Source organism: Bubalus bubalis, chromosome 15 (genome assembly GCF_019923935.1).
Source record: "Bubalus bubalis isolate 160015118507 breed Murrah chromosome 15, NDDB_SH_1, whole genome shotgun sequence".
In the NCBI taxonomy this organism is placed as follows: domain Eukaryota; kingdom Metazoa; phylum Chordata; class Mammalia; order Artiodactyla; family Bovidae; genus Bubalus; species Bubalus bubalis.
Genome location: NC_059171.1, coordinates 79,783,313 through 79,854,981, shown reverse-complemented (window position 1 = coordinate 79,854,981; position 71,669 = coordinate 79,783,313). Strand labels below are relative to the sequence as shown.

The following is a 71,669-nucleotide window of genomic DNA, read 5'->3' as shown; positions in this document are numbered from 1 at the left end:
TTACTAGCATGTGAGATGAGTGCAATTGTGTGGTAGTTTGAGCATTCTTTGGCATTGCCTTTCTTTGGGATTGGAATGAAAACTGACCTTTTCCAGTCCTGTGGCCACTGCTGAGTTATCATCATTAGAACTGTTATAAATCTCCATGTGCAGATCTTTGGATGAATACCTACAGCATTTCTGTTGGGTCAGTGCCAAGGAGTGGAATTAATGGGTCATGAAAAGAGGGGTTAGACTCAACTTCATTGGATCCTGGTGAACACTGCTTCAAAGTGGTTGTACCAATTTATACTCCTGCTGGCTATGTGTTTTTAGTTACTTGACATCTTTGCTGACATTTAGCCTCTTCACATTATAAAAATTCAGCTGTTATGGGTGGGACTGCTGTTCTATGATTTTAATGTACATTTTCTTGGGGCCTAATGAGATTAGGCACTCTTGTTTATGGCCAGTGTTATATCCTTGTGAAGTTCCTGTTCAAGCTATTTGTCATTTTAAAAAAATTGGGTTGTTTGTATGTTCCCTGTTGATTTATAGAAGTTCTCTTTTAAATTTGTTCTGAGTCTTTTGATGGACGTAAATTCTTAATTCTAATCAAATAGCAACCACCTTGAGTTCTACAAGGAGGAAGCCTGTGTCATTTCTTGGCCTTTTTTGTTCTACTTTTCACAGTTAGGTCTAAAATCTAACTCTGAACTGGTGTTTTGAGTGGTTTTTGGATAACTTTGATGTAATGTGAGGTGATGGCCAACTCTTTTTTTTTTTTTCATCTGCTGCTGCTGCTAAGTCGCTTCAGTTGTGTCCGACCCTGTGTGACCCCAGAGACGGCAGCCTACCAGGCTTCCCTGTCCCTGGGATTCTCCAGGCAAGAACACTGGAGTGGGTTGCCATTTCCTTCTCCAATGCACGAAAGTGAAAAGTGAAAGTGAAGTTGCTCAGTTGTGTCCGACTCCTAGCGACCCCATGGACTGCAGCCCACCAGGCTCCTCCGTCCATGGGATTTTCCAGGCAAGAGTACTGGAGTGGGGTGCCATTGCCTTTCCCGTTTTTTTGTGTGTATCAACATCCAATTGACAGGGCATCATTTATTGGAAAGACTGGTTTTCCCCACCATACTGTGGGGGCACCTTGGTAAAAATCATAAGAATTTTCTTTGTGGAAAAGTTTTCAAGTACAAATTCATTTTCTTTCAATAATTAAAGGGTCATGCCAGTTAGTTATTTGCTCTTCAGGCAACCATGGTTGCTTGTGTATTTAAAGAGGTTGTGAATTTTATCTAAGTTCTCATGCATTTATTGGAATAAAGTTTGTAAGATGTCCTCATTAGCCTTTTTATATCTCCTCAAACTGTAATGATGTCACCTTTGTCATTTCTGAAGTTTATGGTGAACATCTTTTTTTCTATTCAATCTAGAATTACCAATTTTAATGATCTTCTCAGACAAAAAAAGAAAACAAAAAAAATCAGCTTTGCCTCATTGATCTTCTCTATTGTTCTTCTCTCCTCTATTGCATGATTTCTGCCCTGATCTTGAGTGTCTCCTAACCTGCTTAATTTCAGTTCTGTTTGCTTCTCTACAGACTCTTTAAGGTAAAAGCACAGAGCTTTGATTTGAAACTTCTCTTTGAATAATGGTCCTTAACCCTCTAAATTTCTCCCAACCTACTGTTTTAGTGACATTTTACAAATTCTGATACATTCTATTTTAATTTTCATCCAGTTCAAAATACTTTCTAATTTCCTTTGGGTTTCTTTGTTGATGCATGGATCCACTTACAAGAGTGTTGCTTGGATTCTAAATATTTGGGGACTTTCCAGAAATCTTTTTCCTATTGATTTCCAATTTAAGTCTATCGTGGCCACAGAACACACTGTCTATGGCCTGAGTCCTTTTTGATGGATTGAGACCTTGTCTCAATGGCCGGAATACAGTTTGCCTCGGTAAAGCTCCACGCGCACTTGGAAAGAACGTGCTTCATAAACGTCAATCAGGTCCTCTTGGTTAGCAGTGCTGTTCAAAGCTGCTCACGTCCCCATATGCGTATGACTGAGTCCTGGTTGTTCACCTGAAGCTATCACAACATTGTTAATTGGCTATACCCCAATACAAAATAAAAAGTCAAAACAATTTTTTTAAGGGTTTAATGTCTTTACTGATTTGCCACGCTTAATTCCATCAATTATTGAAAAACAGGTGTTTAAGTCTCAACATTTTTGTGGTTTGTCTGTTTCCCTGTGTTTCTACTCATTTTGGCTTCATGCATTCTGAGTTGCTGTTATTAAGTGCATTGACATATAAGATTATTATGTTCTCATGATGAATCAAAACCTTTATCATTCGAGATGAATTTTTAAATCCCTACTAACATTCCTCACTCTGAAATCTACGTTGTCTGATATTCTTGTAGCCCCTCCAGCCCCCTCATGCCTCTTTTCTCCATAAAGGCTAGTTCAGTAGACCATTTTCTATCATTTTACTTTTATCCTATTGTGTCTTTATATTTAGAGTGAGCTTTTGCAGACAGCATCAAGTTGGGTCTTTATTTCTGCATCCAACCTGAAAACCTCTGTCTCCTGATTGATGTGTTGAGAAAATTTAAATTTAAAGTAATTATTGATAACGTTTGTGCTTATGTTGCTTTTTGATGCCTGTCTTCTAAGCATCTTTTCATTGTTGTTTTTCCTTTTTTAAGTCTACATGCTGTGTGCATGTCTAGAGGTTCAGTTTGGGTCCTTTCACATTTTCCATGTCATTCCTTAATATGTTCCATCTTTATCTTTTTGAACATGTGGAATATAGTTCCAAGAGCCATTTCACGTCCTTGCCTATCACTGCAAGAATCTGTGTCAATTCTACATTACTTTCTATTGAACACTTTTTCTCATCATCTTGGGTCATATTTTCCTGCTGCTTCACATACCCGGGAAGTTGACCGGATAGCAAATACTGTGAATTTTATCTTGTTGGGTCCTGGATATTTTTGTGATTCTAAAAGTGTTCTTGAGCATTGCCATGGGATCTAATTGAGTTCCTTGGGAATATTTCTGCCCTTTTAGGACCTTTCCTAAGATTCATTAGGTGGGATCAGAGTCACCCTTAGGTGTGAGATAATTATTCCCTGAGCAATAATACTCCTGAGGCATGATAATAATTACTCCTGAGAATAATAATTACTCCTGAGCAAGACTTTCCGAATACCTGAGCCCCTGCGTTACGAGGTCTTGCCGTCTGACTATTGGAATGAGAGGAGAGATGAGCCCAATATCCCCTGCCCTGTGTAAACATGGGGACTTGTTCTAATTCTCAAGGGCCCTTCTTTCTCCAGCCTCAAGCAGCTCAGCAGTTCCCTCACTGCATCGTCAGCTACAAATTGGCCATTTGTGGGCACTTGTCGTCTACCTACAAGGATTAAATCATGTGACGCTGCAGCTGCTGACTTCCAACACCCCAAAGGAGCTCAGGGAGGAGAGCAGGAATGAGGGAAAACAGGCAGGACAGGTCTTCAGATAGATATTCTCAGAAACTGATTTTATGAGCCCAATTCTTGTGTCTCCTCGTATCTAAAGCAATAAAATCCTTCATGGTGACCAGTGTTTCTGGTGACTAGCAGAAGCTTCACGAGACCCGCAGAAACGTTCTACAAAAGTATGTGCCTGATTGTATGCACTCCCCCTACACCGGAATGTATTGATCTCTCCCACCTGCCTCTTGGGAACAGTCTCTCAGAGCTCTCTCAGGTGCTGTTTCCCAGGCTGCACGCCTCATTTTGCCCCAAATAAAACTTTACTCGCGACCCACACATTGTGCATTTTTTTTAAGTCGACGGCATGCACGCACCGTCATCTTATTTCCACGTACTGGTTAAACCACCGGGCTTCCCTGGTGGCTCAGCTGGGAAAGAATCCACCTGCAGTGCAGGAGGCCTGGGTTTGACCTCTGGGTTGGGACGATCCCCTGGAGAAGGGAAAGGCTACCCACCCGAGTATTCTGGCCTGGAGAATTCCAGGGGCTGTATAGTCCATGGAGTCTCAAAGAGTCAGACGTGACTGAGCGACTTTCACTTTAAATCATCACACTAAATTATTATTTTTGCTTCGAAGTGTTGATTTACTTTTAAAACACTTTTATATTTTAAAACTCAGAAACAAAAAAAAAATCACATACATGATTTACAAAGTATTCCTAGGCAAACACCCCGATAACCACCCTGAGTTCAAGAAACAGAGCTGTGTTGCCCATCCTGGGAGCTCTGTCCGTAAGCCTCACCTCAACCAAAGCCCCTCTGCTCCCCTCCGCACCCCTACAAGTACCACTATCCTGATTTTCATTGCAATTACGTTTTTTAAATTAAAAAAAAAAAAAAAAAAAGCTTTATCATTCAAAGGTGAATCCCTGGACATTGCGGCTTACTTCTGCTCAATTTAAAAATATGACACGTCCTTTAAGTTTCTTTCATCCTGCAAGTCCCCCCTACTTCTTTCGGCTCCTCACCATTATCTATGGGGAAGCCGGGTTCCTTTGACTTGCAGACTTGCAGGCAGTCTGGATTTTGCCGATAGCATTCTCCGTGTATTCCTCTGTCTTTATACTTTCTGCATATTGGCTGCTGGATCCAGAGGCTGGGTCAGACTCAAGCTTAATCCCTTACGTAAGGTACTATTTGGTGTTTGGCCAGACAGCAAGAGGCACATTATTTCTGATTCTATCTCTTTGTCATGTGAACAGCCTTATTTCTAATGCCGAGCCCTCCTAACTCATCCAGGGGTGTGGAAGGTGATATTCCAACTCTGTCATCTCTTTTGACTATTATTTGTCAACCAGTTTTTCAAGAATTTAAGGGAAAAGTCATCTTCTTTACCCACATGCTTACCATTTCAGAGCTAGCATTTCCAATGCTCAATTTTTTTTTTTTTCTTTTTACGGGAGGAATATTTTTTTTTTTTCCCAAGATAGGAGCACTGGTGAATTCTGTATTCGTTTCTATGGAAGTATCTTTCTTTGACCCTCATATTCAAGAGCATTTTGCTGCTTATAGAATTCTAGGTTGACTTTGAATGATGGCATTCCCTGGTCTTCCTGCTTCAGTGTTTCTGGGAGATATCAGCTGCTATTTTCCCCTCTCAATGCCTCAGAGAGTCTCCCTTTAGCTGTGAGATTCAGCAGTTTGGCTAGGGTGTGCCTAATTGTGTCTTTCTTTGTGTTTATTTTGGTTGATTTTACCTAGTTTCTTGGACTGATAGACCAAGGTCTTACCTTTAGAAGATTTCAGATTAAGTGTATTTAAATACTTTTTCCTTCTTATTCTCTGTTACATATGTGTTAGATCACTTATATTATTCCACAGGTGAATGAAATTCAGTTTTTTTTTTCCTCCATGCTTTAATTTATTCCATCTCAAATAACCCGTCTTCAAGTACAATGCTCTTTTCTATTGTAGAGTCTAATGAGTTTTCCACTTGCTTTTAGAGTTTTGATAGCTCTCTCAAACACTCCTTACCTCTTCACTCATTAGATACATTTTTACTGATAGACACTTTAACATAGTTATCATAGATATCGTGAAGTCCTTTTCTTCTAATTTCATGTCTGGATCTGTTTTTATGACTGTTTTTTTTTTTTTTTTTTTTTTTTATCTCGCCTAACAGATTTCTACTGCACCTCGGGTCTGATCGCTTTTGTTTCTGTTTTATTGAAATAGAATTGACGCGTGACATTGCGCAATTTAAGATGCACAACATGTCGACTCGACGCGTTTATATATTGCAATATTATTACCACAGTAGTGTTAGCTAACACCCCTATCGTGTCACATAATTACCATTTATTTTTTGTGGCAGGAACCATTAAGATCTTGTCTCTTAACAACTTGAATACAGTCTTGTTGACTATGATCACTATGGTGCGCACTAGATCTCCAGGACTTATCATTATCTACTTTCAAGTGTGTGCCCTTGAACAGTCTCCTCAGTTCCCCTCCCTCTATGGTAACTTCTGTCTTTGTAGCTGTTGAATTCTCTGCTGCAGCCTTCCAGCCTTCTCGCTCACGGTTTGGTGAGGCTCCTGTTGCCTTGTCCTGTGTCTGTGCAGTCTGGGAGGCAGCTGGGAGCTCACAGTGTTGGGGTGTCTTCCTGGGCGGCTTCCTGCAATCCAGAACTTTCTCCTTCAGTTTCCAGCCTCCCTGGTGTTACTAAATTTGATATCTGACTTTCTAGCCCAGTAAGATTTCTGACTTCTTCTTGAACTCTGATCTGACTGGACTCAGCTTGTGTCCTGTGAACTGGACATTCTCTCAGGAAAAAAGCCAGGTGGCTGGAGCACTCAGTCAATTTAGCCCTCTTATCTCGGGGATGGCAGCTCCTCCAGCTTCTGCCTGCCTCATCTTTACTCCAGTCTGTTGCACCATTGGGGCCTCTGCTCGCAGAGTGAGGGTCCTTTCTCCCCAGTTGTTTTCTCCCAAGTTCTCTGAGACTCCAAAGCCCTGCTTGGCTTCAGAGCCCTGCTCAGTTGCTCTGGGCATGGTTTCTAGGTGTTTACAATCACCTGGGGCTTGGGATTTGGCAAATTCTCCAAGAGAAATGTTTGTTCAAGATGGTGGAATCACACCTGTGCAATTCTATTTTCCCACAGACTTTGGCCCCTCAAGTCCTGACTGCCTGGATGATCCTGAATTGTCTGTGATCTTTTCAGACCCATGAGACATGCATTCTCTGCTTGGACTCTGTGCCCTGAACAGCAAATCACACACGTCCCCAGAGCGGGAGGCGTCCCCTTCCCGTCTCTGTTCCCTGCCCCCCTCCTCCTGGGGATGATCTTGGCTGTCTTGGGTGTATTTGATGCTTTCAAACAGCAGTTTCTCTTACGTGTTACCCAGCTTTACTGACCATTATTTGTGGGAGTGTTGGTCTGGCACAACATATTCTGTAAGTAGAAGGCATCTGCTTCACATAATTGATTTTTCTCCATAACCAGACTATAAGCTTCCATAGTCTGGTTTTACCCATATTTTCAATTTCACACAACCTAATTTTATCCTGAGCACACTCTTGGGGTCCAGCAAACACAGTTTTATGTAGAAACTAAAAACGGAAGCAATTACTTGGGTAATTTCAGTAAAAAATCATCTGGGGTTATATTTATCTGGGCTGCCCATACAAAGTCCAGAGAAAACAAGGAGTAATTTGGCAGGTTTTTGGAGTAGAGACAACATACAAATATTTGAGTTCTTTGAATAAGTGCTATTTGAGTTCTATCATGGCCTGTGATGTTAGCCACATGAGTTCTGTTTCATGTGGGTTTAGTTTTCCTAGGAAGATAAGCAAGCCCCATGTGTGTAAGCACCCTGGTCTCTCTAAACTTTGTTGTTACCTGTGCTGGAACTTCCAAGAGGTGGTTTTGAGGAGAGGACAGTTTTCATCTCATAGCATCACCTTCCAAGTTGAGTGAGCCTGATCGCAGATCCCCCAGGGCCCTTGGCATCACGTGATGGAGCTGTTCCAGAATCAGGTGCTGGTTCAGGCCAAATTGTCTAGCTGTGAGATTCAGTTCTCATCTGAAGGGCTTGTCGCAAGTCCACACTCCTCCAAGTTCAGCTTGTCGCCATGCATAGGAGAGTAGCATCTCCACCTCGCCATGACATGAGGAGGGGTAACAGGGTGGTGAAGCCCAGGTCCGCACCCGGAGCAGAGATGGGGCCCAGCACGAGTCGCTTTGCTCCCCTTCTCTCTCCTGAGATCTCACCCGGGGAACCCCTGGCACGCTGCCGTCATGTGACCGCCTGTTTCTGGAAGGCAGGGACCGGCCCCGGCAGCTCGGGCAGAGGGTCTGCGGTGGGGCCGGGGGTAGCGCAGCAGGAGAGGGAGCTGAGCTGCCTTCCTGTACCTGTTGTGACATGGCATTCAGTGGGCCCCTCTCTGTGCTGGGGGACGGAGACGCAAGGAAAAAGGCTGCGGACGCAGGCCCGTGAGCGCTCCCGGGAACTATGGTTACCATGGAAACGTGAAAGGAGCTCTAAGGGAACTGACCGCTGGGCCATGGAGGGAAGATCCTACACGCACTGAATGCTGAAACCAAGTGGCACTGGAGCCTTCTGTCCGCGGACTGCAGCCTGCTGATGGCCCTTCACAGGAAGGCCACTCTCCCTCCAGCTGGGGTTGCCCACCCGCTCAGGACACGGGCGGCACAGAGAGCAGAGGAGAGCAGAGCAGAGTGTCATGGACCACAGTATGTGGGAAAACCAACGGCGCTGCCATCTCCCGGACCTCTATCAGCACCTGCCAGTGCCCTGGCCCCCCCGCCTCCGCCCGGAGGACATTGCAGCTGTGTGTCGGACCAGTCGGTGTCCGGGACACAGGAGCCATCACAGAGTCAGGAGCTTAGCATGCTCTGCCCGTGGGCCTGTGGGGAGGGCTTCTCTCCCCACTCTCGCTCACCTCCACCTCCGGGGGTGAGTCCTCCGATCACCTGGAAACATGCCTGGTTACCCCCAGCTGTGGCCGAACACAGTGACCCGTGTCTGCCCTCAAGTCTGCTGCCAGAAGGAAGAGCCCAGATCTAAGTACTGAACTGAATCATGGAAAGGTCTCCCACCATCACCTGTCTTTCCTTCTCCCACTCTGACCCCCGAAGCTTCCCCCTGAGGCACACAGGCCAGGAGCAAACTGCATCGGGGTGTTTGACCATCAGCTGGCTAGAACGCACAGGTCCACCAGGCGGGCTCCTGCCCAGCTGCTCGGGCCATGACTCGGGGCTGCGTCCAGAGGGAGAGAAAGAGCAAGACCAAATAGCAAGGGTTCCCCTCTGCTGCTGGAGATAAAAGAAGAAACATCCCGAAGGCACATTTTATCAGGGATCACAGAGCTCAGAGCACACGCACCTTTGTCCCTGCCCACGGCCAAGCCCTTCTGCTCAGGGAGCCCTTCTCCTCCCTGGAAAGCGCTGGGAGGGAGAAGACGGCCTCTGTGGGCTGGGCTGTGTCTGCCTCCCGTGTCTTCCAGGCACTGGTTCCCAGTTCTGACATTTCCAGCCACACAGGACCATTCTGCTTTTTCCGCTCCATTACTTCCTTTGAAACCTTGAAAATAGTGAGCATCACCCCCCTCCCATCCTCCTAAACACACACACACACACACACACATACCCCATTACACATACCTGCTCCCTCACCCCCCCCCACACCTCTACACATGCCCCCACACACGCCCCTACAGACGCCCCTACACACACACACACACATCCCCCTACACATGGCCACACACACACACAAACTCACACAGCCACACACACACACACACACACCCCTACACACGGCCACACATACACATATACCCCATTACACACACCCGCTCCCCCACACCCCCCCACACACTTCTACACATGCCCCCACACACGCCCCTACAGACACCCCTACACACACACACACACACCCCTACACATGGCCACACACACACACAAAGTCACACAGACACACACACACACACCCCTACACACAGCCACACATACACATATACCCCATTACACACACCCGCTCCACCACACCCCCCCACATACTTCTACACATGCCCCCATACATGCCCCTACAGACACCCCTACACACACACACACCCCCCCTACACATGGCCACACACACACAAACTCCCATACACAGCCACACACACACACACATACACGTACCCCCCACACCCTTACACATGCCCCTACACACTCCCACACACACCCACATGCCCCCACATGCCTTCACACACACACACACACACACACACACACACACACATCCCCCACACACCCCTACAGATGCCCCTACACACACTCCCACACACACACACCCACATCCCCCACACCACTACACTCACACATACATATACCCCATTACACACACCCGCTCCCCCACAACCCCCCACACCCCTACACACGCCCCTACAGATGCCTCTACACACACACACACCCACACACACCCCTATACACACCCACACACCCACTCCCTACACACACACCCACACACAGACATTCCCCCCCACATAAACATTCACACACCCACTCCCCACACACACCCACACACACATACACACGCCCATTCCCCACACACATACCCACACACACCCTCCCTCCCACATACACACACACTCCCCCCTACATGCACACACACACACACACCCCCTCCCTGGATTTATAACTGACCCCTGGGCATCTCCACCCCTCCCCTCTGCAGGCTGTCTCCTCTTCCCACACTGGGATGCTCTCACTGCACCATGAATTATAGATTCATAAAGCACCATAGATTTGGGACAGGCCTCTGGAAGGCTTTAGGTCAGGTGCCCTCATTTTGCACACAGGAGAGCTGGAGGCCCAGGGCTCATGCAGGCCATGCCAGGACATGCATCACACCTGCGACAGAGTCAGCCCCAGAACTGATGTGGCCTGATTTCAGAAGCGAGCTCCTTCCCGGGGTCCAGGTTCCACTCAGTCTATTCGTACTGTGCTCCTGGAAGCAGCCTCTGGAGCCTATGGAGTGATGCAGGGCCCCTGGGTTCAGTTCCTCTTGTGGAGGAGTTTGTGTTCCCTTCCAGGTGCTGTTGCCAGGAGGAGAGCTGGCTGTGCAGAGGCTGCAGCAAGGAGGCTGTCCAGGCATCAGGGAGAGTCCCCAGGCAGGAGCCAGCCTGACAAGGGGGCCTGGCCTTCCCAAGAAGCATCTGCAGCAATTAGAATGACATGAAATAGATCTGAGTAAATAAAGAGACTTCCCTTTGTGGGAGACAGGATGACTGTTTTCAAGTCTTGCCTCCTCCAATGGGGTTAGAGGCTTTGCCCTCTGCCAAGGAAAGAGCTGTCCAGAGATTCCCCCACCCCCACGGAGATGGGCTTGGCTGCTTGGCTGCCTTGACCGCAGCTTGTGGGCAGAGCAATAGTGGGGGGGTGGAGCCTTGTCCTCTCACCTCCTCCATCCTCTCCTATTGGCCATAAAATATAGAACCTGCCCCCAAGTCATCCACTGGTCCAAAGAGAAAAGCTGACCCACGAAGCAGCTCTGAACCCATCCTTCAGCCAGCCCTAGATCACTCACACAGAGACACGAGTTCCCCAGGTCAGGGGCTTGCTGTGCTAAGTTGCTGGGCTTTGGACCTGCTTGTTACGCAAGGTTATTACAGCATTTGCTGACTGATACAGCTGTGCTCCCAAATGAGACAACAAAATGTTGTAAAGATGCCAACTTCTCCTAAATTAATGTATGAATTCAATACATTATCTAATCAAATTCTCAAAAGAAATTTTTAGAACTTGAAAAACGAATTCTAAATTATGTATGTAAATAACTCTATGAATAGCTTAGAACATTTTGAAAAAGATGAGCAAAGTTTTGGGCGTTGAGGGAAGCTCAGTGCTTCCTAGACTTCAAGAGCGAGGGGCATGAGCCTGTCGGGGGCACACCGTCTGGGAGTGGTGGGCAGAGGCGCTGGGCAAGAGCCCCCTGAGTGTGTGTGTGGCTGACACATGGTAATACATGATTGGGGAAAAGGTAGATCACTTACTAAGTAGTACAGGAAGTGTGGGCAGTGTTTGCAGAAATAAAAGCTTCCCACTGTCCACTGCATTAGCTAAATTAACTCCAGAGGAATTGAGTACCTCAGTGAGAATGGTGAAATGATCAGGCTGGGTTTTAAAATGCAGAATGTCTTTGTGGTCTTGAGGTGGGGAGAAGGGCTTTCTCATCAAGACCCTGCTAGCAGAAGCATGAGGGGTTGGGTCCCTGGTAGACGCGATCACGTCAGAAAGAACCTTTCCTCCCAAGTCAAGGGAGAGACACAGGCCCAGCTAGGGTGAAAAGAATCTGCAGTGTTAACAAAGAAATGATGCTTTAGGGCACCCTGAAGAGCGAGAAGCAGCAGATAAGAAACAGAGTCAAAAATGAGCACCAGGTTTCAGGAGGCAGTTCACAGAAGGGGGGACCCCAGTGACTGTTGTGTAAACATCCATTCAGGAAACACTGTGAGGTATTTCCAGTCTGAAATTCGGCATGACATCGGTCTGGTTGGCGACACCCGACACATGCTAGCTGAACGTCTCGTGGCGTGGATTTTGGTGTTCGTTCTGCCTCTCTCACCAGATAAATGCCCGGTGTGTGCCGGGCTGCGAGCTGACACTTGGCTGGGCTCTAGGCCTCTGGCTCCAGCCCCCTTCCCTGTGCTGAGGGCCTGGATCCAGCCACACCTGAAGCAGAGACATCTTTGACTTTTTAGCCATTGTCTGAGCCAACGCATTCATTTTATCTTTTTTCTTTTTTTCCCCTTTTTTTCATGTAAAGCCTGTTTTAATTTGGTTGCTATCTCTCACAACAGAGAGGGTCCTAACCAGGGAAATACAAATTTGTCTCCATGACCCACATGGAGGCTCCTGTTTGAGTTCAGCCAGACCTCCATTCCTTGGTCAGGCATCTTCAGACCATGCTTGGGTGTCCAGGGCTCCCTTTCAAACCACCTACACCTTGTCCCTCCTGTTTTGCCCCGATGGGCATGGCAGAAGGGCAGGTCTGTCCTAAGTGGACAAAACATTGACTTAACGAAAGAAAGGCTCTCAGAGCCAAGGTGTCCGGGAGAGAGGATGCTTCCAGGGAGGTAGCTGGCCTGCCTCTGGAGAAGGGGTTCCATCACAGCTGGGGTGACCCTCATCAGGAGACACAGAGCTGTCTGCCTTGGGAAGAGGGAATGAGGTGGCCCTGAGCTCCCAAGCCTGTGCAATTCTAAGAAGCATTACAGCAAAGTGGATGTTCCACACGTCCTTCCTGCGTTCTCTGGATTCCTCCACATGCAAATGAAGCTCCAGCGTGCCCACACTGGCCAGAATATGTCAAAATCAGATGGCTGGCAGCAACGACAGCCCACGAGGGTCCCCTGCTCGGGCTGGCATTTTGCAAAATGCTGATGTGGCTGAACGTCTGAATGCATGGCCGGCCGGCAGGATGCCTGAAGCAGGACAGATGGCTCTGGGCCAGGCCCGGGCTCACACTGGCTGCTCGGCCCCTCCTGCCATCTGCCGCGGCGGCTTTTCCAGGGCTCCTGGAGGCGGGGTCTGCGGCCCCCATGGGGCAGGGACATGTGGTGGGGGTGGCGGCGTCAGTGGCGAGCCCTGATCCGTGCATGGCCCCTCACAGAGCGCGTGCGTCTGCTCTTCCTGTGAGAGCATATTGCAGCCCTGTTTCCAAGAGGATAAATGACACGAAGAAGCGGAGGAGCCAGGACTCTGATCCAGAGCTTCCTAAACCTCGCGATCTTGCCACTCGCCATGGACAGACGCCCGCGGCACCTGCGCTCCGCGTCTGGGATGCGCACCTGTCACGGGAACCGCTGCTGTGCTGGAAGGTGGATCCGGGGGTCAGCGCAGGGAACACGTCCCAAGGGAGCACGGGAGCACGGGATCCCGGCAGGGCCACAGTCTCGGCTGGAAACGGGCTTTGAGAGGAGGAAGAGGAGAGGCCCAGAGAAACCCAGCCTGGGATTCAGTGTCAGGAGAGCCTCAGGTCAGGTGAAGGCACTGTTCAGACTTGGGGGCTGTCTCTGCCACCGTGACTGTCTGGGCAAGTCACTTCCCCATCCCGGACCTCCATTTTTCCTCTTCAAACACAGGGAGGCTAGAAGGATGATCCGTGGGGTCCACTCTGGGCAGGTCATCCCAGGGCAGAGCTTCTTCATCTCAGCCTCCAGCTGTGGACATCTGGACAGGGTCGTTCCCTAGGGAGAGCTGCCCTGGGCACTGCGGGTGCTGAGCTGTGCCCCTGCCTCTGCCCAGGAGAGGCTAGGAGCATCCTTTCCCTTTGCCGTTGACACTGTCACACGTCTCCTGGGGGCAGCCGCCCTGGTTGAGAACCCCATCTCCAAATGCCCTCTCGTGCCCTGCCTTAGGGCTCCCTGGGCCCGGATCCATATGCAAAGCCTGGGCTTTAGACGCAGTGTTTGGAGGGATGCAGAGTGTGTGCCCCTCCAGCTGAGCGTGCAGGCTGGTGTGCCCCGGGAATGCGGCCTGGGCGTGACCTCTGGAGTCTTTACTAACAGAAGTCGACAGAGGGCATTGGCTTCCTGGTGGGAAGCTGAGCCTTCCCTTGGGGCTCGATCATGTTTCTTGACCCCAGAACGTCTCTTGGTTTTTCCTCCCTCCGACCATCCCTCATTCCCTTCAGAAAAAAATCTCTTCTGCAAACTGCCACTTTATCTGAATCGCTCCTATCGGGTGTCTAATCCCTGCTGATGGAAGAGGGCTGTTCTGCATGCGATCGCCTGCATTTATTTACACATCAGCGGCGAGAGCAGGGCCTGATGCCTTCATCTGGGTGACACAGCTGCTCTTTAAAGAACAGGGGCATCTATTTAAAAGGCCGTTGCTGGGTACGAGCAGCAACACCTAATTGGCTTCTCGGGGACTTTTTTTTACTATTATTATTTGCTCGGGGAACTGTTCATTTGAGCAAACGCTATTAAACGACTGTTGTCTCGGTCTTTAAGGAATCATCAGCTGAAAAACAACGCCGAGATGGCTGCGGAGTGTGACAATGGTTTTGGCCCAGCCTGGCCGAGGACAGGCCTGTCGCGTTTCTGATCGATGATAAGCGGGTTCAGGAGCGATGCGCCGGCGTCCCGTGCGCTTGCAACCCACAATTAGCGCACAGATTGCCCCTCCCTGGAGCTGCGGAGCATGTGCAGTGAGTGCTCCCTCCGTGAAGTGGAGGCGTGGAGCCCCGGGGAGGGGCGGGCAGGGGGCACCGCTCCCTGGTCCCTCCCAGACACAGCGAAGCACAACCCGAAGGTGAGGCCTGCAGAGCTCGGGTAAAGTCCGGACGCATCAGCTCTGTGAAGTGGGATGAGGGTGACCCCGCCGGGCAGGGCTGTCCTCAGGGTCACACATGTAAGTGACCCGGACAGGGTCTGGTGCAGGGTGGGGTCTGGTGCAGGGCGGGGGCCAACTGTTGCCGTCACCGCCAGCTTTGCAGGTGGGCGCAGGCTCCTGGCTCTGGGGGCCGCGGATGCCTGCCAACACCAACCAGGAGGGCAAGCCGGGGGTCCCGATATGACTGTGTCCCGGGGGTGCCAGAGACATTCTCGGTTGTCACATCTGGGCTGGGTGCGGCCGTGTCTCATCCCCCAGTGACAGGATGGCCCCTGACATCAGCGGGGTCGAGGGTGAGGGCCCGGGGGAGGGGGCAGCAGTCAGCAGGACAGAACTCAGGGGGAGGGGTGGTCTCAGGGTCAGAGAAGGGAGGCTCCCTGGGCCGACAGACGCTTTTGGGGTCTGGATCTCCACCTTTCCTGCCCCTCTCCCTTGTCACGCCCAGCCCATGCGGCCAGGCCCGGTGGGCCTGTGGCTGCCTAACTCCCACAGGAGCCCCGGGAGCCCGGCGTCTGGACTGCAGGGAAGAGCTGCGTGCTTTTTGCACTGGGAGGTAGAAGGCTCAGAGGGTCACCCCAACTTTCAGCTGACAGGCTGTGGTGACCTGGGCCCGTTGGCATCTGTGCTTCCCTTTGTCCACTCGACCAGCCTTGCCAGGCCTCAGCTGAGCCCCTGCTGGGGACCCTGGGGTGTGGGGTCAGGAAGATGTGCAGACGCTGCCATGGAGGGGCGGCAGGGAAAGCCACGCGGGCAGGCAGGTGCGCCCTGAGGGCTGCCCTCAGGAACCCCAGAGGCTTCTCTGCTCTTCCGTCTGCCTTTCTCTATGAAGACGCGGCTTCAGCCACACTCTGCAGAGAGCGCTGACCACCTGGAGCTGGCTCTGTGGTTGAGGGACATCTAGTAGTGACGTCACCAGTCTTGATCATGACAACCAGTGGCTCACACAGCCTGGGAGCCTGCATGACCTGCCCGTGAGCCGTCGGTGAACCCGTGGGGGTGAGCCGGGCCAGCTGGGTCCACCTGTGAAGGACCTGGGGCTCAGAGCCACGGCCAGGTCCACGTAGTAGCCCACATGCCATCCGTAGGTACCAGGCAGTGGGGGGAGCTGTGTCCAGTTCCCCCAGGGGGTGAGGATGGGGCTGAGCTGAGGGGCTGGAGCCCAGAGCTGAGACACCCCTATAGACAAGTGGGGGTGAGTCTCAGCTCCTTCCTGCTGGGCCTCCCGCTCTCCTGGCCTGAACACAGGGGAACCCGTCCCAGCCTCTGAGGCCGTCAGTGGAGCCTCAATTAGAGGCCCCCACAGGGGACACGCACACAGAGCAGCTCTAACTTCTCTGTAGCAATGTCTTTGGTGAGTGTGGGAAAGCCCCAGGGTGATTTTCATCACCATCCGTGGCGCCTACCCGCTGCCAGCTGCCCCTGGGAAGAACACCTGCCGTGTGGGAGGCTGACAGCAGGTTGGGCCTGGGTGCTTCCCAAACACCTGGAGCAGCCAGACGGGTGGAGGGGTCCGGGTCTCCTCTGGGGGGGCGGGCAACGCCTGTCAATCAGAACCCCATGCCCCACCCTGCTCCCCACCCACAGCTCAGGTCAGAAAGGGGCACTGCAGGTCGGACGCCTGGAGAAGCTTCCAGAACCGTAGATGGGTGCATGCATTCTGCAGAGTAGGTGATAAAGGTCAAGGAGGAACTGAGCTGGAATGAGTCTTGTGGAATGAAAACATAACATTTCAGAGATAATTTTGTAAAAGGAGTCATCAGGCCAATATATCACCATGTCGATTTAACTGTGGGGTTGGAAATAACCTTTACTTTGATGCTTACTCAATTGTGGAAGCCACAGCCTCCCAAGAAAGGATCTAAATGTTACAGACGCGTCTGCCTCAGGTGGCCTGGGTCGTGCTATCACAAATGGCTCTGGAGCCAACCCAAGGGCACCTAGGAAACGCAGATGATGCAGACTGACCATCTTACACAGAGCCCTGGGACCCGGGTCCCAGAAGAGCCAACACCAGGGGACCTCCTGGGATACAGGCAACTGGGCACCAGCCATGCAGATTCCACTGACCATTTTCTAAGCACCTCCCGCGTGGCTGGATGGAAGCTGGAGGCTAGAAGACAAGTCAGGAAAAGTTGGACCATCGAGGGAGCCCAGGCCAGGAAGGAAGCCACACGGGAGGTGGGAACTGACCTTCATGCCTCCGCTCTCCACCTGGTCACTTGTTCCCTTCCTTTCTCCACCTGCCTTCGTGCTCACACAGGCTGAACCTGCTCTGTCCACTGTGGCAGCCCGGGGCCCATGGGGGTATTGACCTTGTGTGGGCCAGGCATGGGCCGCACATGCTACCTCCCCCTACCGAGACACACAGCAGGGGAGCTGGCGGATGTGGTTCCGGACGTGGTTCTGGTCCAGTCACACACAGGGGCCTGGGAAAGGAGAGGAAATTTTTCACCCAAGGGCGGCCCTTGGAGGCTGGTCAAAGGACCCCACGAGGTGGGTGCCATCCTCATGTATGCTTCTGTTTCAGACGGTGGCTAGACAGAGCCTCAGGCTTCCAGGACTTGCTAGGCACTCAGGCCCTCCCCTTCCAAGGACTGTGGGCCAGGACTACCATGCCCCGCAGCAGGCAACCATCAGATCTGGTGAGTTTGAAGAGTGGCGCCCAGTGTTCTGGGGAACTACCCCATCTCTGGGTGCCCCTGAAGGCTGGCGGATATACTGCAGTGAATACCCAGCAGTGTGGCTGGGGGGAGGGGCAGGGTCTGGGGGCACAAGAAAGAGAAATGTCTGCCAAAGAATGCAAGTGCTTGCGATTATGCAAAAATATGCAGAGGTGTGTATTGGTATAAAGAAATTAAAGGTTTTAAATAAATTAATTCATCATCTTAAAGGTTTTATGATGTTGTTTGAGAAATTAGGGCAAATCCTGAGCTTAGGGTCTGTTTGCTGAAATAAGCAGAAAATATATATAAAGTTTTATCTCTAACAATGATTTCTCTCTGTACCAAATGGCCCTCGGTCTAGTTTAAAAATCTGAGAGTAATATGGCAGCTTTATGTAGTAGGATGTTACAGTCTTTTGTGCGTCGTTTTATTTTATCGCATACATTACATCAAGAGTAACGTTTAACACCTCTGGACGTCCGGTTTTCTGAAGCACCCTTGACTTGCTCTGCTGTGGGAGCATCATAGATGGTCACCTTATCAGAGGACCCGGGTGACCCAGGGAGCAGTGGCAGACGCAAGATGGGACGTGTCCCTGTGTGAGTCCTGATATCTTTCCACGGGCAGAAGAGGGCAAGTTGTCATGGGGTTGGTCCTCAGTTAATGCATAATAATTCCTAAAAACATAGAAGTATGTCAATTAATATTATTTAGTGTTAAAACTTTAAAATAATTCTTAAAACTAATGCTCAGCTGAACTTTCTGAGTGGCCAGGGTCCCCTCTGCCCGTCTCCTGAGCCACAAGGCTCAAGAAGTGGGGTTGATGTCCAGGCTCACCCTCCACCCCAGACGCAGTGAGTGTCCATCGTTGTCCCTGGCCGCACATGCAGACCAGGGCCTCTGAGGGAAGGGACTTTGTGCGTCTGCAGTTTTCACAGTGGCCGTGAGTGCCCATGAGTGGCGTTGGGCCTGGAGCCCTCAGGGGTGGGCCTGCTTGGGGCTCCGCCACCCTCCGCTGGTCCTACTGGCAGACTTGGCCACTCGGACCATTAGCTTCATTAAACCTGGCTCAGAACCAAGGCGCTTTAATTATTCTCCCAGGGGAAACTAGCACTCCCCTCCCCACCACAGGCCCTGCAGAGGACAGGCAAAAAAGAAAATAAAATGAAACACTGCCAGTCCGTCAGGCTCCCAATGAAGACAGACTGCTGACACCAAGGGGAGCCTGGTGCGAGGAGGCACTGAGTGTGGAACAGACTGGCTCAAATTAATTGCTTCAGCTGTGACCTCTGGGCCCTGCGAAAGGTTGGGAGTGTTGACTACACAGAGCAGAAAAACCCAGCCAAGTTCACACAGTAATTGGTGGTGAACTCAGCGCCACCTGGGTGGTCTGTGAGCAGAGCCTCCTGTGATGTCTGTCTGCTGAAGGGGGACGTGGGAGAACAGACACAGGGGCATGAACCATGGGGGGCTGGGGAGACATGGGGGGCTGGTAGGAACCACAGGGGAAGGGGGGCATGGGGGGCTGGGGAGACACAGGGGAAGGGGGGGCCATGGGGGGCTGGGGAGCTGCAGGGGAAGGGGAGCCATGGGGGGCTGGGGAGACACGGGGACGGGGGAGACATGGGGGGCTGGGGAGACACGGGGGACAGGGGAAACACGGGGGGCTGGGGAGCCACAGGGGAAGGGGAGCCATGGGGGGCTGGGGAGACATGGGGACGGGGGAGGCATGGGGGGCTGGGGAGACATGGGGGCTGGGGGAAACACAGGGGGCTGGGGAGCCACAGTGAAGGGGGGCCACAGGGGGCTGGGGAGCCACAGGGAAGGGGGGGCCACGGGGGACCAGGGAGTCACAAGGGAAGGGGGGGCACCATGGGGGGCAGGGGAGCCACAGGGGAAGGGGGGCCATGGGGGGGCTGGGGAGCCACAGGGGAAGGGGGGCCATGGGGAGGCTGGGGAGCCACAGGGAAGGGGGGGCCACAGGGGGCTGGGAAGCCACAGGGTAAGGGGGTCCACGGGGGGCTGGGGAGCCACAGGGTAGGGGGGGCCATGGGGGGCTGGGGAGCCACAGGGTAAGGGGGGCCACGGGGGGCTGGGGAGCCACAGGGTAGGGGGGGCCATGGGGGGCTGGGGAGCCACAGGGTAAGGGGGGCCACAGGGGGCTGGGGAGCCACAGGGTAAGGGGGGCCACGGGGTCTGGGGAGCCACAGGGGAAAGGGGGGCCATGAGGGGCTGGGGAGCCTCAGGGGAAGGGGGACACCACCGTGGGCTGGGGAGCCGCAGGGGAGGGGGCACCACCGGGGGCTGGGGAGCCGCAGGGGAGGGGGCACCACCGGGGGCTGGGGAGCCGCAGGGGAGGGGGCACCACCGGGGGCTGGGGAGCCGCAGGGGAGGGGGCACCACCGGGGGCTGGGGAGCCGCAGGGGAGGGGGCACCACCAGGGCTGGCAAGCCGTGCCCCCAGCGGGGTGCAGGCTGCACCTGGTGCACCTGATCGGCACGGCCATTCACCTGGTGGCCTCTCACACCAGCCACAGCGCCTGTGTGACACTTTCCAGTGGCACGCGTGCCAGTGTGATGACTGAGACAGCTCTCAGGCGGCACTTGGTTTGGGGGCGGGTGGGATGAGCACTTCCTCCTGCTCTGGGAGTTTGGGGTCGGGGGCCTCCTCTGGCCTGGGGTCAAGGACAGAAGGCCTACTTGCCCGCCCTGCTCACACAGGTGGTCCTGTCCCGGCTGTGGAGTGACCACTTGGGCCTCCTCTCAGTATCGAAGTCAGGAGCCCTGCTGGTGCCCACTCCTGTGCCTGACTGCCTACTCAAAACCTCCACCCGGATGTGCAGGGTGCCCTCAACTCAAGCCCAGGACCGACGTCAAGGCCCCCCTCCCACCCGCGTGGGCTGGCCCCGCGTCCCCGCCCCTGGTGAGGATGCCCAGCCCGTCTGGGAGCTCAGGCCAGCACACCAGCTCCTGCCCTCTCCCACCACCGAGACCGTCGGGGCGGAGCTGATGGCGTTTGTCCTAAGTGCCAGTCTGACTTCTCGGGTCCACCCCCCCCTCCTCCCTGACCGCCCCTTGGGCCCCAGCGCAGGCTGGCTCTCACCCTGTTCCCTGAAACGCCGCTGCCCTCCTGGGCACTGACCCCGGCTCTCCTCTGTCCGGGAGCTTGGGGACACGCTGACAGCCCCAGCGTCCACCCCACTCACCGTCTCCAGGCAGATTCCCAGCGTGTCCTGCCCAGAGCGCCTCCTCTGACCCATCTGGGGTCCTCACCCTTTATTCATCTCCCTTGGAAACCTTCCTTGAACCGTAGAATACATTTGCTTCAGACATTTGCGGTGTGTTCCCCTGCCCACCCGCCTTCGTGGCTGCAAGCCCAGCCTTACCTTTGTCCCTTCGCAGTGTAATTTTTTTCTGACAGAATGCTGAAAGATGATGTATTCATTCTTGAAATAAAGAGAAACCTAACCGTCGGGCCTGGGGCACTTTCTCTGATTCTGTTTGGGGAAGGCTGAGCCCTTGCAACCTTTCTTCTCTGTTTTCTTTCTCTCTAGGAAAGCTTTCTTCAATTGCATATTTGATAATTGCTCATGATCCGAGTTATCAGAGTTCTTCCTTAGAAACATTTTTATGTTTCGAAAGCTTGGGTTTCTATTCTCTGTCCTCCCTAGCAAATCGTTTTTCATGTAAGATTCAGGTATTTATAATTTTTTTTGTTGTTGTAAATTGCAAGGAAGCCTCTCAGGGTGGCCCTGATCTGATTCTCCTCCATCTCATATCTTTTCCTCCCTATTCCCACACAGTCCTTAACGCTGCGCTTCGGGCTTCCCTGCAGCCTGAGTTGTCTCCCCCGCCCTTTCATCTCAGCTCATTCTCTCCTCGTGGCTGGCTGTCTCCCGATTTTGAGAGAGCCATGGCATTTGGCATCTGGCTGAGGTTGTCAGTTTTCTAGGATGTTTAATCAGTAACCCTTTCCCCAAAGTCTTCTCTCCTAGAACTTTGAAGAGGATGCCCTTTATTAATTAAAAGAACAATCACAACATGTAAGCACAGAACATGCATGAAACACACACACACTTAAACAGCCACCATGAAGCATGCACAGAACCACCATGGAGTTTAGGAGATAGAGCATCACTGGCCCCTTGCTACTCCATCTCCCCTCGACCCAGAGGTGACTACCGCCCTGGTTTTTTGAGCATCTTCCTTTAGTTTGATCATCTATGCGTATGTCCTAAACAACACACAGCTTAATGTCTCCAGCTTTGAAGTTTATATAAATGGAAGCACACAACATGTAGTGCCTCCCTGGTAGCTCAGTTGATAAAAGAATCCACCTGCAATGCAGGAGACCCTGGTTTGATTCCTGGGTCAGGAAGATCCCCCGGAGAAGGGATAGGCTGCCTACTCCAGTATTATTAGACTTCCTTTGTGGCTCAGCTGGTAAAGAACGCGCCTGCAATGTGTGAGACCTGGGTTCTATCCCTGGGTTGGGAAGATCCCCTGGAGAAGAAAAAGGCTACCCACTCCAGTATTCTGGCCTGGAGAAATTCTATGGACTACAGTCCATGGGGTCACAAAGAGTCAGACATGACTTAATGGCTTTCACTTTTCACAGAATATGTATTCTTTTTGGACTTGCTTTTTTCATCAACACCATGTTGTGAGATTAATTTTTGGGATATTTACAGCTGCAGCCTGAACTCTTAGAGGATCCTTCGCATGAAATTGCCACATTGTACATATTCTATTTATTTGGATGGATAACCGGGTAGTCAGATATGGGTCTGGTTCACCTGTCCTGTGTTCTAAGCTTAGAGACTCAGACATGGAATTGGCAAACCATGAGGTAGGGCCATGTTCAGATTTATCCAGGCTGCTTTGTAAGTTCAGTTCAGTCTCTCAGTAGTGTCTGACTCTCTGCAACCCCAGGCTTCCCTGTCCATCACCAGCTCCCAGAGCTTGCTCAAACTCATGTGCATCGAGTCGGTGAGGCCATCCAACCATTTCATCCTCTATCGTCCCCTTCTCAAACTGCCTTCAATCTTCCCCATCATCAGAGCCTTTTCCAATGAGTCAGCTCTCATCAGGTGGCCAAAGTATTGCAGTTTCAACTTCAGCATAATTCCTTCCAGTGAAAATTCAGGACTGATTTCCTTTAGGATTTACTGGTTTGATCTCCTTGCAGTCCAAGGGATTCTCAAGAGTCTTCTCCAACACCACAGTTCAAAAGCATCAATTCTTCAGCATTCTGCTTTCTTTATGGTCCAACTCTCACATCCATGCATGACTACTGGAAAAACCATGGCCTTGACTAGATGGACTTTTGTCAGCAAAGTAATGTCTCTGCTTTTTAATATGCTGTCTAGATTGATCATATTCAATTTAATTTCATGGCTGCAGTCACCATCTGCAGTGATTTTGTAGCCCCCCAAAATAGAGTCTCTCACTGTTTCCATTGTTTCTCTATTTGCCATGAAGTGATGAGACCAGATGCCATGATCTTAGTTTTTTGAATGCTGAGTTTTAAGCCAACTTTTTCACTGTTTTGTAAACTGATTGCTTTTTAAAACAGTGGGAAATTTTGGTGCCTCCTCATTCCTACCATCATCTGATGCTGTTTGACTTTTGATTTTTGCCAATATACTGGATGTGCAGTGGCATCTCACTGAGATTTTGATTTGCTTTTTCCTGATTTCTAATCAAATTCAGCACATTTTCATATTTATAAGATTTGGGGATTTTTTTGGTGAGATGTCTCAAAGTCTTTGCTCAGTCTTTCTATTTGAGAGGAGCTCTTTGTGTTAGAAATCACTAATTGGTTGGTTAAATACAATGAAAATCTCTTGTCTTAGTTTGTGGTTTATTCTTTTATTTAAAATTCAATTTGAATTCAATTTGATTCAATAAATCAGAGTTCTTTGATTTTATGCAAATTAATAAATCTTTTCCTTTGGGTTTGAACTTCTTTATGTCTTATTTTTAAAATCTTAATGTTTTCCAACAGCATTATAGTTTTGCATTTTCTAAGTCTTAAATCCATGTGAAATTATTTTTTGCATGTAGTATAAGATAGGGATTCAATTTCATTTCTTTTCTGCCTGGACACCCAATTTTCCCAGCTTGGTTTCTTGAAAAGCTCAATTTTTCCCCTCTAATCTTCAATAATCTTCAATATTCAGACATTTCTATAAACTTGTGGGTCTGTTTCTGGGATGTGTTCTGTCTTCCTGGTGTAATTTTTTTGCTCCTGAACAATGATCACTCACCCTAATTAAGCTTACAAAAGTCTAGTCAATTGAGAGAACAAGTCTGCCTATGTCATTAGCTTCCAGGAACTCAGTGATCTCTGGCCCTTTGCATTTCCATATGAATTTCTGAATTAGTTTATCATATGTCACACCAAAAATTTAAAAGGATTTGTATTATTGCATTGGATCAGTAAACCAGTTTTGGATAGTTGACATTTTTCTGTACTCAATCTTCCAATCCATGAAAATGCAATGTTATTTATTTAGGTTTTCATTAACAGCTCACGATAAAATGATCTAATTACCCCCCAAATGTAGACAGTTCTCCAGATTTTACCCACAAGGTCCTGTGCATCTTTTACTGCCTTGTTTCTCCGTCTCAGCCGTTCCTGTCCCCGTCTGCTGTGCAGCCACTTGGTCTTGTCCCTCCGTCTCAGCCGTTCCTGCCCCTGTCTGCTGTGCAGCCGCTTGGAAGCCATCACTCCCTGCGTGTGGTGCTCTTTCACATCGCTCTTCAGATGAGACCCTTTCTAGGACCCCGTGCATGGGGAGAGGAAGCCGCTCACCACTCTTCCCTGCAGCGCCGTCTGTGGCTCCACCCCACCTGCCGTCACTGCTTCTTACCACCAGTCTCACCAAAGACCCGTTATTCTCATTAGTAGTTTGCAAAGGACCAGCTTCTGACTTTCCTGACCCTCTCTTACTTGTTTCTTTCCTAGTTCATCAATTTATCTTTTTATCTCTATTATTGATTTTTTTCATCCTATTGTTCTATACTGGGTTTATTTTGTTATTTTCCCCCTAACTTCTAAAAATGGATGCTCAAGTCATTAATCTTCAGCTTTTCTTTTATCCTCCTGAGGATTGCTTTAGTTGCATCCCACAGGTTTTCCCCCAGAATATGTTTATTTTCATCAAGTTCTAAACATTTTCCAAGTTTCATGGGAATTCCCTGGAGGTCCAGTGGTTGGGACTCAGGGGGCTGGAGTTCCATGCCTGGTCAGGAAACTAAAATCCTAAAAGCCATGTGGTGTGACCTAAATAAATAAATATTTTCCAGTTTACATTATAGGCTTCCCAGGTGGGGCTGGTTGTAAAGAACCCGCCCGCCAGCGCAGGAGACTTAAGATCCCTGCGCTGGGAAGATCCCCTGGAGGAGGGCACAGCAACCCACTCCAGTATTCTCACCTGGAGAATCCCATGGACAGAGGAGCCCGGTGGGATACAGCCTATAGGTTTGCAAAGACTCAGACACAACTGAAGTGACCTGGCGCGAATGCACGCGTGGATTTGCACACCAACTGTGCTTGCTGCAGGCCCATCAGCCTCTAGCTGCAGGGCCGTGGAGCACCGTTCACTCTGATCAGAGCACAGTGAGCGTGTTTGCACTTTTCCTCTCTCCTAGGTGGCCATCCCATCTCCCACCCGGACCCCACCATCCTTCAGAACTGTTCCACCCCCAGATCCCTAATTCCAGAACCCCAGGCTCTGAGTCCCCAACTCTGCCCAGTGCTTCCCGTCTGCTCTGTCCCGCCAGGTCTTCTTCATCCTGGAAGGACCCCTGTCCTCCTGACCCCTCTGCTTTGCTCTGTCCCCAGGCTCCCCTGAGCTGCCCCACGCCCTTCTGGGCTAATCCCCAGGAAGGAGCTGGGTGGAGAAGGGCCCTGGGTCCGGGAGGAAGTCAACCAGCGCCACCAGGCAGGGAGGAGCTGAGGGAGCACCAGCCAGCCTCCCACTGCCGCCTCTCTGATCACATCCAGCCAGGAGCTGCAGGCAGAGCATCCTTGGATGCAGTCCACACAGCATCCACAGTGAGGGCACAGCGTGGTGGGAAGAGTGTGGAGGGGGTCCTGGGGGTAAAGAGAGCAGCCCCGATTCCTGTGAGCTCACCACCTCGTGCTCAGGAGAGAGCCTGCTCTGGGCCTCCATTTCCTCCACTCCCTCCATCCCTGGTCCAGGCAGCCTCTACCCTACCTGCCCTTTGAGACAGATGGCTCAGGCTGACTCGCCTGGGTCTGGAAGTGGATGACTTCCCTGGAGGCTGTTAAAATCAAATAGAATAAAGACCAGACTGGACAATCCCCCAAATAGACAAAACCATTTAAGCTGCGTGAGCAAAACTGAATTGAGCTTATTTCTGGAACATAAGCAAAATGTAGGTTATTTGTTGTAAATGCCTCTGGTAATGATCCAAGGAAAACTGAAGTCTTCTTCCTAAAATGGTAGAAGATGGTCGCTTTCAACCAGCCCCCTGCCGCCTGGAAGCCCCATTGTGAAAACCCACCTTGGATAAATAGTCACCTCCTTTTCACTCCAGAGGTCACGCTGTAACCTCCGCCTCGGGCTCTGCTCAGCTCTAGACGTGGAGGCTCCCCTGTGCAAGGGTTCTGTGTAAACTCTTCCAAAAGACTAACTGATCTAGTTTCAGCTTCCCCGTTTCTGGATTTATGATGAGTCTCAGCCCTTCCCTGGCGGCTGGCTCAGGGTGCTCCAGGCCACTCCCTCGCTCCCTGGGACACTTCCGCTCTCAGGTCTCCGTGCATCCTTTCCAGAATCTTCTCTGCCTTCTGGGCCGGGTCTGCTCCATGTTCTGCCTGTTCAGGAGCACATGGTGGGGCCTCCCCGACCCTTCTCCACAATCTCTCCTCTGGAAATCCCCGGACCTCCGGCTTCATGGTTGCATCTGTTCTGATGACCTCAAACACCTCTCCCCTGGGGTCAGCCGCAGACCAGGTCCCCCCAGCGAGGCAGACAGCTGGCCACTGGCTGCAGGAAACTGAGAGAATTAGTGCCCGAGACAGCCATTTCTGCCGTCTGCCCTTAGGCACCAGCAAGGGAAGAGTGACCAGGACCGGCAAGAGGAAACCAGTCTTTTGGGAGGAGTGTGTGACCCCCCCACGGCACGCAGGGCAGGAGAGGCACCAAGGCCCCAGCCCCATCCTCTGCACTCCCCAGCACCCCACCCATCAAGCACACCCCAGAGGTGGAGGGGACGACGTGTCTGGCTGCCCAGGGCACAGAGGGTGGAGAGGGGCAAAGATAGGTCTGGGGGTAGTTGGGGGCGGAACAGAGGACACAGCACAGAGGAGCCGCCCAGGGTGGACTCTGGACCTCACTTGCCTGACTAGACTTGGAATTTTACCTCTCGTTAGCTGTGTGACGTTGGTTAGGTCCCTTAACTTCTTTGTGCCTCAGTTTACTCATCTGTAAATTAGGATGGTGACCGTGAGGCTGAGATGAGCTACCACATGTGGATCAGTCAGAAAAGAACCCAGCACACAGAGCACGTGCTACGTTTTAGTTGTAATGAGTTGATTTCTCCCCTTGTCAAAGCTTCGGCCTCTCAAAGGCAGCCAGTCCCAACCCTGCTGGGGTTTCAGCAGTCCCTGGCTGCTCAATGTCTGCCACCCACCCATTCATACCGCCATATATTTGACTGAACAGCTGTCTATTTCATTGTCCAAACCAAAGCATTTCTGAGAGGAAACAGGGACAATTGACAAGGATGTCGTGAAAACACTTTTGAGCTGAGACACCTCGACAGACAAGGTTCCGCCATCACCCCGCCATCCCCCTCCCACGCCAGCCGCCAGAGCTCGGCATGGACCTGCCTCTATCTTGCCACCACCTCCTGCAAGCTAGAGAAATCTCATTTCATCTCATTAAGTAGTTAGAACTTAATCAACACAATACCTTCATTTGTAAAATAGATAAGAAAGAAAGAGATGAGTTTCTAATAAAAATAGCCGCCCTTGACCATCCCTCTTTGCCCCCCCTCCCCACCTTGAGATGACCTCTTGGAATCCTTTTAGCTGAATCTCCCAATAACTGCATTCATATTTCAAATACAATTCTTCTTTCTTGCTTTATAAACTTTGTTTTCAGTTTTACGCATTATCAGTTGCCCTCTGACAACAGTAGGTGAGGATTTGGCTCATCACCCGCCTCCCTCGCCAGTCAAGGCACCAGCATTTAACTTCTGTGACTCACATCATGCACTGATGCTCTGTGTCTTTCCCACCAAATACAAAAGACCTGGACTGACTCCCTCACCAGAAAATGCTGACACCGCCCCCTTCCGAGCACCTGCCCTTTCTACCACTAGCATCCTTGGGGTTAGAGGTGGCACAGTTCACACGTGGCTGTAGTTAAGCCCCTGCACTTTGCCTCCAGGCTGCTTCTCAAATCTGAAAATTTGAGAAAATGCACGTGGCGTGTTCACGGAGAGAATTTTTTTTTTCCCTCTAGAATTTCCATCTGACTTTTCTTCTGTTACTGTTTACACATGTTCATCATATTATGTTTTCAAAATCTTCATCCATGAAAGGATTCTGTTGAGTCCCTGTCCCCTTATTTTTCCCTGGAGTTCTGCCTCCAGGGCTTCCCACCTCCCACTGCATCCAAACAGTGGCCCTGGATGCCCATGGGGGCTTGGCGTCCTGGGACCTGTCATCTGATGTGACCGCCCCCATTGTGCCTGTGATCCTTCAGTCCCTCTTGATTCCTTTGTTTTGCTGGAGAACATCCTCAAAAGTACAGGAAAGAGTGTACAGACACGTTTCTAGAGGTGTTAATACTTGAATATTCTAAGAAGTGAGAGTTGATTGAAAATCTGCGTGTTTCAACAATTTCTCTTTTCCACTTTCTGATATTGTGAATGACCACAGCTAGGAGCACGGACTGGCCGACAGCCAAGGCCAAGCCTGGTGTCACCTGTCTTGTGGGTCAGGCTTCACTGGCACTCACCCACACCCATGTGTGGGGGTCCTGGGTAGGCTGGCTTTTCTCCGCCCCCGTGGCACAGGAGTTGTGACCATCTGCATGATCTGCAATGCCTAAATACTGACTGTTTTCGCCCTGCCACTGAGCAGCACCAGGCAGAGAGCTGCCTGGATGAAGGGCGTGTTCTCTGTACTGGGCAGTACGAAGCTACGAGGACTTGTGATGTGCCCAGTGCCACCGAGGAAGCAGATCTTGATTGTAGGTAACCCTAGTGTTAGTGTTATTCACTTAGCTGTGCCTGAATCTTTGCAACCCTCTGGACTGTAGGCCTCCAGGCTCCTCTATCCATGGGATTCTCCAGGCAAGAATACTGCAGTGGGTTGCCCTGCCCACTTCCAGGGGATCTTCCCAACCCAAGGATCAAACCCAGATTTCCTGCATTGCAGGTGGATTCTTTACCGTCTGAACCACTGGAAACAATTAACTCTACTTTAAGCCCCATGTCTGGCTAGTGGCTTCCACGCTGGACAGCTCTTTGGCTGGTTGAGGCTGGAGTCAGGCCTTCGGGAACAGGGCCATGGTGTGGTCTGCATGGACACAGGCTCTGAGGCAGCTTCACTGGGATGCAGGAGACCTCAAAGACAGGTGTGGACCCCTGTCACCACCCTGGAGATCCTTCTCCTGCCCAACCAGGGGACAGACAGCTCTGTCCTCCTCTCACACTGAGTGGAGACAAATGGCAGGAAACCCGGGGTGCTCCTCTTCCCATCACTGCTGTGTTAGGGTTGCGGTGGCTGCAGTGCTGTCAGTCCGAAGTTCTGGGGAGAAGTTCTGTCCACCGCCTGTCAGCACAGTGACCTGTGCAGGCCACTTCCTGTCCACCGCCTGTCAGCACAGTGACCTGTGCAGGCCACTTCCTGTCCATCGCCTGTTAGCACAGTGACCTACACAGGCCACTTCCTGTCCACCGCCTGTTAGCACAGTGACCTACACAGGCCACTTCCTGTCCACTGCCTGTTAGCACAGTGACCTGTGCAGGCCACTTCCTGTCCATCGCCTGTTAGCACAGTGACCTACACAGGCCACTTCCTGTCCACTGCCTGTTAGCACAGTGACCTGTGCAGGCCACTTCCTGTCCACCGCCTGTTAGCACAGTGACCTACACAGGTCACTTCCTGTCCACTGCCTGTTAGCACAGTGACCTGTGCAGGCCACTTCCTGTCCATCGCCTGTTAGCACAGTGACCTGTGCAGGCCACTTCCTGTCCATCGCCTGTTAGCACAGTGACCTGTGCAGGCCACTTCCTGTCCATAGCCTGTTAGCACAGTGACCTACACAGGCCACTTCCTGTCCACCGCCTGTTAGCACAGTGACCTGTGCAGGCCACTTCCTGTCCACCGCCTGTTAGCACAGTGACTTACACAGGCCACTTCCTGTCCACCGCCTGTTAGCACAGTGACCTGTGCAGACCACTTCCTGTCCACCGCCTGTTAGCACAGTGACCTACACAGGCCACTTCCTGTCCACCGCCTGTTAGCACAGTGGCCTGTGCAGGCCACTTCCTGTCCACTGCCTGTTAGCACAGTGACCTACACAGGCCACTTCCTGTCCACCGCCTGTTAGCACAGTGGCCTGTGCAGGCCACTTCCTGCCCATAGCCTGTTAGCACAGTGACTTACACAGGCCACTTCCTGTCCACCGCCTGTTAGCACAGTGACCTACACAGGCCACTTCCTGTCCACCGCCTGTTAGCACAGTGACCTGTGCAGGCCACTTCCTGTCCATAGCCTGTTAGCACAGTGACCTGTGCAGACCACTTCCTGTCCACCGCCTGTTAGCACAGTGACCTACACAGGCCACTTCCTGTCCACCGCCTGTTAGCACAGTGACTTACACAGGCCACTTCCTGTCCACCGCCTGTTAGCACAGTGACCTGTGCAGGCCACTTCCTGTCCACCACCTGTTAGCACAGTGACCTGTGCTGACTAGTTCCTTGTGCACCGCCTGTTAGCACAGTGACCTGTGCAGACCGCTTCCTGTCCACCGCCTGTTAACACAGTGACCTGTGCAGACCACTTCCTGTCCACCGCCTGTTGGCACAGTGACCTGTGCTGACTAGTTCCTTGTGCACCGCCTGTTAGCACAGTGACCTGTGCAGGCCACTTCCTGTCCACCACCTGTTAGCACCAGTGACCTGTGCTGACTAGTTCCTTGTGCACCGCCTGTTAGCACAGTGACCTGTGCAGACCGCTTCCTGTCCACCGCCTGTTAACACAGTGACCTGTGCAGACCACTTCCTGTCCACCGCCTGTTGGCACAGTGACCTACACAGGCCACTTCCCGTCCACCGCCTGTTAGCACAGTGACTTACACAGGCCACTTCCTGTCCACCGCCTGTTAGCACAGTGACTTACACAGGCCACTTCCTGTCCACCGCCTGTTAGCACAGTGACCTACACAGGCCACTTCCTGTCCACCGCCTGTTAGCACAGTGACTTACACAGGCCACTTCCTGTCCACCGCCTTTTAGCACAGTGACCTTCGCAGGCCACTTCTCTGATCTCCAGAGTCCATCTCAGCAGATAGACGGGCTCCCTCGGTGTTCCAGGGAAGGCCAGGTAAGCTGCTGGACCTACAGTGCCAGCACTTAATAAGTTTACAGTAAACCAGGGGTTCCTGGGCTGCATTTCCCAGAAGTCCTGCCTGGTGTGAGGTCTGTTTATGTTGCTGTAAAACTCAAGTTTAATAATGATGTTGCAGAAACAGTTTGTGAGGTGGAACTCAGTGGATTCCTGAGAATATTTGATGTGTAAGTGTGTGGTGGTCAGTGTTCAGTTAAAGGGATGTGTCTTTCCAGCTTCCCTGATTATGAAAGGATGCAGCCCTCTCTCTTCGTGTGCTATTCCCTAACCACACTTGTTACCAGGGGCCTAGTGTCAGCATGCATGCACACGCACACACATGCACACACATGCACACCCACAGTCCACTCCTCTGGGGCTCTGCTGACAGTCCTCCAGAGAACCCCTCTCCCGTGGTACACACCTGCTTCCCTCAGGGTCCACTGCCAGCCGAGCTGTGCTGAGGCTCATCCAGTGAGTCCCACCCATGACCCCCATTCCCTCTGTGCTTTTATGTCACTTGGGATGCGTGCAAAGGTAAGTGACAAGCATTTTGCTCTCCATTTCCAAGAAGAGGTGAAAAATGAATAAATAGGTGGCAAAACTGACAAGGCATCTGTCCCCAGTGGGTTTGTCTGTAATTAAAAACCACCCAGTTTTAGTTTCACCCAATATAGCTGCCTGCCCCCTGAAACTTTTACAGAACGCCTGCGTGCTAATGAGAGTGCCAGTTAATTACTTGCAAAATGATTAAGAAATCATACTGGGACAATTGATGGGTCTCGGCAGGGAGCCCATCAGATGTCTCCCAGGCCTCCCATCCCAGGAGCTCCTCGCTGGCTGGCAGTCTCATTCCTGAAGGGTGGCGGTGACACGGCTGGCAGATGGCAGGCTGGGGCTCTGGGCTCAGCCATGGGGCATCAAAGGCCTGCAGAGGTCAAGGCTACCTCCCCATCCCTGCAGGACCACCTCTGCTTATCCTGTTCCCAGCAAGTTCCAGGGCTGCGAGAGAGCTCCGGCACCTTGCTACCCCTCGGCAGCTTCCTGGGAGGGTGACCCCTGCCACTCCCCACCAGCCCTGCCCACAAGGCTATCTCCTGCTCCGCTGGGTAAGGGCTGCTGTCAGGGCTCTGGCAGTGAATCAAGGCTATTTCCTGGGCCTGCCCTTGAGCCTGCTCACGGGGGCCAGAGAGCACAGCTCCGGGTAGGGCACTGCCCAGACCTGCCCAGGAACGTCTGCCCACCTGCCCGGAGGCTGGGCTGCATCTGAGCTGTCCAGTGCCTGGAGGTGAGGGGAGGAAGGTAAGGATGGGGAGGGGGCAGCCGCTGGAAGGAGAGAGAGAGCAGGTAGACTGTCGGCTTTGAATTGCACCTGGGGCTCTGCAGAGCTTACTTTGTCTCCTGCTTTGTTCCCATCACAGAGGGAGTGAGGGTCTTCCTGCTCCACTCTGCCCTGGGGCTGGTACGGGGGCTTGTCCTCACTCCCTGACAGCAAGGCTCAAAGCCAGGCTCCCAGGAAGGAGACTTCCTGCCACCCCCTTCTTCCTGAAGACTCCCCTTGTTCTCCGGAGTGGCCCTGCGACTTGGACTTCTCTGGACGTGCCCTCTGCCCTGACCAGCTCTGCAGCCTCTGCTGGATGGAGTGAACAGCCACTCTGCACCGGCCCACCACGTGCTGGGAGGGAGGTGGGTGGAGGGATCCCACTGTATCCCAGGTGCCAGCCCTGTCCCTCCTTAGCCAGCTGCTCCTGCTGTCCTGCAAGGTGACAGGAGCGTCCACTGAGATCCAGGCTCTGGGCAGGGGGCAAAGAGCCAAACGGGTCTCAAGCTGCAAGTCAATGACACTCAGCAGGTTTCCTGGGAGACACTCAGCTCTGGGACAACACCAGCAATTCTGGAGAAAATTCAAAGCCACGCGTGCACACGTGCACACACACACACACACACACACACTCGCACACTCACCTTTCTTTCTAATCAGCATCCCAGCTGACAAGCCCTGACGTGGGCTGATTTAAAACCTGCCCTGTTTGAAGCCATCGCGGCAGCAGTTTTCTTTGATTTTGCTTCTAATTATGAAGCCGCTCAGCGGGAGGCCTCCAGCTGTCCTGCTCGCCCTTCCCAGCTCTGAAAGGCTGTGGCTGTCACACGTCCCCACCCATGCCTGCCACTCCAGGGCCCAGGGAACACAGCGGGGGGACCTGCTACAGAAAGCCCTCCAGCTGAGGGGAGCGCAGTGACACCCCTCCTCCCTGAGCCCGGCTCTGCCCTACGTCCCAGGCACATCCTCTAGTCTCCCTGAAGATCACAGCAGGACACAACAGCACAGCCCACGACACAGCCCTGCCTCCGGGGAGCTCCTGAGAGCACTGGAAACGCCTGGCATGCGTCCCTCCTGTCCTGATTCAGGAGCTTACAGTTTGCAGAATGTGTACCAGCCATGATTCCACTTCACCCTCGCAGCATCTCCACCCGCACTGCGCAGACAGGACACGGGGCACCCAGCGCAGAAGCTGCCAAATAATGAGCAAACCTGAGCTGTTCGGGGTCCAGACTTAGGAGTCTTCCCTGCCTCCTGCCCCACTGCCGAAGCTCACACCCACGAGCCCACCCCCCAAGTTCAGGCTCCAGACCTCCTTTGCTGGGGTAGAAGGGAAAAGGGATCGGCATGTCAGGAGGAGAAATGAAGGCTGCCCAAACAAGGTGCTTCTGTATTTTTCTACAATTAAAATAAAAAAAATTTTTTTAATTTTGAAATCATTATGGATTCATAGAAAGTTGCAAAGAGTACAGAGAAGTCCTACGGGCCCTTTCTTCAGTTTCCTTGACACAGGCAGGATGATGAAGACGTAGAGCACTCCACCGAAGCCAGGAGCCTGGCCCTGGAGCGGCGTGCATGGAGCTTTTCAACACCTAATCACTCGTGTCCCCCCGTGCGACCCCCACCGGGGTCAGGATACAGGATGGCTCCCTGCCACCACGCTGACCCTTGGCAACCACTAATCTGTTTCTCCAGCTCTATGATTTTCAAGAATGTTGTGTTCTTCATGCAGTATGTAACCTTTAGAGGTCGGTTTATTTTTACTCAGCATAATGTCACTGGGATCCAGCCAAACTGTGGTGTGCCTCAGTAGTGCGCATCTTTTCATCCGAGTAGTGATTCATGGAGTGGACCGGCCAGGCCAGAACTTGTTCTAAACTTTCTCTTACAGAGGGTCATTTTGGTTGTTTCCAGTTTGGGACACTTACAAACAAAGCTGCTATAAACAATTGTATACGGGTATCTATATGGACCCAAATTCTCAGTCTCTAGGATAAATGCCCGAGTGCAGTTGCTGGGTTGTATGGTCTGTTTGATTAGATTTTTAGGAACCATCCTTCAGGGTGTCTGTACCGTTTTATGTTCCCACCAGAAGGGTCTGAGACTCAGATGGTCTCGCCGGCACTTTCTTCAGGTGTCCTCACCAGCGTTTGGTACTGTGTGTGTGCACAAGTCGTGTTTGGAGTGTCAGCTGCCCTAATAGGTGTGTAGGGGTTTCTCACTGTGGCCTTAATTTGCATTTCCCCAATGGCCAGCAACGTTGAACATCTCGTGCGCTTTCCTTCCATCTGTGTACCCTCTTGATGCTGCTGCTGCTGCTAAGTCTCTTCATCTGTGTCCAACTCTTGTGACCCTGTGGACAATAGCCTACCACTCTCCTCTGTCCATGGCATTCTCTAGGCAAGAATACTGGAGTGGATTGCCATACCCCCTCCAAGGGACCTTCCTGACCCAGGGATCGAACCCACATCTCTTATATCTCCTGCATTGGCAGGCAAGTTCTTTACCACTAACGTCACCAGGGAAGCCCGTACACACTCTTTAGGGAATGGTTTCTTCACTTCCTTTGCCATCTTTTTATTTGACATGTTGGTTTTCTTGCTGTTAAATTTTGAGAGTTTTTTGTATATTTTAGAAATGTGTATAGTGTTAGATATGAGTTTTTGCCTCCATCCATAGCTTATCTTTTCATTCCCTTGACTATGCCGTTTTCAGAGCACGAGTTTTTAGTTTTGATGAGATCCAGCTTTATTAATTTTTTTGTATGGCTCATACTTTCTGTGTCATGTCTAAGAACTCTTCACCAAGTCTGGAAAATTTTCCCCTATGTGTTCTTCAAAAAGTCTCACAGTTTTACCCTTTGTATTTAAATATATGATCATTTGGATTTGATTTTACCTAAGGTGTTAGGTGTCGGTTGAGGGCTCTTTGCTTTTTATCTGTGGATATCCAAGTGCTCTAGGACCATTGTTTAAGAAACTGTCCTTCCCTGTGGAATTGCTTTTGCTTTTTTGTCAAAAATCAGTTGAGTAATTTGAGAGGGTATATTTCTGGGTTTCCTGTTCTGATCCACTAATCTACGTGTCCCCTTCCTCTGCCAATACCACACAGTCTTGATTAAAACACAATAAGTCTTGAAATCAGGTAGGCTGATCCCTCTGGTTCGTTCTTCTCTTTCAAAATTGTTTTAGTTATTCTAGTTTATCAGACTTTCCATACAAATTTGAGAATGATCTTATTTACATCTATGAAAACACTTCCTGGGATTTTGATAGGAATTGTGCTAAACCTGCGTATCAGTTTGGGGAAAATTAATGCCTTTAGTCTGTTGACTATTCCAATCCATGAACATGGTATTTGTCTCCATTTACTCAGATCTTTTAAATTTCCTTCATCAGCATTTGTGTGGCTTTCAGCATACAGTTTCTGAACATGTTGTATTAGATTTACAACTACTTCATTTTTTGAGTAATTATAAATGGCTTTGTATTTTTAATCTCACTTTCCACATATTCACTGCTAGTATTTAAAATACATTTATTTTTGCATGTTGATCTTGTAGCCTATGATCTTGCTAAACACACTTACTAATTCTAGGAGGTTTTTTCCCTCTTTATGATCCTCTTTTTTCCCTTTTAAATTAGTCGATTCCTTGGGATTCTACATTGACACTTTCACGTTGTCTACATTTAAGTCCAGTTTTGTTTCTTCCTTCTCAATGCATACAGCTTTCTGTACTTCCACTTGTCTTCTCTCTCTGCCTAGACCTTTAGTGCCGTGTTGACCAGCAGTGGTGAGAGTCACCCTCATCTTATTCTCAGTCGTCAGGGGAGGAGTACTCATTCTTCCACCACTAGTTATGATGCTAACTGATGTAGATGTTAGATGAAAACCTCAGGTTCCTTCCAGGGAAGGCACAGCATCTGCTGCGAAAGCAAATGAAGGGCCTGCCTTAGGGTCAGGTAAGGAGGCCTGGAAGACACCCAGGCTTGGATCTGAGGGAGAAGGAGGACCCAGCCAGAGGGATCAAGTGAGACAGTGCGTTGGTGAGGGTCCTCAGAGTCTTTGAAGGGCCCTGGGGTGGGAGAGAGTGCAGGGCATGCGGGGAAATGGAGGGCGGCCAGCAAGGGAGGGTGTAAAAGAAGGGAAGCTTGACAGGCCAGACTCTGCCTCCATCGGAGACCACAGTAAAGGTACAGCTTTATCCCAGGGACAGAGAGTGGGACGGGACACAGAGCAGCAGCAGTGAGATCAGCTCACAGGTCACCGCCATTTTCAAGGTCAAAGGCAAAGGTGGCTCAGGATGTGGAAGTGAGCAGTGGGAAGAAGCCTGGGTATAAAACCATTTAGAGGGTAAAGTCCACAAGCTGTGATGGATCAGAAGTTGGGGTGACAGCTAGGGAGGTGCTGTGAGCCTGCTCTTTTGATCAGCGCCCTGTTTCCCTAGAAGGTGACATGTTAACTGTGCCGAGGAGTTTCTGGACCCAGCACCCTCCTCATTCACAACACCCACATGCCAAGCCCTGAATGGCACAGCACTCTGCAGCCTGGAGGGTTCTGGATGGCCATCACCCCTGGCCATCCTGCTCACACTCCTCAGGGGCCCCCACAGCCAGCCTCCCTCCCCCCACCGTCGGCCCCAGCCCCTGACCTTTCCGGGAGTGGTTGTGCTCTCAGGATTCCCTGAACCAGTTCCACTGGGGCAGGCTGCAGTGCCTCCCCCCGCACCATCCCACGCCTGGCCTGGCCTCCCTCGCGTCTCCCGGTGTCCAGCTGTGGAGTCGGGCTTCGGATGCCTGTCCTCTTGGATTACCTGAGTTCTTGCCATCGGAGAAGCAGAAGTCTTCAGGCACCATCGTTTGATGTGCGCTATAGACTCCTGGGTGCTGCCGCTTTCATGCCTGTCTGCAGTGAGTCTGATGTCCCCAGGAGGTAAGCACCATCACGTTCTTTTCTCGGCTCCCCACGGACGCCACTAAGCTGCTATGCCCGGCAAGTGAGTTTTTGCTAAACTGGATCTTCTGGAATTGAAGTGTATGGTTCTGTAGAGCATCAGGCCCAGAGAAGCAGAAGAAAGATGGCTAGCTGAACCCGGGTTGGTGGAGAAGGTGGGTGGGCTCCCTGAAGCCCTGGGCAGGGGCGGTGGGGGGGGGGGGCAGATGAAGGGAAGCGTGGGAACCGACAAAATCAGAACCTGCTGGAATACGGTGGCGGCTGCACATCAGCGGGATCCAGGTGCGGTAATCAGAGGGAGGCTGGCGGGGCTGCTTACCTGGTGTTGGAGGTTGAGGCGGCAGACGGAGGGAGGTGATGTGACTCAGACGCTGTAGCTGCCGAGGCAGTGTGTTCCCTAGGCTGCTGGAGCTCAGAAGAGCTCAGAGGAGTGCCCGTGGGCTGGTGCTGAATCTTGCTCTGCAGAGCTGGAACAGCGACTCCCAGCAGCCGGGCTCAGCCCCTGGCCCTGTGGGTGCCCCTGCGGGGGGTGACTGTGCTGGGGTAATGTGCCAAGGCAGGCAAAGAGCTCTGCAGTCTCTTGTCCCCACTGTGCCTCCCAGTCTCCCACTGGCAGCAGCAAAGAGCAGTCAGACGCCCAGGGCCTGGGGCTGGTGCTTGCCAATCCCAGCCCCAGGGCCACAGAGCAAAGCACGGGAGTTTGGACTTGGAGCCAAGAGACAGGGAAACCAGCTCTGCATTGACAGGAAGGGAACTGGGGCTAGTTGATAGCTCATTTTTTTTTTCTTTTTGCAGTGAATTAAAAACAAACACCCACATCTACCCACCCAAATTAATTTTTCCTCATTTTGCTCCAGATATTTAAAATATAAAGGAAATGAACAATTCCGATCAGACTGAAGTCTTCTTCACTGTCCTCAAGCTCAGAGAAGAATTCGTCTCTCAGCCGTGAGGATAAACTGCCTGCACTTTTCTTTATATTAATGCTGTGACGTATGTATCAGTGAAAAACGCATGTTATTGCCATGGGGTTTTTAAAAAATCATATAAGAGTGAATTATAAATCAAGACTTAACCATGAAGTCGTGGTAATTAACATTCTCCCCTGCTGTACGTATTCCGAAACATTTTTTTTCATTCAAAATGTGCCTTTGAAATATAGCCACGTCATTCATTATGTCTGTAGTTTACTAAGATCTAGTAGCTGTAGCAGAGTGTATTCAAATGGAACCCCTGATGTCCGGATTTATGCTTGACTTCCCCTGTTAGAAACAATGCCACAGTGAAAATTCCATGCGTTTATCTCAGCACTCTTTCAGATTTCCATAAGATTCTATATTCGTCTAGGTAGATTTGATGAGTCAGATGTTTGAACAGCTACATTTTTATTTGCTTAAGTTTATTTTTAATTTGCATACAGTAACATTCACTCTTTGTGCCCAGTTTAAAAGATTTTGACAAATCCTCATCACATTTAGGAGCCTTATCAACCCCAAATTCCTGCTCCCGCTTCTCTCGTGGTCCACCGCTCGCCGCATCTCTACCCCAGGCAGCCACCGGTCTCTTCATCCATTTGCTTCTTCTCGAATGGCATGTAAGTGGAATAGCAGAGTGTGTGGCATTTGGGGTTTGGCTTCCTTCACTGGCATCCTGCCTCTGGAACTCACTCCAGTGCTCAAGAGCATCCAGCTCATTCCTGCTTGGTCCTGAAGAGGACCCTGCAGTGCAGAGGGACCCACTGTGTTCATTCCTCCACCCGAGAGAGGCTGTTTGGGGATTTTTGGTGATGGCAAACATTCACCCATAGGTCTAGTGAAAATATCGGCTTTCATTTCTCTTGGGAAAGGCCTGAGAGTGGGATTGCTGGGTCATACTACAAGTGCACACTTGACTGCTTAGGGAAATACCAAACTGTTTCCAAAGTTGAGATGCTGCTGCACCACTTACACCCCCACCAGCGGTGAAGTCAGGATGCCAGGTGCTCTGCATCCTTGCGAGAACTTGATGTTGTTGGGTAAATATAGCATATATACACACGCATACTAAGTCACGTCAGTCATGTCCAACTCTTAGCAACCCTATGGACTGTAGCACGCCAGGCTCCTCTGTTGATGGGATGCTCCAGGCAAGAATACTGGAATGGGTTGCCATGCCCTCCTCCAGGGGATCTTCCCGACCCAGGGATCGAACGCATGTCTCTTATGTCTCCTGCATGGGCAGGCGGGTTCTTTATTACCAAGCCACCAGGGAGGCCCTGTATACACTCACACTTTAATAGATATGTATTGTTTACTTATAGTAATCTTAATTTGTATGTCTCTACTGGTGACGAATGTTGAGTGTATTTTCTTCTGTGTATTTGTCACCAGTGTATTTTTGTAGGTAAAATGTTCATATCTCTGGCCCATTTTTATTGGTTTATTAGTTTTCTTCTTATTAAATTATGACAGTGCTTTATATGGACCATGGTTGACTCCTAGCCTAACCCAAGGTCACAAAGATTTCTCTCTTATGTTTCCCTGTAGAACTTTTAAACTTTACATTCACTTTTATGTCTGCAGTCCATGTTGAGTTAATTTGGGGGTAACATGTGAGTTAAGGGTCAAGATTCAACTTTTGCATGGCCATTGTTTCACCACCATTTGTAGAAATTCTCCATTGCCAAGGCTAATGCTTTTGCACTTTCTTAAACTCACTATACTATATTTGTATTGGTCAGTTTCTGAACTCTTCACTCTGCGTCATTGTTCAATGCTTTAAGATGTTGTTTTCAGTATGTTGTCCAGCTTTAGCAGAAAAGTTAGAAATAATTGCTGAGCCCATTGTTACTGGAAGCAAAGGTCCCCCAAGTTTACCGATTTTCCCTATAATGGTGCATCCCATGTGCTCATCTTCCAGGTGTTCACTGGCACAGACACTAAGCAGCCCAGTGCCTGGCCCCCTGTGCATCCCCCTGATGGGGGTCTTGGGCTCTGGTGCTCAGCGGGGCATTGCCACCCGTGTTATCACCCACGGGGGGCTTTCACACGCTTGGAATCATGGTACAGGCATTGAGGGTAGGGGCCAGGAGTGCTAGGTGCAGGGGTGACCCTGCAATCTGGGGTTAGCACGCAAAGGAAGAATGGCTCTGCAGCACACATAGCTTTCGGACGTCCCATCTGAGCATTCATGCCGGGGAATCTGTTTACACAATTTATTACCTAAATAAAAATGTTTTTGGTAGAAAGAGTGGATATAAACTGAACACTTAATGTGGAGCTTGCCAGTAATGCAACTACCCTGTAAATACAGCTTGGATCAGAGGGCATTTTATTCAGAACTTTACCAGAGTCCTTCACCGTTTCAGCCAGTCCTGTCACCAAAGGTGTCTGAGCAGCACCACCATACCGGAGGCTCTCTGGAATGTCAGACCTGTGCGCTGTGCAGCCCCTAGTCCTTCTCCTAGGCACCCACACAGCGCGCCGGTACTAGTCCATGCTTACATCGTTACTGACAGTGATTATACACACATTCATGCCAGAGTTTTTACTTAGTCTTATTTCAGAATGTTGTATGCATAGGAAAGTGTAGATGTTATTCAGCTAAATATTTCAAATACAAACTTACTCATTCTAAGAAAATAAAAGCATTTGACACCTTCATTGAGTCTCTCACTTCACTGTGCCTGAGCATGAATATATGGAATTACATACCGTTCTATTGTAAATTCCTCTCCTTTTATTTCTATTTCACATTATAGGTAGGGCATTATATTGATTTAAAAATATATATGTGATGGTTAGGTTATAATGCCTATGATTTTCATGTCAAGAGAGTAGCAGGGTGTTATACAGTATTTATAATGAGAAGGGCTTGCTGGGTCTGGAGGAACAGAGGCAAAATTTCAGGCAAAAGGGACGCCCACGTTTTCACCCTCACTGGGCTCGCCGGGCTGCTGTCCGCGGTGCTGAAACAATGATGCTTCCTGCTGCACAGCAAGCCGCCTCCTTCCCAGAGTCCACATCCTCATTAGCCCTCGCACCACCGTTGTCTTGTTTTGGTAACGCTTATGCATGGTATCTATTGTTTAATTTGCACGTCCCTAGCGCTACTGAGTTTATACATCATTCCCCTCTGTTAACCACTTGGGAATCCTCCTTGGTGACTAGAAGTTCACATCCTTTGTCCATTTTTCTACTGTATCATTTTGTTGTTGCTCAGTAGTTAAGTCATGTTCAACTCTTTATGACCACAGGGGCTGCAGCAGGCCAGGCTTCTCTGTTCCTCACTATCTGCCAGAGTGTGCTCAAATGCATGTCCATTGAGTCAAAGATGCTATCTAACCCTCTCATTCTCTGCCACTCCCTTATTTTGCCTTCAATCTTTCCCAGCATCAACATCTTTTCCAATGACTCAAGTCTTCACATCAAGTGGTTAAAGTATTACTTTATTCTTAATTGATTGCTGCAGGTTATTTACAAATCTGGACACTAGTGTTTTTCCCGTGTACTGCAAATTGTTCCCTGCCTGCTGCTGCACTTATTATGTTTGCTGGTTTATTGGGCAGCAAAGTTTTTCATTTGTTGTAGTTACTTTCATTTGGATATTGCTTTCTTTGGGTTTTGTCTAAGAAGTTATTTCTTATTCTTGGGTTGTAATAAAAATATTATATAATTCTTTTAAGGAGTTTTAAAGACTTAAAAAATTCTCATTTCTGTCTTTAATCATGTGGAATTCATTATATTGAGTAGACTAAGGGAGGGAACCTAATTATTTTCTTTTCTGATGAAAAGTTCCCATATTAAGCCATCCATCCATTCTTCACTGGTTTGTAACACTGCCTCTATAATTCATTAAATTCCCAAATGTACATCATCTTGTTTCAAAGCTGTTCTGCAGGGCTTTTTCATTGTTGTTCCACTGATCCATTTGTGATATTTGTAATTTGCTGAACCAGTATAGTCCAGTTTTATTTTCTATGTTTTCATAATACTTTTGAACACCTGGTATTCAAGTCCTCCCTCTGTAAACTTATTTTCTTAAAGACTATTCTTGGACTTTTACTCCAAATGAATTTTGGAATTGGCTTGTCAATTTTCACTAATAGTACAATTGGAATTTTGATTGAGATACCACTGAATGTATCAATTAATTTGGAAAGAATTATAATTTTTACAATAGTAAGTCTACCCATCCATGAAAATCTATTTAATCAGGTCTTCTATTACATTCTTCAATAAATTTTGTAATTTCATAAAAACTCTTACGTATCTTTTATTACATTTATTCCTAGGTAACATAGTTCTATCATTATTGTGAATGGGACTTTTCTCTCTGTCACATTTCTTTGCTAGCTTATTGCACATGAGAATATTATGGATTCTTTAAATGCTAGTTCTATATTCAACTACTCCTTTTTTTAAAAAATATATGTTGATTACTGTATCCAGGAACTCTGATGATGTCTCTTCTGAGCTTTCATCAATTGTCCAGATTCCTGGACAATTGTGTAATTTGTAAATAACCACAATTTTAGCTCCTTCCATTGTCTATCTTTTTCCTTTTTGTAACACAGATTATAACATCCAGGGAAATGCTGAATAGCAGCCCTGATTGCCATCAACCATGCCTTGACTTAAATGACAGAAATGACTCTTGATTCTTCAGTTCAGCCATCTTAAATTTAATTTCACATGATATTAATGTTGCTAGAATGATTTTGTTATAATTAGTATTGTATGCTTTTGCTTTAACTTTCCTATATATATATATATATACATTCATATACATTCCATTTATGTTCTAACCTTATAATCTCTTTTGAATACATTTGCATTTATTGTAATTGATTATTATAGTATTGTACTTATTTCTATCCTTTTATTTTGATTTTACTATCCTTTGCTTTTTTCCCATCCTTTTTTGCTGTCTGTTGGATTGACAGCTTTCTCTTTTATATCTCAGCAGGCTTGGCAATTAGTTACATTTCAAATATTTTAGTGATTACTTGAAATTATAAACACAGAATTAAATTTTAAAATTCTGGAAATTATAGAGAACTTCAGAATCTCCATCTTCTTTCTGTGAATGACCAAGATCTTCCCATACTTTAAGCATTGAATTCATTTTCTCTTTAATTATTCTGTAGGAATTTTCTTTTGCTCCTTTGTGTAAGCATAAAAATTTAGTCAGATTATTAAATATAGTTAGTACTTCAATTATATTTACAAAGATATTTTATCAACCAACGCACCCTTTCTGTTCCTTGAATTTTATCTCTTTTCCTCTGGGTTTTTCCTCCTGTTGAAGTCCATCAGGTGTCAGTTCCTTCATTGAAGTTTGAGATCAATAATCCTTGTACATCTGAAGAGTCTTGACTTTTGTCGTCCTTGGATGGTAGTCTGGCTGGGTATAGAATTCATGGTTGAACATTATTTTCCCTCAGCAATTTGAATGAATTATTATATTCTTCCAGGAACCCCTTGTGACTGATAATAAGTTTGCCTTTATCTCTTCTCTCTTGTAGCTTTTAAGATTTTTTTCTTTGACATTTTGCCATATCGTTAAAATATATCTTGTGCATTTGTTTGTATTCACCCTTGGCATAAATTGTGCTTCTCTTATCTGAAGACGTATCTCTCTCTGCTTCTAGAATATTTATAGCCATAATATCCATGAACATTTCCTATCCAATTCACTCTGTCTCCTTCTGAAACTCATATGAGACCATGTTTGCTTTTCTTGCTCCATCTTTTAAGACTCCATCTCTTTCTTATATAAAATGATCTCTTTTAAGCTTTGAAATGTATTTATAACTGGGGGAGGGCTTCTATTTTAATCAATATTTAACATGTTTGAAATGGGAAGGGAGATGTTCCTACTTCAATTCTGACTAACATATTAAATCTTGATTCTTCTGTCATGCCTCAGAAATGGTGCCTTTTCCTTCAGTTCAGGGATTTCCATGTACAAGTTACTGAAATGAGAGAACCCAAATATGCAAAATGTTTGCATGGAATAGAAACAGTCCTTTCTCACCTGAAAGTTTTTCTCCAGCATTTTTAGTCACTGATGTGGTCATTCCCCTGGCTCAGGTCCTGGGTTCAGAAATTCCTCTGGAGAAGGGATAGGCTACCCACTCCAGTATCCTTGGGCTTCTCTGGTGGCTCAGATCGTAAAGAACCTGCCTGCAATGAGGGAGACCTGGGTTCAATCCCTGAGTTGGGAAGATTACCCTGGATGAGGACGTGACAACCCACTGCAGTATGCTCACCTGGAGAATCCCCAGGGACAGAGGAGCCTGGTGGGCTGCAGTCCATGGGGTTGCAAAGACTTGGACGTGACTTAGGGACTATACTCAGGATAGCACGTGGTTGTTCCAGCCACTGGTAGAGGGGGAACCTCTACCCCAGGTTCTAGGAGTACTGGTGTTACTAATACTAGCAGTGGTGGTGATAGCCACCGGAGTGGCTGAGGCAGTAGCGGCTGCAGTGCGTCCCTGCTGGGTGACCAGCCCTGGGACTCCGTGGGTCCCCAGTCACCACTGAGTCCATAAGTGGGCTCCTGTCCATCCCTGTCCAGAGCGCTTCCTATGCAGTGTCTCCTTTCATTCTCTCAGTGGCCTATGGACGGCAGGCTGTTCATCCTCTAAGAATGACAAACTTAACACAGAGCAGCTAGGAGAGCAGCCAAGGCCACATGGACAGCAAGTGACCGAGTGGGAATTTGAAGTCACAACCTCAGACTCCAGGACTGAAGTATTTGACAATAATGGCTCACAAGCATCCCCAGAAAGAACCAGAAAGCAAGAAAACCAGGCACCTAGACTCTGAATGTATTAACTGAATATCTCTTTTTCTGGTAATGGTCATGGCCTGGTGCTGGTCATGGTCAGGAACCTGCCCTTGAGAGATTCTCATTCTAAGAGGAAACTGATGTGAGAGCATATCAAAACAGCACTGAGAGCTTGCCGAAGCCCAGGGTCCTTGAGCTGAGTCACAGGGATGAGGGGAATTACCCAGGCAAAGGGAGCAAGGTGTGGGTTCCAGGCAGAAGGCTCAGCACTGCGGAGGCTGAACAGGAAGTAGCATGTACTGGGTATGAGTCACTGCAAAAAGCTCCAGTGCCATGGGAGGACAGAGTGAGGGGCCGCGGCTGCAGACAAAGCCAGGCATGTGGGCAGGAAAGGCCTTTGCTTGCCACGTCAAGAACACTTGGATCTGCAGAAAAGGTGGGGGAGGGAGACAAAGGAGGTTGTCAGGTGTGCAGAGAGACCCTCAGACCAAGCTAACAACTAGGAGAGTCATTTTTACAGAGGTCTGGATCATTAAATGTCCTGTAAGCAAGGATTCCAGGTGAGAAAGGACTGTTAATATTCCATGTGAACATTCTGCATATTTCAACTTTCTCATTTTAGTAACTGGTGCATGGAAACCCCTGAGCTGTAGGAAAAGGCACCAATTCTGAGGCGCAAGCCCTTCACTGTCTGCAGAGTCTCCTGGGGACTCAGGGGGCCCCTTTCATTTTTCAACCATGTCCCAATTCACGGAGAGGGAAAATGGACCGCCGGTAGCGGCAGCTCCTCCCATGTGATGAGGAACAATATGAACGAGGGATTTAATTTGAAAAGAGATGTGGCTGTGATTTAATTTAAGCCACCAGGTTAATGCATTTTCCCCCTAATTTCAGCCTTGGGTGCATCACATTCATCGGCACTGGCCGCACGGCTCTCGGTCCCTGTTCTCAAGTCACTTTTGTGCGCGAAGCTGTTTACCCCTGACTAGATTAAGCCTGAGGGAGGCTGGGCTCTGCCATCTCCTCAGGACAGCGGTCTCCAGAGTGGGGCTGCAGCTCATCGTCAGATTAAGAGCTGCTTGGGACAGAGAACACCCACCCACGCGTTTGGCAGCTCTTCATGGATGCCTGCTCTGCGCCGGGCACAGACAGGGCTGCGGATTCCAAACTCATGCTGACTTGGTCCCGCCCTTGTGAGCAGGGGCTGTGATTGGTCCTGGGACCAGACAGCAGTGGACAGAGAGTGATGGGCTTGGTGGGAGGCTTGGGGAGGATCTGGAGGGCTGGTAAGGCGGGGACTCTGGGAAGGGCTCTGGGCAGAGGCAGTGACTCAGGGAGGAAGGCAGTGAGTGGCTTACTCCACAGCATGAGCTGACTAGTCAAAAGGTGAGGGCGAGGGGCTGGCTGGACAGTCGTCCTTGGCAAAGGGGCCTGCACCTTCATTCATGAGGAAACAGGGAGCACTGAGCCATCAACAAGCAGGCAGATGTTGGCTTCTGAAAACAGAACTCCCCCAGATATAACCTGCAGACTCCTCGTCCGCGGGTGTGGGTGGGGCCTGAGTCTGCATTTCTACCCAGGTCCCTACCAAGGTGACGCTGATGGAGCGCTCTGTGAGTGCTGGTGAGGACGCAGCCACTCTGGAGGGCGAGGATGGCCTGGAGGCAGCAAGACCGGCAAGGAGCTGATCGCAGGCCCTGTTGGGATGGAGGCCAGTGCCTCTCCTTCTCTTCATCCCTGGAGCCTCCAGAGCAGGGAGCTAGGTGCTCCATTCCCCCCCTCCCCCCACTCCCGCCCCACCTTCCGCTGCTTCCTTGGGTTTGTCTCTTGATAGTTCATTCCTTCATTTAAAGGAAACACAAGGAAGGAAGCAGCAGACTGTTGGGGCACTCCAGGCCCAGTGTGGGTGAACATCTGGCTGGCAGAGCAGAGCAAGGCCTGCAGCTCCTCCTCCTCCAGGAAGCCTACCCTGACTGCTCAGCCCCACCGGCACACCCTCCTCTCAGCTGTGACTGTTTCATGTGCAGGTGGCGCACATGCTTCCCACTAAGTCCTAAGGTCTCTGTCAACAGCAAACATTTTCTCCCTTTGCTTCTCCCACAGGGAGGTAACTCAGGGCTGGGCCTCAGTGGAAACTCCATCATGACCTTCCGATTTGGGAGGCAGGTCAGGGGAAGTGATCAGACCTGCGCCAGACACTGGGGTCCCTTCTGATGAGTGAGGATCCCTTCTGATGAGCTTGGGCCACCTCAGGGGAGCAGCCAGAAGATGAGGGCTTGCCCAGGTCCCCCAGCCCAGTTCCCCGAGAGAGGAAGTTGGCTACAGAGTAGGGAGGGGTGGGGGCAGCCTGGGAGAGAAGAGACTGCGGGCGCCGGGCAGCAGCTGCTGTGGGCTCTGGAGGAGCAACTTCACATCTCTGTCCTTCAAACCAAACCACAAAGACTGGGTTTCCGGGGAGGGGTCCCTGAAAGGGAGGGAAGCCGCTTCGCTCCACGGAGCCATTCTCACTGCTTAACGATGCACAACTCAGTAATGAAGAGAGAGTCTACCAGACCCAATATAATCTGAAATTAAAGAAAAATGGAGTGTATTAAAAATGCATCGCAGCATTAATGGAGGATGTCAGCTTGACAGCCAAGCCGCATGCATTATGCTCGGCTTGGGGAGTGCGGCTCTGGGCTGCTGGCCCCAGGGCTCTGAACCACAGGAGGACCTAGGGCTGAGGCTGACCTGTCAGAGGAGGTGCCGATGTGCCCACTGCTTCCTCCACCCCCACGTTCCCCCGCTTCCCAGGGAGCCATCCATCACCCCCAGGTGCGTGCTGCCATCGGGAGCAGCCCCCGGCTGCCAGGCAGTTTGCCTCCTCCTCTGTCCTCAGGTACCTCCTCTGTGCCCACACACCCTCACCCTGACAGCCAGGTCCTCTCCTTCCCACTTCCTGACTCCTATAGGCAGCTGAGCCTCGTTTCTTAAAGGGCTTCTCTGTTGGCCCCCACTTGAATTTCCTGGAAAGGTTTGTAGCAGAAACATTAGACCCTGGACGGACCACTGCAGGCCCAAGGCTGAATTGCCGCAAAGGGCTCTGGGCAGCTCAGAGGATGGACTCCCTGTGGCCTCTGCGGATGCCACTCTGGGCTCGCTGTCCCCTTCCTCCTGCAACTCCCACCGCTCTCTGCCCAGGTGATCTGTGGAGGATGCCAGGGAGGACATGTGACTCAGGCCTTGGCAATCACAGGTCTGCCCCTCCCGGTCACATGACTGGCTCAGAGTGAGCATGTGACTCCAGTTTGTCTCACAGTGTGGGTGACAGGCAGCACTGTATTTGGCCCTTGGAGAAGATTGTACTCTTCCCTAATGGGTGTGAGTCTGCAGCCATTTTATGACCATGAGGAATCTGGAGGTACTTCCATGGCTCCCTGGAGGTGCTGAGTTATCTCAGGAAGCTAGAGGATGAAGCCATTGTGGCCGGTGGCAAAGCTGAGCGATGAGGGGAAACTGAGTCTTCCTGCGTCACTGGAGCCTAGAATCCCTCAGTAACTGGACCACTGCAGGGCTTCCTGTTGCTTGGTCATAGAATCACACACACACATACAATCTTTCCTTCCTTTAAGCTGGTTTGAAGGCGTCACTCTCCCCCCACCACGCCCTATCTGTTGCAGAAGCAGGCTCCCTAGCTGTGACTGAGCTGGATCCACTCAGCCCCACTCCCATGCTATTGCCCACCATTCTGCCGACTGACCCCCGGGGCACAACAGAGCTGCCACTCTGCCACCTGATGAAAGGGACATGTGACATCTCAGAGGGCAGACCTGCCCAGTGGCCAACAGCACGGGGGCAGGGCTGAGTGCCAGCTATGCCACCTCCTGATGGTGTGGCCTTGGCTGTGACAGTTACTGGACTGAGCCAGGGGTCCTCAGTTTTGAAACAGAGCCAGTGGAAGTGATCATTGGGGTGGGAGTGGGGGGGATTGCAGTCTAGGGTGTATCCTCTCCATGGCACCGAACCAGGAAGGAAGGAACGGCTGTCCCAGGGGGATACTGGGAAACATCGTGGACACTCGGTGGGGAGGGCAGCAGGGGCTAGGCACCCAGAAATGGACAGCAGTGGGAGAAGCCAGGCTTCCTGGTCTGAAGCTGCCTCTGGGCACAGGGCCAAGGCTCTGGCCCCAGGGTGGGCAGCTTTGTTGGGGACAGAGCTCACAGCTCTTCTTCCTGTGGGGGATGGCTTGGAGGGGCCATGCAGGTATTGCTTCCTCTGCAGCATTGAGGCTTTTAGGGTGTTTGTTTTTTTTTTCTTATCTTCACTTCTGGGCAATCAGCGTGTCTCTGGTTGGTGAAAACAAGAAGCACAAGAGAAAACAACTGCGGCAGAGCAGAGCAGCCCCGGGCGCCCGATCTGGAGCGGGCAGGCATCCTGCCAAACACGGTTCTTGTGGTCCCATCTGGGCCTTTCCCTCCTTCTCCCCGTCCCCATGTAGCGACAGTGACCACAAGCCTCCGTCCTGGCCCAGCGCGGGTTCTGTCCGCTGGGGCCTGGCACCAGCCCGGGCGCTGTGAGCAGAATGGGCCTGACGCCTCTTGCCACCCTTCCTCCCAACAAGACCATTCACCGCCAGCCTCCCCATGAGGCCTGGGAGGCTCTGGAGCCGGGTCAGGTGCAGGGCATCCAGGGGGTGGGACAGGGTGGGACACAAGGGAACCCAGAGAAGGGGGTTGGCATCTAGGAAGTGTCTCATTTGAGGGGAGCGTTTGGGACCCCCTACCTATTCCTTCCTCCCCTCCCACCTCCTGCCACCTCCCTGCCCTGTGTCCCGTGTGTTTACAGAAGGGATGGGTGGGCAGCGCCCCCAGGGCAGAGCGGGGCATAGAGAGTTATGCTGAGGAACCGGATGAGCAGCACCGGCATCTCTGGCAGCGGGCACTCACCCTGGGCCCATGGGTTCTGCTTGTGAGCTTGTGAGGGACACTGACCAGCCCGGCCTGGCCAAAGGCAAAGAGCACACAGCAGAGAGAGTGGGGTGTCCGTCCACCTCCAGCATCCCTGCTTCTGTGCAGGCCTTCCTCTGCCCGGACCTTCCCCGCTCTCCCCTGCATCCCCACTTCCTGCTCCTGCTCCAGCTCTGCGGGTACCAGGACGGATGTCTGACCGGGGCAACAAGTGCAGCCGGCAGCCTGGGCTGCAATCCCTGATCTGTTCCCTGCTGGCGTCTGACAGCAGGCGGGTCAGTAACCTCCCCGGGGACACTCTGCTCATGTGCAACAGGTGTGCAACAGCCCGCAGCAGCCTGAGCCCCGGCCACATCGTGTGTCTGCACAGGGCAGCCATCCTGGAAAGGGGCCCCATGGCCGTCTACGCAACCTCAGCCTCGTGAGCCATGGCCCAGCCCCGGGTGACTGGCCTTGTTACAGCGTGACCTGTCCACCCGGCCGCCGCCCGCTCTCTGTGGCCTTGAGACATGTCTCATACCCCAGGCCCGACTGGCGGGAGCACTGTGAATGCATACAGGAGACTTCAGACGGCCTGCTTAACTATAGCCTTGAGCAATTCCTTCCCGGGGCGTGGAGTCAAAGCCGAGGCGTCTTCTCTGGGCAGGTGCCCGAGGCACTCAGGCGCTCATGTGATGTGCTTGAAGGCAGAGGCTCTGTCTGGAGCGAGGTGCGTCTTGTGCCAGAGCCCTGGATGTGGGAACAGCCTCCCAGGGCCTCCGGGTTTCTCTTCCTGGAACTGTTCATGACACCCCTCTTGTCATCCAAGTGGGGACAAGACAGGGCCTCATCGGATCAGAGTTCCCTGCTCAGTCCCGTGCTGCTTGTTAAAGGGTGCAGCTCCTGCCTGCAGAGAGGAGGGTGAGGAGGCGCCTCCCACCTCCCCGGGACACTGAGGACAGGAGACACAGGCTCCCACTGCTGATGGTCAGGCAGGCACGTCCTCTGCAATGAGGACCTTCCAGGGTGAGGAAGGGACCCGCTGGACCCAGTGTTTCTATTTCTTCTTCCATCACGCCTCCTGGGTGAGTCTCCCATCTCTGGGGTTTGCACTTTGAATTTTAATCCCAAGTCTGCTCAAGAAGGGGGTCAGGGACCTTGATTTGTCCCTGGTCAGTGTGAGCTGACCACTGTGCTAGGCTCTGTGCTGGTGGAGCAGAAAGCAGAAGGTTAGGGCAGTGTGCTCTCGGCCGTCAGAGCTGGGAGGTTGGAGAAAAGGGAACTAAGAGAAATTGGCCCCCAAAATATGCAACCACAAGCCAAGGCATGCCTGGAGCCCCCTGAAGCCGGAGGAGGCAGCAAGGCTCTTCCTCCCCACTGTCCAGAGGGAGTGCAGTATCTTACTTTGCACATCTGAACTGTGACGGAATACATTTCTGTTTGATTTTTTTAAGCCATCCAGGTGGGGCAGTTTATCACGGTGGCCTAGGAAACTAATCAGAGATCAATAACCAAATGCCTGCATGTCTGTGGAAAACCCCGCTGCCCTGAACGCACATCCTGTACAGGGGCTGTCAGGCCTGGGGTGCAGCACCCACCTCATTCTGAGACCAGCCACCTTCTGGGCACCAGCCTGGAGACTCCACGAAGAGACAGACCCAGGTGGGTCCTGGCCCAGATGGCTTGGGGTGGGCAGGAGCATCCAGTCCTTCTGGGGAGACCAGGCCTGAGAGGAGGGACTAGCCCCTGGCCCACGTGGGGCACAGCCCTCGCTCTCCCAAGGAGGTCTGCTCTCCTTCTGTGGTCTCCTTCTGTGGTGCATGTCTATTTTCTTGCAGCAAGATATTTAACCAAACAGGAGGAAAGAGAGCAAAGCAGAAATGTTCCTCTTGCACACTCTCCTCCTGCCTGCCTTGGAGGTACCCCTTCCACCTCCATGCTGGAGCCGGTCCCACAGCACCCAAACATAGCTGGCTGGTCCTCACAAATGCAGGCACATGCGAGGGGATTGGTTACAAATCAGTAAAAAACATTTTGATGCTTTGCTGTACCAGCTGTTACCGGTCTGCCTGCCTCAATATCCTGGTCATTTCCCCAGGACACGGGTTCGGGTCACCTCCCATTACTGATGAGCACTTGGGTGGTCTCCGATTCTCAAGAATGGTGCCTTTGTACGTTGGGCACATTCACACGCATTTCTTCGTGACGGGTCACTAGACGTGGGGTCACTGGTCAACCCCATTTTGGTAGATTTTGTCACTTGTCTTTCAAGAGGCTGTGCTGATTTATATTCTCACTGGCGGTAGGAAGGTGCTGCTCCGGTGTGCTCATTCTTGGTGAAGGTGAGCATGTCTAGTCTACTGAGAGTCTGGGTTCTTCTGCCCTCAGCTGCTCACACTCTGTATGTAATTTACCTCTTGTTGCTGATACGTGGGTGCTCTTGATATATTATGGATATTAATCATTTCTATTCAAAGACCCAGCATTTATTTTCCCAGGTTGTTACTGTCTTTTTAGCCCTGTTTATGGTGACTTCTTTTTAAAATCCAATACAGAAAGTTTTCTTTTTTATGGCCTCAAATATTTCAGTATTTTCTTTATATCTTACAGGCTCAGGTCTTTTCTAGAGGTTTTTTCATATGTTTCAAAAGTTTTAGAAACGTCAATGTCCTATATTTTAAGGTCTTTATGCTCTTCTCAAAAAATAAGTTCATTTTTAAAATTTGACTATAATTTATTTTTGAGTTGAACGTGGAGTATGGGCTTCCCTGGTGGCTCACCAATAGACTCCACCTGCCAATGCAGGAGAGGAGGATGCAGTCCCTGGGGGAGGAATCCCCTGGATAGGAAATGGCAACCTACCCCAGTATTCTTGCCTGGGAAATCTCACAGACAGAGGAGCCTGGCAGGCTAAATCCATGGGGTTGCAAAGAGTCCAGACACGATTTAGCAGCTAAACAGCAGCAACGCAGAATGGGATACATTTAACTTAACATTTTTCTTTGTTACCAATCATCCAAAGACAAATTCTTGAATAACTCTTCCTGCCCTCAGTAATTAAGATAGCACTTCCTGCTACAGGAATTCCCATGTGCGTAAGTCCTGTTTCTGGACTTTTCTCCTTCACCTGCTGCTCCTTTCTGCAGCATCACTGCTCTGCTGGAAGCCCTGCAGCTTCTTGTGCTGAAATTCCTCCACCTCTTCCTGTCATCCCCAGTCCTCCTGGGTGTCCTGGCCCTTCCCAGCTTCTGCCCCCCATCAGTACCACCTGCATGACCCCTGGGAAGGCCCAGATTCACCCCACCTTGATGCCATATAAAGAACCTGGGCAGGGACTCATAAGTGATGGGTACTCCACCTGGGGATGAATTCATTCTGGAAAGAATGGCTCTGGTGGAATATTACTCCCAATTTTATAACAAGGGCTCAGATCACGTGGACAGCTTGTCCTCCATCACCGGCGTTGTGGTGCTGGGGCCAGGACCCAAGTGTCCCCAGAGAAGGGAATCAGCAAATTCCATAGCCCAGCACAGCCCTCCTGCAAGACACCTCCAGCCACTCCAGGCCCGCAGAGCTCTTTGTAGATGGTTCTCTTTGATAATCCCCACTTTACAGATGAGAAGATTGAGGCTCAGAGCAGGTGCATGGCTTTCCAAGGGTCCCAACTAGAAAACAATGCATTCAGATTCAAACCTGAAAATGTCAGATATTTGAGGCTGGTTCTTGACCACTGGACAACACTTTCTGGCATCAGGTCAAGGCCAAGGGGAGGCCACGCAGCTCCTGGCCATGACCTGGTTGGGTGAGCAGAGCAAAGCACAGGTCTGTATAAACAGACATGGGAGGGAGGCTCAGGGGCTTGCGGTCACCCAGCCCAGCTGCCCACCAGGGTGGAAATGAGGCCCAGAGGACTGGCTGCTGCCAGGGCTCCTGTGGAGGGAGAATCTGGGCCCCAGCCTGGTGCCTCTCCTTTGTCCAGGAATCGAGCGTGTCTGGGTCCCAAATGCCTGCAGTGCTGACTTTGAGCCATAAGGGCCTGGTCCTGGCCTGTCTGAAGGGCGTGGCTGTGCTCCTTGTCCATGCGGGCTCTGGGAGGCTGTGTGTGACAAGTGACCAGGACGGGGTGTCCCCACTGCCCAGGGAGAGTGAGAGCACCTCCACGACCCCATGGGACCCCGGAGCACAAATGCACAGTCGTGTGTTGCCGTGCAGTTGGTGGGGAGCAGGGCCGGCCCGGGAGACCTCTCTTGTCTCCTCCGCCTCAGTCCCCTGGCTCAATGACAAGCAGCAAGGACAGGCCTCTGCGGCACCTTCCGGTGAAATCCAACACAAACCCCAGCCCCTCTCTGCCAAGGAAGAGGCTTCACTCCTGCCCTGGCTAAGGTGTCTGCTCCTGCAATCAATTTTTCAGCTTCTGCACAGCCCCAAGCCTGAAGTAACAGGACTCTTATTGAATCATGCCCTCAGAATCGCACTTATTGGATAAGTGGGAGCCAGACAACTCTCCCCGTCTGCTCTTTGCCTCGCTCACGGAGGCTCATTTCAGATGTCACCCAGGGACTGGCTACACAGGGACAGCCCTGCCCACTGGCCAGGGGCCCAGAGCATCCATGGCAGGGACCGCGCAGTTCATCACTGTCACTGGGCTCAAACAGGCGTTATTGCCTGCATTGTGCTCAGTCTATGGCAAGACCACCACCACCACCCTCACCTGCCCACTACAGCCCCCACTGCCCTCACCTGCCCACCCTCACCCGCCCACTGCACCGACTACCATGGCACGTGTGTGATCTCTACCCCACTGTCTATAGATCAGCTCTCATCTCTGCTGCCCTCCCTGTCTGTTACTCTTTTGTTATGATCTAACGGAGAAGGCGATGGCACCCCACTCCAGTACTCTTGCCCGGGGAATCCCATGGTGGAGGAGCCTGGTAGGCTGCAGTCCATGGGGTCGTTAGGAGTCGGACACGACTGAGCGACTTCACTTTCACTTTTCACTCTCATGCATTGGAGAAGCCCATGGCAACCCACTCCAGTGTTCTTGCCTGGAGAATCCCAGGGACGGGGAGACTGGTGGGCTGCAGTCTCTAGGGTCGCACAGAGTCGGACACGACTGAAGCGACTTAACAACAACAACAACAACATTATTTTGCATGCTTCTTAACTAAAGAATAGATAACAAAGTTGTGAGACATTCACACAATGGAAATGTGTACAATGGCTGCTACTCGACAATGAAAAGAAACAAACTATCGATATGTTCAACAACAAAAAAGGGGCTGTAAAACACCTTGAATGAAAAGTCAGAGACACAAGAGAACTGATTCCATTTACATAAAAACCAGAACAGTTGCAACTGGTACATGGCAGCAGAAATCATGTCAGTGGTTGCTTCTGAGGGTGGAGGGGAAGTAAATGCCAATCAATATGACAGAGACTCAGAGCTGTTAGAAAAGTTCTGTGTACAATCGTCAAATCTCCTCAAAGTGGACTCTTCAGGTTTCTATACTTTATTTTATAGATCTTATACCTCAGTGATGATAATAAAACCAATCAATGCTGTCCTAAAAAAGCTTATGAGTTGGAGAAACTTGTGCATTTAACCATTGATGGAGCAGGTGGTGCAGGGTAACCCCTCTCACCACCAACAATCATAAAACTTGTCAAGATAAAAGAAACAGCTCTTCTGGGCAGTGAAGCAAGCATTGCAGGAAGGGAGAGGAGGGACTCTTCTAAGATGAGGCCCAGCAGTCTGCCTGGGGATGGTTTCCAACCATAGCTTGGAGAGCTGGTTCTGAGCAGGGCATGGGTTCGCCTGAAGCCACTGAAATCGGTGGACCAGGGAGCTCTGTAAAGAGGGGACCCCAGGAATGCCACAACTCTAGGGCAAGGACCAAGCCTTACTCTAGACTCACCGGATACAGCCTGTAACAAGCCCCCGGACAGAGCTGCAAGGCTTACAGTTTACGGGTTATATCCTTCCGAGGTAGAAGGGCTTGGGATACACCATGTGCGTCCTTGGACTCGCACTAGTGATTCACACAAGCAAGTTTGCACAGAGGTCAGGTCATCACAGAGATCAGGTCGTCAGCCTGCAGCTGAAGGCCTGCCAAGCAAGAGCCAAGTCTCATCTGAGAAGGAACACGGAACCGAAAGTCTCTGCCACCAAGAATCTGTAGTGGCTAAAATACAATCAGGAATCACTGGACAAAGCAAAGGAGTAGAAAAATGTGATTCCTGGTGAGTAAAAGCGAATCAGTCAGTGGAAGTTGAACTTGGAGACAGCCCAGGTGCTGGGTGCAGCAGATAAAGGGTTTAAGGCAATTATTATAAATTTATGCAGGAAGAAATCTTCAAAGAATTAAAGGAAATATAATCTTATGAGTGAACAGATAGGTAATCTCAGCAGAGAAATGGAAACTATATATAAAAAAAGAACCAAGGGAAATTCTTGAGCTGAAAGTTACAATTGCTGAAGTGAAAAATTAACTGAAAGGGCTTTAAAGGAGATTTTCGATGTCAGGAAAGTCAGTGAATTTGAGAACAGATCAATAGAAATTATCCAACCCGGAGAACAAAGGAGGGGAAAACTGAAGAAAAATGAACAGGGCCTCAAGGATATGTGGGATAATATCAAACAGTCTAACATAAAGGGGAAGAAATTAATACTTAGAGAAATGATGACTGAAAATTCCCCAAATTTGATGAACATATCATGAGTTTTAGAAAACTTACATTGGAGAGTTTGAAAATGTCTAGAAGTAAATGGTAATAAAAATCATTCTGGGTAAACCTTAACTTTAAATGAATTTAAGCAAACAATGAAAATAATAAAAGTGAATTAAATTTTCAGCTCAAGAAACTAAAAGAACAATGGCAAAAAATAGAAAAAGGAGAATAATAAAGATAAAAGTGGGTATTTAAAAACAGAAATCAAATAGCCAATGTTTTGCTTTGCTTTTTTTTTTCTTTTGTAAAGAATAATAAGGTAGAACAATCTCTGGCAAATTGGATGAAGAAAAGGGAGTATACAAATGGATGTATTGGAAACACAAGAGAGGAAATGCTTTGAGTTATCTCATGCCAATAAATGTCAAAGCTTGCAGATGAAGTGAGCCATCACAGAAAAGCTCTGTACAGACAGAGAATGATAGCCATCTTCTGGGAGGAAGCCCTTTCAATGCATAAAATCAATAAAATATTAGTCCTCATAGTATATAAAGAATTCCCATGTAGCTTTGAGGAAAAGGCAAACTATTCCCCCTCCCCCCACACAAAAAAATAAGTAAAAACAAATCAGTTTCCCTGGTGGCTCAGACAAGAAAGAATCTGCCTATAATGCAGGATATCCAGGTTCGATCCCTGGGTTGGGAATATCCCATGGAGAAGGGAATGGCTGTCCACTCCATTATTCTTTCCTGAAGAATCCCATGGGCTGAGGAGTCTGGCAAGCTACAGTCCATGGGGGTGCAAAAAGTCAGACACGACTAAGTGACTAAACACACACACACACACACACACACACACACACACAATCAGCATGGATTTCACAGGAAAGAAGATATACAAATGGCCAATAAACTACATCAAGTAACCCAAGAAATGCAAGTTACAACAAGGAGATGCTATTCCATTCCCAACAGCCAGGCAGGAGTCACAACATCCCACAGGAGTGAGTTTTGGTGAGAATGTGGGGAAGTGGTGACTTTCCTGAGCTGTGGTGTGAATGCGAATGGGTGCACACTTGGGGAAGAGCCATGCCATGAACCAAACGTCTGTGTCCCCCCAAAACAACACATTGGAGTCCAACCTTCAATTAGGAGGCACAGCATTTGAGAGCCATGAGGTCATGAGGGTGTGGCCCTCATGAATGAGATTAGTGCCCTTACATGAAGAATGCAGAAACCTCTCTCCCTCTCTGCCACTGCAAACCAGGCAGAGACTCCACCAGGAACCATGTGTGCCGGCACCTTGATCACAGACGTTCAGCCTCCAGAACTGTGAGAAATAACATCTGTTGCTCAACCTATCCAGTCTACAGTATCCTGTGATACCAGCCCAAGCTAAGACACGCAAGTATGAAAAAAAGTAAGGTTGAAAGTGTATCTAGCCCCAAACCCAGCCAGTCCACACCTAGATAAATATAAGAGAAACTCACACACAGGTGCAGAAGGAGATGGCCCCGGGTCATTTTTTGTCTCATTCTATCAGAACATGTGAAAGGAAAGAAGCAGAAAAGACCCCAAATTTATCAACAGGAGAATGGGCAGATCAACTGCAGCCTGTTCGTGTACACGGGAGCTGAGAGGGGCAAAACAGAGCTGCATGCGGCACATGCACTGATCTTCAGAATGCAGCGTCAGGTGGGAAAAGCAGAGAGCAGACTGGTGAACATCGTATGATGCCATTGATGTGAAGGTTAAAATCCTCCCAGTTAATCATGTGAGTTGTTTACAGATATGTAGAGGGAAAGCAGGGAGGGGTCTCAGTGACTTCAGGGGTCAGTGACAGCCTCTAGAAGTGGCAGGAGGTGAGGTCATAATGAGACTCGCATGGTGAGAATTTAAAATGCCCGAGTGCGGGTGGTGGGGACACAGGCGGTCATTGTTTCGTTCTGTGTTTTGCAGTGAAATCCTTTCCCAGTGTCCACAGCGGCAGAGCCACTGCTCACAGGCAAACTGGGGGTGAAGGGAACCAGACACGGAGGATGTGAAGTGAGTGCTCCTTCAACCCACAGCCCGCAGGCAGCACGGTGCCCTCTGGGGCGGTGCGGGGAGCACTGCCGGGAGGGGCCGGCGAGCCCTGGGGGTGGGACGCAGTCTCTTGATCTGTGGGTACGTCTTGATGTAAAAATCCTCAGAGCAGCACGCTGAAGATTTTGCTCTGCCCGTCTCACCTAGCAGGAAATGTGAGGACTAAATGGAACTTGGCACCTGGGTGGGAGCCTGGAGCAGAGAAACACAGCTGGGAAGGATGGAGCGAGGGGACAGGCATCCGGACACAGCTGGACTTCAGTTGTTAGTCACTTATCAGCACTAGCTCCTTCCTAGGGATCAATGCACAGCACTACCAGAAGATGCCAAAGCGGGTAGGGGGGTGAGGGTTCACAGGAAGACTCTGTAGATATGCTCTAAACCTAAAACTGGCCCACAATTTAAAGTTGATTAGAAAATAAGAAGAATTGAGGCTTTGGAACTGTGGTAGTAGAGAAGACTCTTGAGAGTCCCTTGGACTAAAAGGAGATCCAACCTAAAGGAAATCAGTCCTGAATATTCATTGGAAGGACTGATGCTGAAGCTGAAACTCCAATACTTTGGCTACCTGATGCGAAGAACTAACTCCTTGGAAGAGACCCTGATGCTGGGAAAGATTGAAGGCAGGAGGAGAAGGGGATGACAGATGATGAGATGGCATCACCAACTCAATGGACATGAGTTTGAGTAAACTCTGGGAGTTGGTGATGGACAGGGAAGCCTCGCATGCTATAGTCCATGGGGTTGCAAAGAGTCGGACACGACTGAACTACTGAACTGAAAAAATGAGAAAGAAGTCAGGCTGTATCACTTCCTCTGGCATGGGAGGGAAAGCTCCAGGCACTCACGAGGTCCTGAGGTCCTGTGGGAGCAGCCCCGCACTTGCCTGGTCCCCCCAGGCCCTCGGGTGGTCGTGCAAGCTCACGGGGGCCCCAGGCCCACAGCACGCAGCCTGGCCCCACAAGGAGTTGGTGCCCACAGCTGGAGGCTCTTCTGAGCACCAGCCGTTGTTCCCTGTCACTCTCGGTCTGACATTCCTGGGGTCCCCAGAGAGGCAGGGGGGCCCCTGAGAGCATGGCTGGGAGCAGGCACGTGAGAGGCAGGGCTGGCCCTCTCTGGGTGGCCTGCCGGGGGCAGGCGGGCAAGGGGGGACCCAGCACGTCCAGTGCTGGCAATGACTGTGTGTCAGGACTTGCCACCAGTGCCTCTGGGCTCACAAGAGAAGGTTCCACCTCATTCTGCAGGGCCCTCCTCTGCAGCCCCGGAGGCCACAAGCTGAGGGTCAGGACTTCTCCCTGGGTTCTTTCTCTAAGCCCCAGGCCATCCAGGCAGAGTGGGCTGCAACTGGAAGAGGGGGCAGCAAGTCTTGCTGATGGATGCAGGAGACCCCCGCGGCCACCCAGCCCTCCCAAGCGCCACCCCTGATAGGGGCTGGGGAGACGGATGGTCCTTTGGGCTCCCAGCGCAGCCATTAGGCCTGACACCCTAGTCCAGAGGCCCCGGGCTCCTTCTGTCTCAGGAAAGGCTGTGAGCTGGAGTTTTAATTAACACCAGGCAAGCATCATTTGTATTCCTGATGAGACCTGGAACTTTCTCCATGGAAATTTTTTTGCTTTTGGGAAAAACTCTTCAAATGGCTAATATTTTTATTAATAGATATGTATGGCTGTTAAAAATACGGTTCTCTCCCCACCACCAAGTGTGAGCAAGGGCAGGACAGGTGGCCGCCCACGAGTAAGCAGGGAGCCCCCGTGTGCGTGCCTGTGCGTCCGGACCTGCTGTTGATGAATCACAGGCTCTGGTGGCAGCGCATGAGGCTGGGGGTGGCTGGAGGCACAGGCCCAGGGTTGACCTCATGTGGGGTGGTTCTGGGGGCACCCTAAACAGCACCCAGACTCAGCCCCAGAGCTCTCTGCCTCTCCACTACACTGAGGACGCAGACAAAATTTCTCCCCACCTCTGGACCCTGAGGCTGCCTGCATAAAGCCTCAGAGTCTGGCTTGTGCATTCTCTACAAGGATTCTTTACCATCTGAGCCACCAGGGAAGCCCAGATGATGTTTAGAACATCATTTGCAGAGTCTTCCCATGAACCCACGCCCATTGCCCCCACTAGCATCTTCTGTTAGTGCTGTGCATTCATCCCAACCTTGGCCGTGGCTGAGGGGCTTGGTTGGGACTGTCTTCTTGCAGGGGCTGGTTGAAAGTCCCCCAGTGGCCAAAGGTGACAGGAGCCCGGGTCTCAGACCCCGTCTAGTGCACTTTTGGGAGGTTCTGAGCCCCAGGGAAGGACGGGCCAGCTGACGGATGACATGGGACTTGAGTCTGTTTAGGGCCAGGGTCCTGCAGGCTGAGAGAAGCTCCAGGTGGACAACAGCTGGAACTTAGGCCCTGCTCCTGTGGGGGACAGTCCTGGCCCCGCTCAGTGGCTGCCGGCCCTGCCCATTGGCCCTCCTGGCCTGGCTTTCTATTGTCCTCTCCTGGATCCAGTGGGGTATCCAGAGTGACCCCGGGCTTCCCACACAGCCAGCAGTTCTAAAAGTGGCCAAGCCGCTGCTGAGAAGGTGAGTTTTCAATTACTGTAGCTCTGAGGCGAGGACAATGCCTGAGCAATAATTAACAAGGTGTTTCCCTAGCAGGGAGCAGGCGCCCTGCCCTGGAAGGCCCTGGCTGGCTGTGGGAATCAAAAGCCGGCTGCTGAAATCTGGTGAGAGCAGCTCCAACCCCCTCCATCCCCCTCCCTCCGTCCCCTTCCCTCTGTCCCCCTCCATCCCCCTCCATCCCCAGGGTTTAGGTGAGGATATGTGGTATGTATTATCAGGTCTCCCTGTGTGTGGAATTGAAACTCATTTCTTCTTCCTTCAGGAAGGCCACTGGCTTTCCCTCCTGTCTTCCAGATCCCTTCTCCCCTCCTCCTGGCTGTGCCTGCAGACCCTGCCCCCATCTGACGCTGCTGACCGCACATCACTCCAGCCTGGGGCCATCTCCTCACAGCTCTACACACAGCTGTTAGCGCCCAATACCTGCCAGGCCCTGGTGGGGCCTCTCTATGGATGCATTTTGACACCTGCTCATCGGCCACATTTTCAGGCTTGTCCAGGCCTGTCCCCAGGCAGAGGAGGGAGGGACCAGCTCCCAGGAAACAGCTGGAGGAGGCATGACATTTGATCCAAGCCAGGCAGAGTATCCCCAGGGAGGGAGCTGCAGGGAGAAGACCCGGACTGGGGAGAGCTGGACCGGCCTGGGATGGGGGCTCCTTCCCTCTTCCTGGCAGAGAAGTGCGTGGACGCCTCCACCGGGGACCACCCACCTCAGGCTGAGCGGCCAGCAGCGGCCTCCTGCATCTTTTCTTCTCTGGCTCAGGGTGGGCAGAACAGAGGGGTCCTGCCCCTCACAACGTTTGTCAACCTTGGCAATGTGGTGGGCAGTGCCTGGGCTCTGGCCCTGTGGGGTGCCCCCTGAGAAGGTGACCAGCACCCCAGCCCTCTTCACCCATTGCCCGTGCCTGGACAAGCACAGCAATCCACCCTCTTCCCCAACAGGGAGCAGGCAGAAGAAGGGCAGGGTCCTCCCTTAGGTCACGTGGGAAGAGCAAACGAGGCCCAGGACCAGGACCCTAGCCAGCCAGGCTAGAGGAGCTGCCTGGCGCCAGGGAGGGAGGAGCAAGACATGGGGGCAGAGAGAGGCAGTCCCATCATCTAAGAAAGCCCCCACCTGTCCTCCAAAGGGGCCAGACAGCCTGTGGCAGCTGGGCCAAAAGCCTCCTGACCTCACAGCACGGCCTTGCCGGTCAGGTGGATGCTGACCGCTGGCTGGGAGATTTCACTCCCACGGGACACAGCCTAGGAACACTGCGAGTGTGGCAGGGGGCCAAACACTGAGGTTCAGACTTGGCAGTGCCAGGGCCTCGCCCCGGGAGCTGGGCAGCCTTGGCTGATGGCGCCATTCCTCTCAAGTCTCAGTTCTCGCATCTGCAGAGTGGGCTCGTAGCATGGCCCCCGAGCAGTGCCACCATCGAGGCTGCCGGTGACCTTGCACAGCTGGCTACTGAGGAGGCTGAGCTCTGCTGGCGGACGTGCCCTGCCGTGGTTGCCCGAGCCCCCACCTGAGTGCTGAGCAGCCCTAGGAAGTCACTGAGCCCCTCTGACCCTCAGATCCTTTTCCGAAGTGACAGAAGGCTGCGCTGCTGCACAAGCCACGGCCGCGCGTCCCAGCGGGTGCCGGCGCCAGCAGACGCTCGAGCTCCTGTGGTCCCAGCTCCCAACCCGCCCCCTCTCGTTCAGCTGGTTCCACGTCGGGGACCTGAGTCACCCTCTCCTGGAAGAGAGAACAGTGGGGGAGGGAGAGAGTTAGGGAGGGTGGTTTGGGCTGGGGGCTGCCCAGGGACTGACACAAACCCAACCCCTACACCGAGGACCGAGTGGGGTCCACGTGAGAATACACCCCACCTTGTCCAAGTGTGCCCAGAGTGGAAATCCTGGTCCTCCCTGTAGGCCCGCTCCTTCTTTCCGCCCTCCCCCAGCCTCCCTGAGACGAGGACCAGGGTGCGAGGCTGCACCTTCCACCCGGCCTCGGCAGGGGTGCTCCTGCAGTGCCGCTATCTGCTCCGCGCCTCTGAGGCCTAAATTACCCGGCAAACGGAGATGGATGGCAGGGCCTTCCTGGCTCAAATTGATTCTCCACTCAGCACTGGCGGCATCTCCTCTCCCTGGTGATCATTGAAAAACGCTTTTTTCTCCATCTAATGGCCCAATTCACCAGCTCCTCGATAGGAAGCAAAGATGTATATCTAATCATGGATTAATGGGGATGGAGTAGGAGACAGAGGCCAGTCCAGGGTCGGCCTGAGGCATGGGAAGGGGGCAGGGGGCAGAGTGCTCTGCTAAGGGGCTCCCCCACCCCCTGCAGCCCTGGAGCCTTTCCCAGGAGGAGTCAGCAGACGTCAGCAGGGCTGGGCCAAGCAGGAAGTCAGGGCATGAGTATATCCTGGGGGACACGTGGCCTCACTGCTTTAATCAGGCAGGTGCAGTCCATGAAGCGAATATGCTTAAACTGTGACTGCATGGAGATCTGCAGGGCTTGTCTGTTTCTCTCCTGGTTTTGCTTGGGTGAAATAGAGGCACAAATAAGAAAAATCGTCTTCCCAAAGTCACATAATACGCAGGGAGTGGCAAGGAACTGTGGCACAAGGCCACCTTTGACTTCAGCTGATGCCACGCTGACGTTCCATCACCTGGAGCAAGTAACATACTCTTCTAGCTCACTGTGACCTCACCACAGAGCAGAGGGACACTGAGGCCTCAAAGAGACTGGTCTCTGTGCAGCTGTTTCCAGAAGATGCGTATCAGGATCAATTCAGTTGCTCAGTCGTGTCCGACTCTTTGTGACCCCATGGACTACAGCATGTGAGGCTTCCCTGTCCATCACCAACTCCCAGAGCTTGCTCAAACTCAGGTCCATCAAGTCCGTGATGCCATCCAACCATCTCATCCTCTGTCGTCCCCTTCTCCTCCTGCCCTCAATTTTTCCCAGCATCAGGGTCTTTGCCAATGAGTCAGTTCTTCACATCAGGTAGCCAAAGCATTGCAGTTTCAGCTTCAGCATCAGTCCTTCCCATGAATATTCAGGACTGATTTCCTTTAGGACGGACTGCTTGGATCTCCTTGCAGTCCAAGGGACTCTCAGGAGTCTTCTCCAACTCCACAGTTCAAAAGCATCAATTCTCCGGCACTTAGCTTTCTTTATGGTCCAGCTCTCACATCCATACATGACTGCTGGAAAAACCATAGCTTTGATTAGGCAGATCTTTGTCAGCAAAGTAATTAATGTCTCTGCTTTTTAATATGCTGTCTATGTTGGTCATAGCTTTTCTTCCAAAGAGCAAGCGTCTTTTAATTTCATGGCTACAGTCACCATCTGCAGTGATTTTGGAGCCCAAGAAAGAAAAAGTCTATCACTGTTTCCATTGTTTCCCCATCTATTTACCATGGAGTGATGGGACTATATGTCATGATCTTTGTTTTTGAATGTTGACTTTTAGGCCAGCTTTTTCACTCTCCTTTTTCACTTTAATCAAGAGGCTCTTTAGTTCTTCTTTGCTTTCTGCCATAAGGGTGGTGTCATCTGTGTATCTGAGGTTATTATTGATATTTCTCCTGGCAATCTTGATTCCAGCTTGTGCTTCATCCAGCCCAGCGTTTCTTATGATGTACTCTGCATATAAATTAAATAAGCAGGGTGACAATATACAGCCTTGACATACTCCTTTCCCGATTTGGAACCAGTCCATCGTTTCATGTCCGGTTCTAACTGTTGCTTCTTGACCTGCACACAGATTTCTCAGGAGGCAGGTCAGGTGGTCTGGTATTCCCACCTCTTTAGGAATTTTCCACAGTTTGTTGTGTTCCACACAGTCAAAGGCTTTGGCGTAATCAATAAAGCAGAAATAGATGTTTTTCTGGAACTCTCTTCCTATTTCTATGATCCAATGGATGTTTGCAACTTGCTCTCTGGTTCTTCTGCCTTTTCTAAATCCAGTTTGAACATCTGGAAGTTCTCAATTCACATAATGTTGAAGCCTGGCTTGGAGGATTTTGAGCATTACTTTGCTAGCATGTGAGATGATTGTAATTGTGTGGTAATTTGAGCATTCTTTGGCATTGGGATTGGAATGAGAACTGACCTTTTCCAGTCCTGTGGCCACTGCTGAGTTTTCCAAATCTGCTTCCACACTGAGTGCAGCACTTTCACAGCATCATCTTTCAGGATTTGAAATAGCCCAACTAGAATTCCACCACCTCCACTAGCTTTGTTTGTAGTGATGCTTTCTAAGGCCCACTTGACTTCACGTTCCAGGATGTCTGGCTCTAGGTGGGTGATCACACCATCGTGGTATCTGTGTCATGAAGATCTTTTTGTACAGGTCTTCTGTGTATTCTTGCCAACCTCTTCTTAATATCTTCTACTTCTGTTAGGTCCATGCCATTTCTGTCCTTTATTATGCCCATCTTTCCATGAAATGTCCCCTTGGTATCTCGAATTTTCTTGAAGAGATCTCTAGTGTTTCCCATTCTATTGTTTTCCTCTATTTCTTTGCATTGATCACTGAGGAAGGCTTTCTTATCTCTCTTTGCTATTCATTGGAACTCTGCATTCAGGTGGATATATCTTTTCTTTTCTCCTTTGCCTTTAGTTTCTCTTCTTAGCTATTTGTAAGGCATCCTCAGACAACCATTTTGCCTTTTTGCATTTCCTTTTCCTGGGAATGGTCTTGATCATGGCTTCCTGTACAATGTCATGAACCTCTGCCCATAGTTCTTCAGACACTCTGTCTATCAGATCTAATCCCTTGGATCTATTTGTCACTTCCACTGTATAATAGTCAGGGATTTGATTCAGGTCAGTGGTTTTCCCCACTTTCTTCAATTTAAGTCTGAATTTTCCAATAAGGAGTTCATGATCTGAGCCACAGTCAGCTCTGTCTTGTTTTTGCTGACTGTATAGAGCTTCTCCATCTTTGGCTGCGAAGAATATAATCAATCTGATTTTGGTATTGACCATCTGGTGATGTTCATCTGTAGAGTCTTCTCTTGTGTTGTTGGAAGAGGGTGTTTGCTATGACCAGTGTGTTCTCTTGGCAAAACTCTGTTAGCCTTTGCCCTGCTTCATGTTGTACTCCAAGGCCAAACTTACCTGTTATGCCACGTATCTCTTGACTTCCTATTTTTGCATTCCAGTCCCCTATGATGAAAAGGACATCTTCTTTTGGTGTTGGTTCTAGAAGATCTTGTAAGTCATCATAGAACCATTCAACTTCAGCTTCCTTGGCATTAGTGCTTGGGGCATAGACTTGAATTACTGTCTATGAAGTAATGGGAGGATCATATAATTCCCTGTTTTAATAACAACAATAATAATAACAAGGATGGGCTGGTGATGGTGATGCTAGGATGATGGTGACAGTAATGGTGGCGGTGGTGACGGGTGAGGTTGGTGACGGTGGTGCTGATGGTGGGGACGATGGTAGCCATGGTGATGGTAGCCATGGTGATGGTGATGAGGATGAGGGTGACTTTAATAATGGCAGCACTGACTGAGCACTCGGCTAGGCAATGTGCTGAATGTGTCATGTTCTCCCTCTCGTTCAATCCTCATCTTCTACGGCATTCACTATCAATAGCCCCATTTTCTAGATGCCAAAATGAACACTGGGAGTCACACGGCCCTCGGGCACAAGCTGGGGCAGGATTCATGCCCCTCTGTCCCGTTTCCAGAGCTCCCCCAGGTCTTTACTTCCCACCCCAGCACGTGTCAGTCCTCTAACTAGCTCCCTTACGAGCTGCCTGCTAATCTTGGTAGTGCTTTCGTGCCTTTCATTGTAGTCCCCGGCAAGCAGTGCTGCACATCTGCTAATTACATGTTTTATTGTCTCGTTTGCCATTAAATATTGCCTGCACCTACCATTAAGCAAATGCACCTCCTGCATGGATTTATCCTCTCCTGAACTCTGGCCTGCAGGAACCCTTCGGAGTTTGCAGCTGGGGGGCCAGCCAGGGTCCCAGTCTTGGAGCACACCTTTCTCTCTGTGTCCTCCGGGCTAGGCCATCAGCAGCACCAGCCCCCAGGCCAGTCACATGACACCAGCCCACCCTCCTCACCCACCACCCCAGGCATCTTTAAACAGCAGACTTCTCATGCCACTCCCCTCTACAAAGCATCTTCAGGGTCTCCACGACATCGGCCACACTCCCGGCATCCGAGCCCTTTTCCCATGAGCTGATCCACCAGCATTTCCATCAGCATGGCTTCATCCTCTCAAGGCCAGCAGCTTGCCTGCTAGAATTTCTACCCTTGATGCCTCTGGGGCCCAGGGCTGGGCCCGGACAGAAGCCCCCTGCCCCAGCACCCTAGGCTTCCGTCACTCTCCGTGGATCACCACTTAAACTGTCAGCCCCTCCTCCCCAGGACCCTCCTCATGACAGTGCCCCCAGAGTTTCCTGCTCTGCTCCCTGGAACTCACACATGGTAAAGAAATCACCTGCATCTTCAGACCTTGGCCTTTTGGGTGACAGGCCTCCTTGGACAAGCCCTGCTCACCTTCCCCGCCTGCAAATCGCCAAGGTTCATCCCAAGCAGAACAGTCCATTCCTCCCCTGACGACTGCTCTCCTCCTCCTTGCCACCCTCACCTCACTGACAGGAGGTCCTAACACCCGGGGCCCGGGTTTGTCTCCATGGAGCCTCCTGCCATCGTTTGGTTAGGGTTAGGGTTACTGGAGTGATCTCTGCCCCTCCTCTTCCAGGCAGCCTCTGTCACCTCCTCTGAAACCTCAGCTACAGGATCCCACCTCTGCCCCGGCCTCCTGGCTACCAGCCCGCGGGCCCCATCCCTCCTGTACACCAGACCTGGAGTCTGACAACACCTCCTGGCTCTTGACTCTTTGACTGTCTCCAATCCACCAGCCCTGGCTTGCTTCCTGAACCTCCCTCGCCAGGACTGTGTCCACACGCCTGCCGAACCTGACCTTGGCCACGGCCGGCCTTCTCTCTGGCCTCCCACTGCACCTGCCGGGGAACCCAAACCAGGCCTGGCCACTCGGTCTGCTCCATGCCCTTCCCAGCCCACCACCTGTCCCGGGGGAGTGCCCACAAGCTGGGCCGCTGCCCACGGAGCCCTGCACCCTCCCGACCCTCCTCCAGGCCCCTCTCTCTTGCCCACAGTGGTGATTTTAAGTTCCTACATGGTGTCCACATTGTGGAAACTTCCATCTGAGACTTACAGCCACTGACATAGCCCTTTTTCCCAGTGAGAATACGAGGTGAATAGACACGCACCCTCGGATGTCCCCATCCACCCCCCAGACACAGCTCTGCAGCAGTAGGTCAGCGTGTCCTTCGCCTCCAGTCTCAGTCCCAGCCATGGTTTGGCAACTCTCTTAATGTTTCCTTTAGGAAGGAAACTGCTAATCTGACGCGTGCTCCTTGCACGGCGTGGGAAGGAGAAATCCCACGCCTGGACCCCGCCCTCCTCACATCGGCCACATCGCGGGTTTCCTGTCATAAAGCTGAGAGCAAGCTGCGCTTGCCACTTCTCCACTTGGTTTTCTCGAATGATGACCCCACAGCCCTGGGCTTGGGGGGCGTGGAGATGAGGCTTCCTTTGGGTTCTCTCTGCTGTGTCTACAATTCAGAAAAACTAAAGGATCAAGTTGATGAAATGAGATCTCAGGAGGTACCCGCTCATCTCTGTCCTTGGCCACTCCTATGCCTGTGCTCAGCCTGTCCAGGGAGCTTGGGTGCAGGAATGGCTTGAGTTACGGGGAAGTTCACGCTTCTGTGGACAGCACCGTTTGCCAGCACTGTGGATGGGGCCAGTCCCCTTGGTACTGCCCGCGGGCTGCAGGGATGAAAGCAGGCAGCACCCTATTCCGGCACATCCTCTCCATCCCTGTGCAGCTGGGGTTCTTGTCTTCAAAGCAGCAGTGCCCGGTGCTAAGGAGCCAGGGCCCCTGCCATCCGGTCCCCGTCCACTGCCCCAGCCCAGAGTCCCACTCTCTGGGCCGCAGACGTGCCTCCTCCTCCAGGCCAGCAGCCCCGCCCTGCACAGCCCCCCCAACCCGGCCGGGAGACCCAGGCTCCCCTCCCACTGCCTCCTGGCCCCACCTCCTCAGGACACCTTATCTTAGGGTCCAGCCCACAGCTCCCAGACCCCGTGCATCCCTCCCACCACCCCAGAGCCCCACAGGTCGCGGCCCCACCCGGACTGGCAGGGTGGGTCTGGCTCAGCCTCCCAGCTCCCACAGGGAGCTTACAGCAGTCAGCAGGCTCCTGACCCCCATGGTCAGCACACCTGGAGGACAGGTGGGGTGATTCCGGCCCGCCCACCGGGCAGGCATTTGAACTCAGTGAAGTGGGGGACTGGGAGTCTTTGCAAGCTGCCTTTATCTTTTTCATAACACATTTTTTAAAAATGACTAAGTCAATATTTGTTCAATGCAGAACACTTAGGAAACAAACAATGGAAGGAAAAATTACCCGTAATTGCACAGCGCAGAGATAAACACCGCTCGCTTCGGAGACGGCGTCTTCTCTCCTTCTGCCGCCTCCCTCGCTCCCCTCTCCTCGCACATGTATCAAAAACAGGATCTTCTGTGTGCCTGCTCACACACAGACACACGGGCACACTCACACGCACACACGGCTGCTCCATCCGCCATGCTCCCCGCCTCCCCGCGGCAGCTGCATGGCGGTTCCGTCTGTCCATCCCCCTTGGCCTCCGTCTCTCGGGCGCAGGCTGTGCTCCCCTCTCGTCCCTCCGCCTGGAGTCTCTGAACCACTCCTGCCTCTGCGGGCCCCTTTGCAGCCCGCCCTCCTCCCAGAGGGAGCGACATGGCCAGCACCCTCCAGCGGTTCCTGTTGCTCCACCATGAAGCCCAGGCCTGCCCTCCAGGCTTCTGGCCACCCCTGCAGCCCCTACCCGCCCACCCTCTCCACACAGACCCTTGCTCTCTTGTAGGGCTCCTGCCAGCCCCCTCCCTCCACTGCCTTTGCCCAGCCCCCTGGTCCCCATTGTACTGTACCCCCCACACTCCCACGGGGCAGCTCGGAAGTCTCCTGGAGGCAACAGGGCCTTCATGTCCACTGGCCTTAGCACTCTAGCCTGGACGCTCCGGTGACCCCTGACCTCAGGCTCCCCAGGTTTTGGCTCCTGATGGAGCACTCTCTGCATTTTCTGAGTGAAGGACGAATCTGTGAATGAATGAATGAGTGAGTGAATGAAATACCTGGAATCGGTCAGCATACTGTTGGGGGTCGTAGCAGGGACCATCCCGATTCCCTCCAGAAACGCTAACGTCGTCTCTGCATCCACTGCCTCCAGACATGCCAGGCGGGCCAACCCGTGCTTCCCACTGAGCAGAATCGTGTTTTCATGTCTGCGAGCTGTTGGGCAGGGTTTCGTGTGTCCCCACGGAAATGCACGGGCTTTCAACGATGGAGACCCTTTTACGTTTGCCTGCTGGCCATCCATACACCTTCACCCGTGACCTTCTGACTCACACTCCTGTCCGTCTCTGCTTGACACCCTTCTTGTTGTTTGTTTAAGATAATATCTTAGGTCATTAGCTCACTCACCCTTTGAATAAACAGGGGTTGTGAAATAGTCCCCCTGCTGCTGTTTGTTTTTAATCGTGTTGAAGTTTTCGATTGAGTAGTGACCACATAACACTTCGTGGTTCTCCTAATGAATTTCACCCTGGTGCTCCAGTTAGACCCCAGCTCAGGAAGAGATGGGCCAGAACCAGGCGGGCCAGCTGAACAAAGAAACCACAGGCGGGATACATCTACCACGATCAGGCCAGCATCTGGGAATTCTGTTTCATCTGTATCTTTACAATGTCTCCTAAACTGTGCAAACATGTTCCTTTCTAACTTTGATTTTGTTTTTCCCCTCCCCTTTGGAAAAGCCGAGAGGCAGGCGTTCCAATTCATGAAGCCTCCTACACGTGTTTTAAATTTCGTTTTCAAGATACAATCCAAATCAGAACACACATTCATTCAAATACATTTTCCTGCCCACTTCTTTCTCCAGCTTCCTGGGATTTTTAGTTCCGCCAATCCTGGAGACTTCTGGGATCAGAGAGTTCTCCAGGATATATGTATTCATTTACTGTAACAGAGGCTTATGGACTAGGCAACTTAAACAATGGAAATTCATTTCCTCACCAGTTCCGGAGGCCAGAAGTCTGAGATCCAGGGCTGGTTTCCTCCTGGGCGTCTCTCCTGGGCATCCAGGCAGCTGTCCTGGCTTCCTGTCCTCATG

The 71,669-nt window shown here is 51.1% G+C and overlaps 1 long non-coding RNA gene across 1 annotated transcript; it reads right to left on the bottom strand.

The window, feature by feature from the left end:
* Window positions 1–17,800: 17,800 nt before the first annotated feature.
* LOC123329530 lies at window positions 17,801–38,001 on the bottom strand. The gene is made up of 3 exons (XR_006545131.2): window positions 37,720–38,001; window positions 37,261–37,468; window positions 17,801–18,210 (listed from the first exon to the last, which is right to left on the bottom strand). It is a non-coding gene; the product is annotated as an uncharacterized LOC123329530 (long non-coding RNA).
* Between the last annotated feature and the right edge of the window lie 33,668 nt (window positions 38,002–71,669).